The sequence below is a fragment of the Carex rostrata genome, chromosome 32, assembly GCF_964058835.1.
Source record: "Carex rostrata chromosome 32, lpCarRost1.2, whole genome shotgun sequence".
NCBI lineage: Eukaryota > Viridiplantae > Streptophyta > Magnoliopsida > Poales > Cyperaceae > Carex > Carex rostrata.
The window spans coordinates 2,918,595-2,990,423 of record NC_135949.1 but is presented as its reverse complement, the minus strand read 5'-3'; the positions used below and the strand labels follow the sequence as shown (position 1 = coordinate 2,990,423).

The following is a 71,829-nucleotide window of genomic DNA, read 5'->3' as shown; positions in this document are numbered from 1 at the left end:
TCAAGAATCTCTTCCACTTCCTGGTAAATATTCCATAAAAATTTACACGTAAGCCTACTGAAATGGTGTGCAATACTATGGGTTATGGTTTTACTTAAATATACTTAGAAACTGGTAGCACAAATTTGCTCTAGTGAGGCAATTATGTTGAATTTTACAAAGAATCACCCTTATTGTTGAAAACCATAAGGTATTAGTAGCCAGTACAGTACCATACAAACTACATAAAAACCAAACAAAAATGACCAAAAAAAAATTCAAGGAGAAAGGAGAAAACCTCAGTGAGTTTGCCTTCTTCCAATACATCAAAGACACTAGAGAGCATAGTGACATAGAGTTTAATGTTGAGGTGATATCCATCAGCCCAGTGGCAGACCTCTCCTGGCAAATCGCCACGTGCCGGCCTCTCTGAAAGAGTAGTTGCCACCTCTCTTAAAGATCTCAGGCACTCAGTTCGCTGAATCTCTGCTTGTCCTGGTGGCAGAGTCTTTCAATGGGAAAAAGAACGGCAGTTAGACAACGTCCAGGATTACAGTGAGGATCATCATCAGAATAAAAGATTACTTCTGATTTTTTCTTTTCAGGATTCATAACATTTGGTACCAATTCAAATACCATTTTTGGTCTGCTTATTGTTTATCAACCTTCTTTGTAAATAAGCTACCATCTAAAGTTCTTATAATTGATAAAAGCCAGTTTCTCGTTGCTGGAAGTCCATAAGTCAAAACAATAAAAAATAAGTAATTGTGCACAAAAAAAAAATAGCAAACAGTAACCTCGGACTCTTCAATCTTTCTAAGGAGATTTCTCAATTCATTGATTTTACGCCCCAGCTCACCAAACCCAACAACAGTGTGGTTTATTAGTCCTTCTTCCAGAATGTTCAACTAAACAAGCAAAACAAAAAATGTGTAAGTCAGTTATCAAAAATAACATTAGTACATGAAGGTATCACTTGATTGGAATGTTTCACAGGAATGAGGCGCTGGCTATATAATATTATACCCTCTAGAAATATATGAGAATTTAGTAATAATTATTTGTCCAATTCCTAGTTGAAACTCTCACTAGAGTTGCTAATCCTATATTAAAGAGATAAGGAATGGGGCTATTCTGCTAATAAATTGGAGCCACATTTCATAAACTATTTCCCAACCAAACAATGACCAAAGGTAATTATCCATTTCCAGCAAATGAAGGACAAATTATGTTAAGTATAAACATATACCAGACCTGCCTCTTCTGCCACTTGATGTATGCTTTCTTGTCAGAGAACTCAGTTCTTGAAACACAACACAGGAGCTCCAATGGAATTAATAGGTTATCCATTCGTTTCCCCACTTTGCCCACAAGAGAGTTAAGTAAACCTTGTCTTGTCCTTATATCCATAGCTTCAGTAATCTGGAATAGAAAATTTAAAGTAATATGCTAAATTAACAAAAATTTGTGTGTGTTAATGCTATACAGATAAATTGTCTTGTTCTCGTACCTAATCTGTCTCAAATTTGAGAGGCACTAATGCTAATGCTTGGGTCTGGTATTTGCTGAGGATATAATAGTTTGCAATAGTTGTTCTTTTGGATAACAATTTGATTTAGTTTCAATAATTGTTCTTTTATCCCAATTCATCTTCTGGTTTTGTCGTTTAGTTGTTTGCAACTGTTGGGCTTGTTATTTTCTCAAACTCATGTATTTTGGATAATTAGATTTCATGCAGGTTGTTATATGAGGTTGGTACCAAGCTCAAACAATTTGGTTTCAATGTGAAATTAGGGGTGTTCATCGGTTTGGTTTGGTTCAAACCAAACCGAACTAGGCAAACCAAAGTTGTAATTCGGTTTCAAAAATAGAACCGAACCGAACCGATTTAGCATCGCAACCAAACCTAACCGAACCAAAGTTGTATTTCGGTTTGTTCAGTTCAAACCGAAATATATTAATTTTTTATTTAAAACAATTGATTTATAATAAACCGAAGTATATTAAGAAATAAACCGATTTAAAGCAATTGATTAAGAAATAAACCGGGACGGTCCGGACCAAATTTATAATATATAAAAGTTCGGTCGGTTCGGTTATTTCGGTTTTGAAAATTTTCAAACCGAAACGAAGTTATAATTTGGTTTTAAAAAGCAAACTGAACCAAACCATTAAACCGAAAAAACCGAACCATTTGGTCCAAACTAATTCAGTTCGGTTCAAAACCGATTAAACCAGACCTAATGAACACCCCTATGTGAAACCGGTGGGCTTCCAACCACTTTCATCAAAAAATAAGTCTGACTGATTTAAACATCATGAGCAAGATACCAGCCAATTTCAGTTTCCGTTAGTTTTTCATTCTTTTCTTGCAAGCATTGACCAGTACTTCCTAAAAAAAGATCCGGCTTTACTATGTGGCCCCTAAATTTATCAAACGAAAAGGACAAACATACAACACTGAGCAATATTAACAAAACCTTCAACCTTGCTTGCACTACTTAAAAAAACTAAAGATTGCATCAATGATTTGCTACCTTGTGACTATCAGCGACCAAGTTAAATGAGAAAATATGAAGGAATATGATTGCTTGCCTCAAGCTGGGCCCGCATAATTTCAAGCAAGCCGACCAATCCTGGAGCTCGTTGTGCCTGGGACGTGATGCTCTCACTCTTGCTTCGACCTAGTTTTCGCATTATTTTAGACCTCTTTTCTTTTTTCTTTTCTTTTGCAGGCACTATCAAGCCCCTACAGAATAAATTCATTAATGATTCTTGGTTCTTTATTTGTAACGAACATTTAAGGCTTGGAATATTTACTTTAGTACTAATAGCCCGATCCATCACTGAGTTTTGGCCATCTTTTTGGTCAGAGCCTCTGTGAATCAGTAGGCGAATTTTAAATTTAACTAACCAAAACAAGAAGCCATTTGATACTGATCACCAATACAGTTATTTTTGGAGAAATACAAAAAAATATCAAATCATACCCTGCAGCACCGGCAGCCGCAACAAGGATCTCATATGCCGTTTCTCTTAGATCATCATCAGATATACCTAAATATATTTAAAAACATATTAAAAATGCTACAACATGAAAATAAAAATTAATACAAAAGAAAATGTAGACAAGGAATGACCTGTTGGGAATGGTGGGAGTAATAAAGAGAGGTCGGTAGCATCATTCTGCTGTCGTCTAGAAGTAGCCCTAGCACTGCTGACCTCTTCCTCGTCATCTTCAAAATCTTCAATATCATCTATTGTTAAGTCCCTCTCTTCTACAGTTTGAGAGTGGAATGACTGTGACTTTGACATGTCAGGAAGTATAGGTGCTGACGGAACTGGAGATGATATTGGGAGTTCGGTCACAGCAGGGGCTGGAGGGGGTGCACGTGCTGGTGGTGATCCAGATTCTTCTGGCCTTGTCACTAGAAAGAACTCATCTGTTCCACCAGTTTCACTCTGAATAAAATATAAAAAAAAATAAACAGACATATGCCAAGAGCAAGTTTCTGATTGCATAATAGAATAACTGATGTACAAATGCAACCAATATGTGCAAGTAGATGAGCTGAGTCAAATAAATAGTAGAGTGAAGTCAGACAAGCAATTTACCAGGGATGGATAGTCAAGGCTGTCATGGTAAAGTCGAATTGCTTCTGATAGGTCAAGTGTTTCACCTGTGTGAGAAGAATAATCAACATGATTCAAGCAAAATTTACCAAGCGAGAGAGCTTCTCACATCATCACCCAGCCAAATGTTGGTTCCAATGAATAGCTCATTAACAAGTACATTAAAGTAAACGGTTATTATAGGAAGCTAGTTGGAACCTTCTGATGTGATAAAAATATTAAAATGGGAAAGGTGTTGGTGCAAAACCAGCTTTTGTGATGTTGTATATGGAAAAATCCTTTAGAAACATTCAGTTAACCTACCTTTCTTAGCACAGTTGAGAACATAATCGACACTGAGTTGATCTATATCTACATCGTCTAGTGAAACTGCGCCAGGTGGCATGACCACTTTCTTTATCAAGTTGCCAGATAAAAGGAAGTTAAGTAGTATATGACGGTCACGCCTATAATGCTGCAATAACTGCATGGGATTTTCTCTGGCGATCACAGAAAATGAAATTCAAATATAGAAATTAGTGGGATGGCAAAAAGCAACAATAACAGTTTAGTAATGATAGTCATATTAAGAAAAGGAAGGATAGTAAGCTTAATAATTTTGTGCATACTCTTCCATAGCTCTAGATCAATTAAGCTATTCCTATTTGATATGTTCTGCAAAAGAAAAGGAACAAAAATGAGGTTAATAATGACAACTATTGCATGATAAGATAGCAACATTTAATTAAATAATTACTGCAGAAGTGAGGTGATACAGAACTTGTGATAATGATGCCACACATACTGTACTACTAAGATTAGGGAGCTAGTAAAAGCCTTAAATTGCTAAAATGTTCTTCCATTTGCTTCAGATTCAGGCCTTCCTATTGTAAGGCGGGTCAGATTCAGTAAATTTTCCCATTCTTTTCCATGTAATTCAATAATCTGGGCCAAAGTGTTCCTTCCCAATCACTATACCTGATTTGAGAATCGTATAGGTAATCCCTCTTGGAATTTAAGATGTTCGAGCTCTCATATTCCGAAATACACCTCCATACCGTGCATTTAAGCAATGCCGTTATCAGTGAAATATTATAGTTCTACTGATCTGTACAGTTTTTCAAGAAACTAAGAAAGCAGCAGAAATTGCAAATCGAGATGGAAGTAAGTACCTGAATTAGTCTCAATTAGATCTCTCTCTTCACTAGTGACCTCTAAAAAGGCAGCATTAGAAACCCGACGTGATCCTCCGTAGTGAAGTTCACTGTTAAATCTTTCTGATCGCGATCGGGCGAGAACGCTTAGGAGATGGAAGAAGGCAACAACAACGGTCGGAGACGGATCTGAGGTCGATGATCACGACGGTGGGGACAGATTCGAGCCTAATGGTGGATCCTCAGAGTGGAGAGAAATTGATGAATGCCATCGACAGAGAGAGAGAGAGAAGGAGAGAAAGGAAGTGCGAGGCGGGGAAGTGAGAAGTCGGAGCAGAGGGAGTGGGAAGCTCCGCGAATAGAAACTAAAAAGGGGGTAAATAGGAAAGCTGTTTGCCAGACATAAGATATGTTGAATTGGTAAAGGGTAGAAAGCGAATTCATATGATCACATTACCCTAAGGTAACATAATATTTCTGTTTAGATCTATACCGTCCCATCATATCCAGCACGAATAATAAAGGTGAATTGTCACTAGGATCAGATGCCGGATTCTTATCGGACGGTCCAAATCTAAACAGAAATATTCTGTTACCTCAGTGAAAGTGGACGGCTCCTTTGTCGTAAAAAATATTTCTTCCTCTCCTATTTCTTCCGACCAGAGTAAAGCGCCTGAGATTAAAAATTAGCTGATCCTTGACAGCGCTGCAAAGTTACCAGAGTGCCTTCTACCGTTAGATTTTCCTTAAGAGGGATTAGCACGATTTTCGACGCAACAGGAGATGTCCGATCTGTACTGTAAACTTCCTAGCGCTGTTGAGGATCAAATAGAGATCCCGCTTGGTCGGTAGTTGGGACAAACAAAACTGCATTTTTTCTAAATACACCTAGATCATAAAGTACGGCCATGGTCCCGATGTGAGCTTCTTGTACTCTGGCAAGAAAGCTCCCCTTTCCATGCTGAGGTGGCTGCTCTCTGCACACGGCGCTCCGAGAGGTCGGTAAACTAAAGACTTTGATGATTTTTTTTTTTTTAAATACAATTAATTTTAATAATTTTAACAGAAAAAATGTGAAGGAATTGAATTTTATAAAAAATAGTTCCATTGATTTCTTATATTTGTAGAGGAAGAAACATGTTTGCTCCACTGAATAAACTTTTACAAATTCTCTGATTTCTTACTTCGGTGGTGGAAGAAACGTGTTTGCGGATTAACAGAGCTATTTTCTGTGAAATAGTACTATATAAACTTCACAAATTTTATGTGAAATAGCTCCACCGATTCATGGAACAAACGTATTTCTCCCTCTACCGATTCCTTGCCTCGGTGGAATTGGTTTTTAAAAAATCCAACTCCTTTATGTTTGTACTGTTAAAATTATTAAAATTAATTCTATTTAAAAAAAAAACAATCAACTTTGATAGCTGAAATTATTTTATTTACTAAAAAGTAAAAAAAAATTTAGAAAAAAATAACAAAATATACAGAAGGGGCTTAAAATTCCTTCCCTAATTTATTTTGTTTAAACACAAACAACAACGAAGACCAGAAAAAAAAAAAAGGACTTAAATGGAGGTGATTAACTTCAACTATAAAGCATTAATGAAAAAAAACAACTCAACTAAAAAAATAAAATGTTGTACTAATTCAATAAACTTTATTATAACCACACTTTAACTCAAAAATTACCTAACAATTAATATAATTCTGAACTATTTTTATTACTCACAAAATATATTTAATAATCTTTTAGACACGCTCAAAAAACATTTCAAAACACCAAAATACTAACTACTATTATTCTTTCTAGATGTATTAAACAGTTCACATCTAACTTATTAACATCATACAAGATCTAAACGAATGATGCAGGGGCGGATCCAGAATTTTCATAGGGGGGGCAAAAAAAATATCAAACCGGGTTTAAATAGCTAATCGGGTCTAAATTCATTAACTAATTATGTACTCGATAAAAAAAACATTGTTTTAACTTATACTTTCAATACTCTGACTTGTAATTTCTGATTCCCTAATTTATAATTATAATTATCAATCATAATTCAAAAAAATATTTTAATTTTAACTCTAAATTTAACTTGAATTAAAATCCAAACATTCAAAGGGGGGCAAAAAAATTTCATGGAAGCAAAGTCGATCGGAACATCCCGATCTCCACTAAAACTCAAAATTCGGAGGTGGCAGCTGCCTCCCTGGAACACTCTAGGTCTGCCCCTGGATGATGTTCTCTTGATTTATTTATTTAAACAAAAACTCAAAATGCAAAAATTGTAACACGCTTTTCAGCTTTACATAGAATTTTAAACCACCTTAATTAGATTGTGTAGGACAAAGTTATGGTTTAAACATAGACTTGAACTCAATTTAAAATCCCTTCAAATAGGATTATTTCACTTCAAATTACTTTACTCGAGCACATAATCACATCTGACTGACGGAGTTTGCGACGGAATCCAAACGGCGTCAAAACAGAACCCCAAGCCGTTCAATTCGGTCACAGTGTGGAATCCGCGGAAATAAATCTGCTGCGATTCCTTTGGAATCGCAGGCTCCCTGCAATTCCAGATCCCACCCTTAATATTTTAGAATACACCAATCTCAACAATAATTGTTTTGTCTGCACAGATCTCATAACAGATGAAGGGCTTGGATGTGGAATCGCAGGGTCCTGTGATTCCTTAGAATCGCAGCAGATTCATTTCCGGAATCCACAATAGCACAACTTGGCCAACATTGCCAGGAGGGAGCCTATCTGTTTTAAATTTCCTAGGAATCCCAACTTATCCGGATCTCAGGGGGAATTTCACATATACCCCTCAAAAGCTTCAAAAATACGTATTTCCAAATTACATATTTCTCCTTCTAAACTTCAAAAACTCACATATATACCCATTTTATTGTCTTTTCTTTTTCTTTTCTATTTTTAGAAAAAGATCCGTAGGCATGCTGAATTTGTTTTAGTTAGCACCTTAATTAATCAAAATTAAACAATCATCATTTATCAAATTTTAATTTTTACCACCCACATTTTCTCAAGACGTGCATCAATTTTTTTTGGTGCGCATCCTAAGAAAGAGTACCAAGTTGATTTTTTATTATTTTATATTTTAGAGTGCATTATTAGAAAGCGCACCAATTTTTTTTTTAGTTTTGTTCTAAATTGTTTTAAATTTTTTGACTAAATTTTTTTCTATTTTTTTTAATTTTATTCTATTTTGTTCTGTGGTATTTAGAATTATATGTACACATCAAGTTTGACGGTGAGATTGTAGAAAATAAAACACACTTATTTAACAAACAAAATTTTGAACTAAATTTGAACTAAAAATTACTACAACAAATTATACGCAAAATCTGAGCAGTGTTTTGTACTAACCAAGTTGGTGCACAAATTGCTATAAATTATATGCAAAATTCGATCAACGTTTTATACTACAAATTATATGCAGAACAAAAAAAAATTAGTCCAAAAATTTCAAACAATTCAGAACAAAATCAAAAAAATAAATATATATTTGGTGCGCTTCCTGAGGGTGGGCACCAAAAAAAAAAATCAATTTGGTGCGCACTCTGAGAAAGCGTGGGTGATAAAATATGAAATTTGAAGTTTGAAAACAAAGGTATTTAGGGGTTTCATTTAATTTTCTTTTTCAACTGGTCTCCTCTCAAATTGTATGTATTTTATCTCAAACTAATCTGTCGGTTAATTTTAGATCAGACGATTCATGTCAAATTTGACCGTTTACTATCTGTTTGATATGCCCGTAAAACATATCTCTCAAAAAAAAAAAAAAGATATGCCCGTAAAGCATTATAGTCAATTTTGTTTGATTGTTAATTTGTATGATTTTCATTTCATATAATATTTTTCATACCTCCCTCTCATGATATATTTACGTGAAATGATGCGGCTTTGTTAAAAGCAATTTAGATTCAGACAATTATTTTCTTGCAAAATTGTCAGGATCCGCTTACACCCTTTTTTAGTGACACCGGATTACATTCTACATTTTCAAAGTTCAAATAGTCGATTCGAACCGTTCAATACGATGGATATATTGAAATGTGCTTACAGATCAAATTTTATATTTTTTTGAATTTTTTTACTATTTATTAAAATGGGTACAAAAATACAATGGTTAAAAAACAAAGATTTTGTAAAATGATTAATAAATAGTAAAAATAAATAAAAATAATGTAAAATTTGATTTGCAAGCACATTTTAATATATTCATCATGTTAAATAGTTTGGGTCGACTATTTGAACTTTAAAAACTTTGAAAATATAGGGTGTAATTCAATATAACCAAAAAAGAGTGCAAGTGGATCCCTCCTCATATTGAGATTAAAATTATGTTTGGTGGAAGGATAAAAAGATAGAATAAATAAATTATTCTTATTATCACTTCTACAAAAATTAAAAGATTTATATAGATTTTTTATTTCTTTTCTTGTGTCAAATTTAGCCTAGAAATAATTTAGTTTTTGACATGTTTTGTTATTGATTGGAAACTTTCTAGGAATTTAAGATGGAAATTAGTACAACACAATTTGGCTTTACGTGAGCTTCATTGCTCCAATTCTCATTATTTTTAAATAAGATGCCATTTTGCTGAACAACCTTAGAAAAATGAATTAAAATCAAAAGCTAATACAGTGAATTTTGAAATCACTCAAAATTCATGATGTTCTACAATAAATCTATTACACACACAAAAATAAAAAATTTAGAATTAGTTTTTAGTCTAGCAGCTAAAAACAATGCAAATGATTATTTACGAATCTGTACCTCAAAGATGAAGATTCGACCCAACTTTTCTAGATTAAGAGGTAAAAAAAAAAAAACAAAAACAAGAAGAATATTGTATTTTGATAAAGTGTCGTAAATAAATAAAGGATCCGTATCCTCCCAGGTACCTAACTCAACACAATTGAAATGGACGGCCCAGATTTAATTTCAGGTGATCGATATGGCAGTAGGGGGCAGTATTGTTTTGTGAGAGGATACGAATTCAATAAATAAATACTAAAAGCCCCAAAGGAGCAGGGCACAAGTTAGGAAAAAATAAAAATATAAAGGACTAGTAAGCATATTTGCATGGCCATAGTAGTCGCTGTACTCATCTGGCCCATGAGGTTCAACATTGAAGTCACCTGTTTTCATAAAACAAGTAAAAAAAATAATATTTTGTTCATTTAAGAAGAATCGTGAAATTCTAAATGTGGCTACAGAAGAACTCAATAAGAGGAGCGATCCACTTACATTTTTTTTAGGATACCGGATTATATTCTATATTTTTAAAGTTTAAATAGTCGATTCAAATCGTTTAACATGCTGAATATATTAAAATGTATTTGCAGATCAAATTTTACATTTTTTTTTTACTATTTATTAAGATGGATACAAAAATTTAATAGTCTGAAAACAACAATTTTGTAAAATATTCAAAAAAAATGTAAAATTTGATCTGCAAGCACATTTAATTTAATATATCTTTCATGTAGAATGGTTTGAATCAATATAAAAATTGTAAAATTTGATCTACTAGCCTATAATATTTTCTTTACATATATCCGCTTATGTGTTATATAGTGTCTTATGCCTAAAAGCTGCATACATTATTTTTTTTTAAAAAAAAAAATTAAGTACCTCTCTTCATCAAAAAGAAAAAGAAAAAAATTAAGTACCTCTCTTGGAAGAGTCACTGCACCCTCTCTGGAAGGCGTACCGCACATCCGAAACCATCGCGCCGTTTTGAAATGTAAATGTATTCATTTCATCTTCTACACAGCTGAGCACAAGCTGGGTCTCTGTCAGGCAGGGCCCGTCACAGAATGTGTCGGCTGCCCGACGTGGTACATTTAAGATCCCTGCTATGCTCAACCGATACTCGTCTTCGCAACATGTATAAATCTTCACAAAATAAATACAACCATTAACATAGTTTTCAACACAATTAGAATTTTAGAAGTTAGAACCATTGACAAATATAGTTTACTGATGGCACAAGATTAGAGTAGTTGTAATTTATATTGTGCTTTGTAAAACAAGAAAAATGTCTCATACACCCCTACAAAACTCAGAAATAAGCCAATAAAAAAAGGCCCAACTTGTCAACTTGACCCTCATTAATTTGGATCTGAATCTACTACAATCCTTTACATGTGAACAGTATCCTGAAATCCCTGCTTTTTCTGAATCCAATCGTCAAATTGTTTCGAGATGCTTGCACAAAAAACCAGCTGTTTCGAGATGCGTGCACAAAAAAGTTGGACGGCTGAATTTGAAAAGGCAGGAATTTCAGGGTTCTTGTTCTCAAACTTTGGATCACAGCAGATTTATTTCCCATTAATTTAGAGGGAAACAATAAAATAGAAGGGGTCATGTGGAATTAATCCCAAGTAAGGATGCAAGAGAAAGAGAGAATATATTTCACATTTTAAGTTTTGCAAGGTTAAAATTGAAAATTGCCATTATGTTTCATCCTTACCCGGCCATCATCGAAACATTGCTCTGCTTCTCCGACGACATCAAGAGGATCTGGTATCAATGCAACATAAATTTAATAGAGAATTCTATTATCTCAGTAAGATGCATAGATTCAGTACTGATTTGAAGCACATGTCAGCATTGATTCTGGTACTCATAAGGTACCAAAATTTTGATTGGTACAAGATATACACAAAATTTTGACAAAGCAAACCTGATTTGCAAATTGAAGCTGAGATGCAAAGAAGAGCAAGGAGGCACCAATTTCTCAAGGATATAGAGAATGCCATTGTAGAAAGGTTCCAGACCTTGTAAGCTTAATAACATAAAGATATAAGAATAATAAAATCAACATTTTTTTCTTTTACCCTTGAATAAGTAAAGTGTGCAAATATCTAACCAAACTAACCTACCAAATGCATATACTTTATCATTATTTCTCTTCTAACCAATTTCTTTTCTTTTGGATATCAAACTGTCAATTCCTTCTAATGACCACAATACTCTCACCTTTTATAGTTACTCCTACACACAGAAATCTTTGTTTGCTTTCAGCATCAACATAAAAAATGTGAACAGCGAATGAAGTGCTGCCAAGTCATTTGTTTGTAAGAAATAGTAAAAAATAGGTTGTGTTTCAATGACAGCAACCAAATTAAAAGAGAAGGAATTAGATTAGAGCAGTGGGTAGGAAATGGTACCTAAGCTTGTTCTTTTTACATCTGCAAAGATTTCTTTAACAAAAAGAACTAATCTAATCAAACTAACATTAAAAATCAGGCCATTTTATAATTCTAATTTATGCTGAAGGGATTAGGGAGTTGCGGTCTTACGGAGCCAGCAACTGGAAACCGAAATTTTTTTATATACCATAATAAAAAATAAAATAAACCAGAACACCCCGTTTTGGAAGGAATTTCACCTTTACTCGGACCGCAGAGCCAATCTGCAGCTCCATTTTGGAGGGACCACAAAGTCAATCTGCGGCATCACTTAACGAGTCACAGGAGGCGTTTTGGGTTGTTGTAACATGCAAAGTGGAGCTGCAGAGCCAGTCTGTGGCCTGAGTAAATGTGGAACTGTTAAAAAACGGAGGTGTTTTAGTTTATTTTTTTTATTATGGTATTTAAAAAAAATTCGGAACTGGAAGTGAGAGGTTTGCCTAGAATGCGTATCCTCTGCATTAACTCAAAAAGAAGTCTTTGAATTAATGAATCTCAACCGTCATATTTTAAACGGAGCCAACTCGGCCCTTGCTTATAATATAGGGGGCCTTTTAATATTAGTGCGGATCTAATTTACATAAATCTTAAAATAGATTGGATAGTCAGGATTCATTAACTCAAAAATTCCCTTTTGAGTTAATGCAGAGGATACGAGTTCGTTTGCATATGGACTTTGGAAAGCAAAAAAAAAAAAAAAATGTATGTGCGAGGTGAATTTAATTAGAATTGTGCTTTATCATTTTCTCCTGGGTCTGGGCTGAAACCTTTAGATTGCAATTGAGGCTACTGGAGACGACGACGACAACAACAACAAAAAAACAAAAAAAAAAAAAGAGAGAGAGGTGTCCCATAAATTATGCAAATTACCAATTGACCCGTACTATGGATTTATATATCTATTTTCAAAGTTCAAATGATCGATTTGAACCGTTAATCATAATATCCGTATGAAAATATACCTATAGATCAAATTTTATATTTTTTTTGTTTCTTTACAATTTTATAGATTGTTAAAAAAAAATCACTACTTTTGAATAGTTCGGAATTTTTAGAACAAGTAATGTTCTACCTATCTAAAACAAATATAAAAAATATAAAATTTGATCTTTCAGTACATTTTCATGTGAAGATCATGTTTAGCGGTTCAGATCGATTGTTTGAATCTTGAAAATAGAGATGTGGATCCATAGCACAAGTCGATCTGTAATATGCATATTACCATAGCCTCACTCATATTATTTTGTACTTAGTTTTATTTCTTGGCAGTTGGCAGCTCTAATATTCTGACTAATTAAGTGCCTTTCAAATGTTTAAAATCTCTAGCTGCGTTGTGCCTTTATTAGGCTGTGATCGGAACCAATTGGTTTTCGAGTTCAATTGATTTCAATTCAATATAATTCAATAGAGTTGATTTTCAATTGAACTTTGTTGATCGGCATTAAAATGAAGAAGAATTCAATTCATCTCAAATTTTTGATTGGAAAGTCCATATAATTAGAAAGGAAATGATTTCACTAAAGTTAAAATGACACTTCTATCCTTGTTATTATTTGTCCAACAAATGCACTTATAACAAAATACTATAATAGTATAAAAACAATAGAGCATCTAACTTTATTAATTAAGAACTAAGATATTCATTTGACTTTTCTTTTTCTTTTTTGATGGATCATGGAAGTACGAAATACATAATTTAATTATTTTATTTATATCCACATTTCTTAATTTAACAATTGAATATGTATATAAAAAATTGTTAAAAAATAAAATGATAATTTTATCCTTACCGTCAAACCCTGTGTCATCCCCACCTATTATCAATTTCCGCATCACATTATACTCTCTCTTTTTTTTTTTTCTGGAACTTGGTTTGGTGACATGGGATCTATTTTCAAAGATTAATTAGATGTCATTAGAAGTTTTTGGTTAAAATTGATGTTCCCATTATCTAGATAGCAAGAGTTATAGAAGACTACCTTGAAGATGCTGGTTGTTCAGCAGATAGGTAGTAGTCATTAGTGATAAATTTGCTTTAGGGGTGATAATCTGAGTTTGTATTTAGAAAAAAAGATCACGATTAGGCATAAAGGCCCGACCTATACCCTCTTGCTCATGATTATCCAATCAAAAAGTTCATCATGAAAGCAAAGGGGAATCCCCTGAAATAATGGATTTCCTTGCAATATCCAATACGGTTCAAATCACTACCAAAGTACAAATGAAAATGGGCTGACTGTCAGACTTTCATTCAAAAAAAAAAAGTGAAAAATTAGTAGATCAATACTCACCTAGGTCTTTCGTGAAGAGAACATTGAAGTGTTGGGAATCAATGAGAATCGGTGAACCTTCTAACCCTCTTCTCCGCTTCTTTTCATGGAGACCATGAGACCACAGTAAGGGAGCGAGAGGAGCGAGGGTATCAGTGGAAATAAAATATCGTCAGTTTTTTATAAAACGAACTCTCGCCAAATCTCTTCATTTTTCACAGGAATTAGTCGGAGGAAAAGTTGATCCCCAAATCGCATCAAAAGAAGTCATTTCCTGCCGCTCACGCTGATCCGATCAGAGAATTTTAAAAAACATCAATTCCATTTCTCGTTTTGAAAGGAGAATGGTGGTTCCGATCAGAGTGTTAAGGAATGCCTTTTTAATTAAATGTTCAAAATTTTGGACTTACACCCCAAAATAAAATATAATAGAGAGATTGATTATATTACTTTTTCAATTGATTGTCTTTCTCGGTAACATGATAGATGAATTAATTAAGGGTCAATGAAGCAATTTATGTGATTAACTAAATAATATTACAAATTCTTCATGGTGTAGTTAGTGATAATGCAGTTTGAATACAATTAAGCTTATCATACAAGTAAAGATATAACAGCACAAAGACCGAAATTTTTATTAATATCCAAAAAAATAAACAAATTTCAAATTCAATCCACTTTTGCAAAGGATTTTGAAAAATGACCAAAACCAGTCAAATTCTTGCCGGTTTGTGAGCATCTTTCCAGTTATTTTCTAACCGGTTTCAAAAATAGAACCGGTGAAATTTTGACTGATTTGTAAAGGGGAGGTAGCACAATTAGCTAGGAAAAAAATCCTAAAGTTGTTGTACTCAAAGGTCGAGAGTTCGATTTTCCCTCACGACTTCTTAGCTTCTGCGAAGATTTTCAAAAAAAAAATTTTTGACTGATTCCGGATAATTGGAGCGGTGAAATTTTGACCGGTGGAGAATTCATTGTTTCCTTGATATTTTTTTAATTCATTCCGTTTATTGGATCTTTCTTATAAACTTTGATCTTTTTGATTGGATCTTTAATTGGACTGTACAAATGTCAATTGTTAAGCTTTGGTTGATTGACAGCTGTTTCGATCGGTATCTTTTTTTATCATTCATATCACTTTAATCAAACAAAAGACCATATACGTGCCAACTAACTAAAGTAACGAGACAATTAAATAAATCAAAGTAAAAATTCTAAACCGGTCAAACCGGTTCTATTTTTAAAATTAATTAAAAAAATAAGCGGAAAGATGCTCACAAATCGGTGAGAATTTGACCGATTTAGTCATTTTTCGAAATCCTATGTAAAAGTGGATATCATTTGAAATTTGTTTATTTTTTATATTAATAAAAATTTCGGGCAAAAAGTACACTAGAATTTTACTTTGATGATCATACTTATTTTAATTGTACTATATAAATTAATTAAAAGTAACACGCATAATCTTATTAAGTGAACAGTTGTGATTTGACCTTACAATTTGATATGGAATCATGATATATATCTCTAACACTATATATATTGGGAGCGTCACGATTTGACGATTATTAGAATTCAAGAACAAAAGAAATAGTGTATAGAGCACATCCATAAACACTATATTTTATAAAGAAGAAATGAACGGTTATGATTTGACCTTAATTTCAATTCAAAAATTATGTTTAGAAATTATTCTAATTAATTTTATTTTTGATCTGTACATGTGTAAGTTTTCACTTGGTATAATGTGAACTGTTACTTGACATTCAGTGATCAATTATTACTTCGTGAGATATTTTTGTACCAATAATAACTTTGTTTTAAGAACAGTTTGGAGTTCTTGTAATTTAAATTTAAATTTCTGAAAATTATCACTTGAAATTTAGTGAATTATTATTTAGTTTCAGTTTTGTATAAATTTTACCGAAATTGTATGCAAAAATGGGGCAAGATTAGACTAATTAATTATGCGAACCTGTTATAAAATGGTGCTTGCAATAATTTGATATCGATATATATACAAATCGATTAGAAAAGCTGGAGTTTGAAAAATATATAATTTTGACAATCTTTCATCTGTTCACTATTCTATGGATATTTTGTTATTAAAGAAGAGTCAAAATTCAAAAACAAATAAATGTGATATTTCCACCTTTATTCTTCATTCATTGCATGTTTTTTAGCTATATGACTATATCTAATGCGTATACACTCAGGGACAGAACTATAAAATTTTAATAGAGTGGCTAAAAATTAAAATGCACAATTATAACGAGTGAGATTTGAACTTAAGACTTCTCAACCATAAAATAGAGCTTTAACCAGTAAGCTATAACTAAATATTTCTCATTTATTGAGGGTGATTAGACTATATAGAAAGTTAAAAAAAGAAAGATAAAATCCTCGTAATTAAAATATTAAAATTATAAAAATGGCTTAATCACCTTTGACTAAATCTTAGATCCACCGTTGCACACAGTGAATAAATTAACCCGTTCATAAATCTTACAAGTATGAACAATCTGGAGGCATTAAATGAATAGAAGCAATTGTATCCTAGTTCCTAGATATTGGAAAATTGTAATAAATTTAAAGATGGATTATTAATTAATTTGTCTCTTTGGAATTCCCAGTCCTATCTGGCAAGAGCAGCTGGCTCATTTTCCCTAGTAGATGCATGCCTGAGGGGTAAATATATTGACAGAGCAGTATTTGCTTCACAGAGCGCATGCACAATAGAATCAAAACAGTGTTATATGACTCATACACTGCATGAAGCAAAATCTGATCTGTCACAGTGTCACTATCTTTACCCATGCATGAACGCCCTTCCAATTCCCTCTCTTCTCCCTTTACTATAAATACTGTTTGTATACCAAGAGACATTTCTCATCTCATCTCATCTACCAACTCTTTCAAGTTCATGTCTCTTCCCTTTAAACAGCTGCAATTTATTTGTGAACACTGCAGAGACTAGCTACCATGGCCATTTTTCCTGTAGTAGCTGCCATCGCCATTTATGTACTTACCATGGAGCTTGTTTCTAGAAGCTTCCACCCTCCTCATTTATTTGAGCCCAAAGACGATGACGGTGACTATGACTACGAAGACGACAATGACTATGGCTATGACTATAACTATGATTACGACGATGATGATGAATGTGACTATTCCTTCGACTATGACCGTGACTATTCCTTCGACTATGACCGTGACAGTGACAGTGACGATGACAGTACTGTTTATGACTACGATGACGACTATGAATTATTTTGACGATATTCCTGATGATGCTTGGTTACCATGACTACGTATGCTAATAATGTAGTAGTCGCCATGGTTATTTACTGATGCTGTATGCATTTTGGTTTCTAAACCAGTTTTTGTTAGAGATCAGGTTATCTTTACATGATATTATGTTGTTCTGTGTGTTTTATTACTAGTTCATTCACTTAATTTGGTGCTATTTTAATTAAGTTGTTCATTAAATATTTCATTCAAATATTTCTTCGTCAATTTCATTTATTCATTTTATTGGGATTTTATTTGGGGCAAGTAATTTGTTTATTACTAATTAGAAGAATCTCCTCATTAATTCATATAACTCAAAAGTAGGACGAGTTAAAATAGAGTATGGCTAATATAACATCGGTGTTATTGAAGTCTATATAACACTAACTCCAAAACCTATCAAATCGAGTTCAAATGGCGAATCCAAACCGTTCAAACTAATTTACTTTATGAGTGATACGTTTACATGCAAACTTTTTATATTTTTGAGTTATTTTAGTATCAAATCAAGCGGCAAAAAAATTGAAAAATGAATGTATTAAATTAATTTAAAAACTCACACATTTGACTTCTTAACTTGATACCAAATAAACTCAAAAACTTATAAATTTTACATGTAAATGCACAACTAATGAAGTATATCGGTTTGAACGGTTTGGATTCACCATTTGAACTCGATTTGATAGGTTTTAGAATTGGTGTTATATAGACTGAAATGTCACTGATGTTATATTAGCCATACTCGTTAAAATAGTAAAGAAATATAGTTGCTCAGTACAATAATGAATCGACAAAAATTTGAGATATTGTGGGCGGTAGCATCAAGTTTGTGAATATTTCGTTTATTCTGTATTTATGTTTAAATTTAGGCATGATAGGGACAAGGAATGAATGTAGGAGAAACTAATGGACATGTCCATTTGAAGCAAGGACAATCTTACCAGAGACTGCGGAGATTTTCAAAGAAAAATATTAGTTTTCAAATTTTGTTAATTTAAACTCAAAACCTATCAACTTCTTAAATTAAGATATAGCCAAACATCAAATTTTGCAAAAAAAAATCCCAACAATTGAAGATAGATCTTCTTGATCTGTATGCATCTGCAAGTCATAATGCAATATCCATCTAATTAGCAATTAAAAATCTCATCATATTCCTCATCAATTGGAACTTGAGGAAATTTGATTAGCAGCAAATCAGATAATAAATCCATATTGCCAAATCCATTTTTATTGGTCATCGCTGATGAAAAACAGTAAATATATCAGAAGTAATGATAAATAAAATATACCAAATCAATTGGCAAGTAATTTTGGGTTTGACTAACTTCTAATTTTAATTGAAAAGAAAGGAATTGCTTTTATGCCAGTGTGCCTGTTGCAATTTTGTTTATCTCTTTTTTTTTTTTTTAAAATGCCCGTTTCATTGACTGAAACATTATTTACTTACAAGTTACACAGATTATAAAGATAAAAAAAAATGCTCTTTGTCATCCAACTCCTATGCTAATATTTCTCAGGTAATATAATCCATTATATATAATCATAGCCTCACTCATTTTATAATCACATGCCCGTGTTATGCATATCATCATAGCCTCACTCATTTTATATTTATTAAATAAAAAATGGGTGAAAAGATGTATTTTATTAATTAAAACGAGGGAAAAACGCCTAACGGATTCATTTCCTATTTTTCTTTAATATTAAAGAGATCTAGTACACTTTAGCTTTTTTCAATTTTATTTTTGAAGGTTCAACATATCTCTCCAAAAAGACACGTCAACATAACGTTAAATCTCACCTTTTCAAACCTCTTCTATATCTAAAAGATTATATGTTATTTTTTATTTTATTTTTATCAAATAGTTCTATTGTACATTCACTTTTTATATACATCGATTTGATATAATACTTGTTTAAACAAAAATGTAAATGTGTTCTAATTTTTAAATAGCTTTTGGTAGATTTGGAAGACGTTTATTGTTAGATTTGGAGATTCACGCATGAAAATCTTTTTTTTTTAGATTCACAAATAAAAAAATTTGAACCGTTGGAATCGGAATAACATGTTCCTGTTATTCCTTTGGAATAACATCAGATTTATTTCCATTAGGTTTTAATGGCAGTCAATTAGACTTGTGGAGTTAATTGCCGAATTAATTGCTAGTGATTGTGTTGTTTCACCATTTTAAAAAAAAAAGATGCTGAATATAATTGAACTATTATATTATCACATTAGTTCTTTTCAAAATTACACCTAATTAATTGGGTAATGCCACTTCTTAGCAGTTCTTTATTTTCTTTTTTCAACGGCACTCGGATATATAATAGATTATATTTTTATTTAGAAATTAAAGATTACTTTTTTTGCTGAAAAGACATTAAATTAGGTTGATTTTCGAAAAATAGATAATATAAATGTAACCTTGGAAATACTAATATTTCTCAGGTAAGCATATTTACACCATTTTCAAAAATAGAGTTTAATATTGTGTGGTCGGGTGAGAAAAATGTCATGCACCGAATTTTTTCCACGGAAATTAACAATTTTCAGGTGTTATCTGTCGGACTCTTTCTTCTTTCAGCAAATAATAACGTGTTCTTTCTAATAAAAAATATTATATATAGTTAAATGGGTGCAAGAAATAAGAAATATTCTATATAGTTTAATGAGTATTGATAAGTTAAGGCAATGCATATAATATATTAATTATTAAACCATTTTTGTTTTAAGCATAAATCTAATTGGAGTCATTCGGCAATAAAAGATTAAGAGCTTAAGGAGCGCTAAGAAACCGATGTTCAGTTGTCTTAATCCGTAAGTGAAAGCTAAGAAGACTAAAGGAAGGGATAGAGGTGCCTTAAGGTTCGGGCAGAGAATTAAGATTCAGACAAAATAAGGCTAAAGGACGTGTTCTTAATTCAGGAGCACCGCTGCCTTGTCAAGCTCATAGTGCTCGACAAAATGCCTAAGCTGCACCTGATTTGTTCTCCTATAGCACTTTCATGAATAGGCTGTGTAAGATGGGATAAATTGATAAGGTAGCGGTGCTCCTGAATTACTTGTCAGAGTCTGTTGATTCAAGGTCCTTTACAACATTTTTCCTCTAATTTAATTGACTTTACCATCTCAAGATAGTAAAAATGTTGAGAAGGCTCTTGTATCGACAGACTCTGAAGGTAAAATGTTGATCAATTACTGTGACCGGTACATTTCTTCTCTACTTTTAACAGTGAATTTACCTGTAAAACTCGAGCATATGACAGTAACATTTGTGTTCATTTTAAAGCTACATTCATGGAAATACACTGTAATCAGTAGGTTTCCTTTTTGTCCTTGTTAACTACTGTATTATGAAACTTGAACAATTATAAATATGAAATTAACTAGTACAACTAATAGAGATAAATTAGATAAGTTTTAGTGCTCTGCTTAGATATGAATTGGGATTTGAGTATTTTTCTTTGTCATAGTCTCATGATGGTGTTTGTGCATTGTATCACTTATCTTTGCTATTGAATTGAATTTGATGTTCATATTTCGAGCTACTGGCAGGTCATGGCATGAATATCTTCTATGCTATGGATCAAATCTTTATCTTTTAAATAATTAATTTGGTATTTTTGTCATGTAGAAACTGTACAAAAGTCATTGTTTATCTTTAACATATGGTTTGCAATTTTGATAGTATTTCAGGCAATTTATTCTACCGATTTTCAATTCATGAAGGGCAATTTGGTCTTTTATGACCTGTTGTCTTGTGAATTTTGCATAGGTCAAACCATAAATCCGAATTTAGAGTTTTAGTATCAAAATTTTCAAAAGAACAAGATCTATATCCGTGATTTATTTCAAATTTTTCTTATACTGGTAATTGTATTTGACCATAGGTCTTGTGGGAGACAGTTTTCTACATCAGCAGTCCGCAATTTTTGACGGCTTTTTATATTTTATTTTGATGAAATTCAGCAACTGATTTAAAATGGTTTAAAAGTCTCAAAAATGGATCAAATATGCATCAAATAGCAGTTTTGGTTCCATATACAATAGCAGTATGCATCAATTATATATGGATGCTTTATATTGTTTAAGCTGTAATATTAGAAGGGTTCCACACAAAAATTGATGTATATATCACTCAGTTTATTGAATCAAAACATAGATAAATTCTTTTATGACTAATTTAATAATCTTTTTTGGTTGAAATTAATCTTTCTTGTAGGAAGGTGGCTGTCTAATTAAAATAGAATGCAAGCTGCAAATAATTTTTAGGAGCAACTTGTTTTTCAATTGATTGCACTTGTTTCTTTCTATTTTGCTACTTTTGGAAGTAGAGCCAATCTGATTGAGTGGAATCTCTATGAAAAGAAAGCAATTTATACCATGTAGTTCTCAACTTTTTTGTGGATTCACAGAAGTTGATGATTTAAAAGTTAAAACACAATATAATCAATATAAAAAATCTACAAGCTGTCATTCAATTGATAAATGGATGACGTATATTAAATTTTATTAAATTAATTTGAGTATCATTTGGCAAGTATTGAAAGTGATTAATTTAAGCAACTATAAACTTCAAATTTACATTATCTGATCAGAAAAAGAATTCAAATTTTTCAATGAAATAAAACATGTATTCAATGTGCCGTTACAAAACTATGCTGTGATACTAAAAGCCCAAAATACTAATGGACCGAACCGAGTCGGACTTTACCTTTCAAAATTGAGCGAGTCGAGTCGGGCTTTTAATTAACATTGAATGAGTTAGTGTTTTATACTTACAATGTGGGCCCCACACAGTAGACACCAGATGAAAATTTTGCCGTACTTTTTATTCATACCCTCAGAAGAAAATAAAATTCCAAACCTGACTTAAATTAATTTGCTCCAATTACAAGAAATTGTAAAAGAAATAAATATTGCAAGTATATAATAATCACACAGCACCTGTGAAGCAAATTTTCTCCATGAACTCTTGGCCTCTAGCCCTAGTTTTCCCATTATTATTTGTGACCACATCAACATTATACAATATGACCATCATGCAAACATAGCACAAGAACACCAAAATGGGACCCACAATCCAGAACAAAAGTGGCATGGCAACTAAAAACAGTCTATTTCCAATAGTATTCAGACCAAATCCTTTTCCCAAAAGCCCACAAACATACTCAACCGTCACGGGGTTATTATCGTCATTTCCTCGAGGAACATTGACGAGAAAACCAAACTGTCCGAAGAATCTTATGGAGAGTGAATAGCACAAGAAAGAAAAGAGAAAGATGGTGAGAATAAACGCGTATTTTATGGCCATCATGTGCTCGTCACGTGATCCGTAAATTGTGGTGTTAAGAGCCTTCTTTATAGTGTATGTGCTACTGAGCAATGCGGCTAGGCCAGTTGAGAGAACGATTGAAGTGGAGGCCATTAGTATGGATCCCATTAGTGCATTCCTCAGTGATTGCACTGCTAACATTTCTTTCTTGTTGTTGTCCTAATGAAGTATATATACAATACAAAATATGAACAAAAAAAATATTGTCAATAACATATATAATGTATCTAATAATTAGGGACAAGAATTGGGTTAAAATAACTTATCGAGTTCAAACTCATTAGCTAATCAGGTACTAAATAAAAATAAACAATCAACATAATAAGAAACAATAAAAATAGTATAGTCTTACATAATTAAAAAAACAATAAAATAATATCATTTTACATATTTAAAAACAACAAAGTTGGTTCAGGTCTGTAAATTTCTATAAAAATAACAAAGTTTCTCATTAATAGTGTTTTTGGACAGGTATGACGAGCTTTCTAGTTACATAGAGGAGTAAAATAATTTCTAGGGAGAAGCAAAGTGGTACCAGACCCATATATTTCCACTAAATTTCAAAATTCAGAGAAAGATAGCTGCCCCCATCTGACTTTGTATGGGGATCCGCCCCTGCCTAACATATCAGTTTGTCATAATATTGAAAAAAAAAATTCAATCTATATAGGAGTTGATGCAAATTTATAAAATGAGTACCTTACCTTGACTATGGTTAAGACCCAAGATCGTTGTAAGTTAAATTGCATACCCACATATGTCTGGTGTGGTTGGGTTTTGACCTTCTGCCACAACCAGAGATGGTATGACACACACATAAGAAACCCTAATGGTACCAAAGTCATGTCAAGACAGTACCAATTCATTCTCAGTTCATCCATTGATCTCTCTCTCATTCTATATTTCTATACTCTATACTCCCTCTTCCTATATCTATATATCTCTCTGTGTATGTAGAACCAGTCTCTTGAACATGTATATATTACAAGTGCTATACATTAAATATATATATTGTGAAGATTGAAGTAGCTAGTGCTGACTTTGTTGGGTGCGGTTACGTGTCTTTAATTAATTTTTTCTTATAATTTAAAATATTGCCAGACAATTCACTGCAGGATAAGTAAAACCTAACTTAGGTGTATTTTTTTATGCGAACAAAAGAAAAGGTGCATACCAATGTTCACTCCATAAACTAACAAAAAAAATGTATCATGGTGATGGGATACAAAAGTGGATTCACATACATCCAGCAATAAATAAATCCGGACCGTTCTTTTAACATGGCACGAAATTTAAAGCGGGTCCTCTATAATTTTTATATGCATCAGATTGAGTTTGACCTGGCTGGAATTAATCCGAGTTGTCCGTTTATTATTGCACCCCTCCAATAACTGAAGGGACACACGCACTCCACAAAATTAAGTTGTGGTAGCTGGGTCATACTCTACATATATATTGAATGGGGTATTGGTCATACTCTACCAAAGAAAAGGCATATACCAAAGTTCTAAGGCCATCACAAGGACATATACATCAAGGCTGACTCATATATATTGAATGGGTCAATTTACCCTATTCATTTTTAAAATTTATGTGATATACAGATACTCCCCTGGGCAAAATTCCAACCAGTCTCGTCTTTTCCTTTTTGAATTGGGGTGATACGCACAAATTCGACTTTCCTAATCAGAGTTATGGTTATTTAAAGTTTTTTTAAAAAACAACGATGCTTCCGTGCAAAACATCGATAACGCACCAATGTTTTATGCTCGGCTTCACAATGGCAGAAGTGCATCGATGTTTCATTGTCAAAACATCAATGACGCTCCCATGCTCTCTAAACGGCCATAACTTTAAAATGCATTTACTATTTATTGTGTGTGTTTGCTTATTTTTTTAATAGATTACAGTTTCGTTTATTATTCAAATATCATTAAAATTATCTAAGATTGTTTAATATATGTATTTTAAATTTGATAATTTGTATTTTAAGTTAGATATTAATAAAAATGTCGATAAATTACTCTACATGCAAAGTAAAAAAATTCTACAATTAATAATTACACTACAAAAACCTAAATTACACTAAACAAATCTAAATCACAGTTTTTCTAACACGCGGCCACATAAAATTCGAAAACACAAGGGACCGAATTGGCTATTCAATCCAGGTTTTTCTCAAATTTTCTGTGGCCACATCCACTAAAATCTACAAAAAAAAAAAGTGGGGACCGAATTGGCTATTCGGTCTTTGTTGTTTTTGTAAAAAAAAAAAAAGTAATCATGTTGGTTTAGTAAAAAATTAATTTTCTAATTATGGTTTATAAAAAAAATTCGAGGAAAAAAAAATGAAGACATTTGAACTCTCCTCTAATAAAAAATATACAAAATATTAAAAGTGATTTGGAGTTTGCATTAGGTAGACGGTAGATTTGTTGACCGCATTAAGCGTGGTTTAGTTAGACGGTAGCCTAAATTTTGAGTTTAGATTTGAACCATCCAATCAGAATTTGAACCAATTCATTCTGAAATAAAATGTACAAGAATCTTTACTATTCATACCATACCAGAATAGATTGAACTGATTCAAACTCAAAATTTGAATTACTTAGGAGATCTGAATTCGTTAAGCGTCAAGTACGTACTGCCATGCGATTAATTATCAGATGGACAAGGTATAAGTGATTAATTAGAAATAATTGGTCAATTAATAAAAAAATTCATAACAATTTGATTACCGCCAACGTACTAATCGGCCGATTAATCGACCTAAAAAGACGTTTTTTATGACACTGCCTCAGAAAATGCAAATTCTGGGCCACGGTGCAGGCCGGAAAGCAAATTGATGGTTAGTCTAATTGCAAAATAAATTTGATTAATTTATGTAATGTCTGTTAAGTGCGCGCTGAAATCATTTTTGTCAGAATTGTTTCTAGTCATTCTTAGTTCACAGTTGTACTTAAGTTTTCTTTTCTTTTTTAAATGTTTACTTTGTGTCCTTTTGTTTTGAGGTGGTCCTAATTACCTAAAATCAACCAAATAAAAAAAAAAATCTTTTTTCTTATTCTGACATTGACCTCGCTTTTTGTAATTGATATTATGCATTATCTCATTTGTGAAGAACGACTTGTTAGAACAAAATTAAATATATATAGATAACATATGCTATTTTTCTATCTTGTTTTACAACATATTTTGTTATTTTTTCAATTATATACTGTATTTATTCTTAAACTTTTATTTTATTTATATCGTGTTAGAAAAACAAATTTTAATATTTGATACAGACTATCTAATTATAAAAAATTCTTATATTTACATCACAATCTTACACAAATAATTGATGCTATATATATATTCTCAAGCATTCTAGTACCCTTATTACATTATTTTCCATTGTGCCTGAGTTTCTACACAACCACATCCACAAACCATAATGTCATCTTCTCAATAATCTTAGATGCCAATAATATCAGTGGCTGAACCGACACTACAACAAAGTAGACACTTTTTGCGAGGAAAAAAGTGTATTTATGACGGTCGTCGATCCGTCGAAAAAATTACCGTCGCAAAAAGAAAAAACTGAACAATGAAAGTAGTCCGTAGCAAAAAGTCACTTTTTTATTCTCGCAAAAAGTGTCTCATTCTTGTTGTGCGATCCTCTGAAAACTGTCTCATGCATTTCTCTTCTTCCACACATGCTACAACACACACATGAATTATGTTGTTTATTCCTTTCTCCCATTGATCCCTTTTATTGTCACATGAGAAAAAAGAACCAATGTCTGCATAACTGAGTCCCCTCTTCTGCATAACTGAGAAGAAAGAATCCATGTCTGCATAACTTAATTTATAGTGTCAAGCAACAAATAGTATTTCTTTCGTATATTTTAATAGTGTTGGTAAAGTCAGCGGAATTAGACTATTAATTTATAAATAAAGGATAACATTTTTGTATTTTTTTTTGTGCTAGTAAAAATCGTAGCAAAGCTATGGTTCTTTTAATTTTCATTTCATTCTTATAACCAATGTCATGGAAAATCTAAAATTTAAAATAATTGTAGCATTAATGCTATGGTTTTTTTTAGAGAAATGGAAAAATAAAAATTAAGGAATGGTATAATGTTTTTTTTAACCAAATTGGCCTTAAAGGAATTGTAGCAATATTGTTTCTTTAATTTCACATTCTATATGGTATGATTAAAAAAATTGATGAAAACTAAATAAAAGTAGCATTGTCACGATTTTTTATATCATTTTCAAAGGACTCGTAACCGTGCTATAGTTTTCTAGTATATTAAAAAGTTTACAATCTTATCTCTTATTTAAAAATAAGTTTTTAGATTGCTAAAATTAGAAATACTAGTTGAGAGGTTTCTTAGGAAATAATTGGAGGGAGAGTTACAGTAAATACAACTCTCCAATTTTTTTTTTAAATATTTTTAAGATTATTATAAGATGTTGAAAATAGTGACTAATTATTATTATAACGGCTAGTTTAGGGAGTTGTGTATTGTAATAAATAAATTAGGAGATAGAAGTTAGTGGTAGTAGTTGGTAGTTGTAATTAATATGCAACGATTAGTTTTTAAATTCTTCTATAAATAGGAATACATGTAAAGCTTAAATTAAGATTGCAATAATAAAATTATTTTCTTACATCTACTCTCCCTTACAAATTTAACATGGTATCAGAACGAAAGACTTTGTAACCGAAAAATAAAAAAAACACAACAAATTTCAGCAAAAAAAAAAATGGCTCAAGAAGAAACAGTGAACTTCTCGAAGCTAACAAATACCTTGCTCAATGGCAAAAATTATGTGTCATGGGCAAGGGCAGCATCCAGGGCCCTGAGTGGTCAATAAATGTTAGAATTTATTACGGGTGAAGAGAAGAAACCAGAAATTGCAAACACAAGCAAGATAACACCCGCAGAAACAGTAGCAACAAAAAAATGGAGAACTACAAATGACAGAATTGTTACCTTACTAAAAAAAAACCTCACTTCTCTTTTTTTTTCTATCTCCCTCTTATCTCTTTCTTTTATTCTCTTTTTCTCTCTCTTCGAGGAGAGAGATAGAGAGAAAAGAAGAAGAGGAGAGTGTTTCTTTTCTTTGAGAAAAAGAACGAATTTGAATCTACATTTATGAATCTATATGTGACAAAGTCAATGGTCCTAGTCATGGGCAAGGGCAGCATCCAGGGCCCTGAGTGGTCAATAAATGTTAGAATTTATTACGGGTGAAGAGAAGAAACCAGAAATTGCAAACACAAGCAAGATAACACCCGCAGAAACAGTAGCAACAAAAAAATGGAGAACTACAAATGACAGAATTGTTACCTTACTAAAAAAAAACCTCACTTCTCTTTTTTTTTCTATCTCCCTCTTATCTCTTTCTTTTATTCTCTTTTTCTCTCTCTTCGAGGAGAGAGATAGAGAGAAAAGAAGAAGAGGAGAGTGTTTCTTTTCTTTGAGAAAAGGAACGAATTTGAATCTACATTTATGAATCTATATGTGACAAAGTCAATGGTCCTAGTTTTGGTATTGTGAAACCTATCACAAGAACAATTAAGAGAATGTATGAAATAGCTTAATTAAATTCGTAAGATTTGATGGGCTCCAAAACCATTCAATCCGCTTTAAGACCCGTGTATACAAAAATTGTAGCAACGTATTTATAGAATCCAAATCCGTTTTGTTTTCAAAAGAAAAGAAACACTCTTTTTTCTTCTTTTTTTTCTATGGCTCCCTCCTCTCATTTCTTCTATCTTCTCTCTTTCTCTCTCTAGAAGGAGAGAGATGAGAGAAGAAGAAAAAAAAAGACGAGGGTGCTCCTTTTACTTGAGAAAAAAAAATCAGATTTAAATATGCATTTATGGACCTAAATGTGATAAAATCAATGGTTCTTATTTTGACATTATGAAACCTATTGCAATCCGCTTTAAGATTCGTATAAACGAAAATTGAAGTAAACATGGATGAATATTAAAACAGAGCGTACGGGTCTTAAAATATATTAAATGGTTAAATTCATCGAACCTACTCCGCTCTATGTAAGAAAAAATAAGATTATTTCTCTGTCCAACAACTTTCTTACTTTTTTTTTCTTTTAAAAAAATAAAAAAAATAAAAATCTTGTCAGCGGCCTCCTATTTTTGAGTAGTACATATGAGCAGCTGGATGAGATATGCGAATCTGAACTCGATTAAATCAACTGAATTAAACAAATGAATAGAGTAGCCTTTGAAACCTGTCTTTGAATTTGACTAATGAATAAAATATAAATTATGAGAAGTTCGCAGTGAACCATAAATTAAATACCAAGTAAAATCAACTGAATTGATTAAACAAAATGAAATGAATACACCTCAGATATGCATGATCGAGTTGACTTACAATGTGCTAGAATCAAGCTTCTAGGTAGCGCACTATAGCGGCGCTATAACGTTTTCGGATCATAATTAAAAGCTATAACGCCGATACACTATAGTGCGTTATTCTGCGCTATTATGTGTTATAGCGGCGCTATTTGAATATAACGCTATTTTTTTAGTCATTACGCTATGATGTGATAAACGCTATTTAATAGCTTTGGCTAGAATTATTCTCTCTATGTGAATGTTTGGTTCCTTGCATCTCGGATCTTTTGTTGTTAGCACGCGTGCAGCATATCGTGTACAAATGAGTGGATTTTTAGAAGGGATATTTAAAAAATTGTGCAACATGAATTTTTAAAAGGGATATTGAAGCCTCGCTGGTTATCTAGTTAATTTTATTCATTTATAGTTGGCTTGCTTCTTATATTGTTTACTTTGAACTTGTATGCTGCTTCTTTTTTACATTATTGATACGTACTATCATTTCAGCTTGTAAGACAAGTTCCATGCTTAGTTCTTTTTTCACTCAGAGAACTATTCAAGGACTTTGGCAGGTTTAATTAAATTGTGAATTTATACAATGAATTTCTAGGATAATAGTTAATTTAAGCTATATTTATCTTTGAGATTCTCAGCTTAATTGGAGGAATTAAAAAAAGAAATCATTTTAGTTCATTCAAGTTTACCTTTAGGTCATCTCTAATTTGGGTCATTTAAGTTCGGGTCAGATCTACTTTATCAAAATGTGTAGAGTGCAACTGAACAGCTTGTGCCATTATAACAATATGTCAAGGATCAAATTGTGGACCTCATTGAATTGATGTTTGTTATGATAGCAAATAGAGAAGGGATCAAATTACAACAAGTTACAACAACCATATTTTACATTTTCAAAGTTTAAATCGTCGATCCAAACCGTTAGATGTGATCTTTAAAATAAAATGTGCTTGGAGACCAAATTTTACAAAATTCAATGGTTTGAATTTGACTAGTTTTTGTACTCATCTTAATAAATAGTAAAAAAAAATTTAAAAATGTAAAATTTGGTCTTCAAGCACATTTTATTGTAGAGATCACATCTAACGGTTTGAATCGACGATTTGGACTTTGAAAATATAGAAAATGATTGTTGTAACTTGTTGTAAGTCAAAAATTATTGTAACTTGATCCCTCCTCTAGTAAATAAGTCCTTGACATTCAAACAATTTACTATTTTGAAGGAATCGAAAACAAATAAGTTGGACCAAAGTATTTAAAAAATTAAAATGACAAATTGGAAGTTTGAACCATGAGTTGAATTTACTCCATAAAAAAATAAGGAACAAATTATTCATACAAGCATAAATGGCTTCTGATTTTCAAATTTGAGAAGCAGAATTTTGGCTTATCTCACAAAGGTGACTGCAATGGGAATCTGAGTAAATTAGACTAAGAGAACTATTGTTAGACTAACTTGAACAATAGAACTAATTAAATTAGACTAAGAGAATAATTGTCTTAACAGCTACTGTCTTAACAACAACAAAAAAAAGAACCAAAAAAAAAAAAAAAACATGATCCTATATTGTCTTAGCATACTAGAATACAACAATAGTAAAAAAAAAAAAACATGATCCTATATGTATTTCTCCCTTTATAAGTTGAACAGACTTAAAATATTAGTAACATGGGAATAGCTAGAAACATGGTATCAGTTGAACAGACTTAAAATATCAGTTGCTGCAGATAAATATTGGTAACGTGGTATCAGTAATCAGTTGAACAGACTTAAAAAAAAAAACATAAAAATAAAAAAGCTAGAAAACCAACCTGAATTATTGTGACTTGGCCGATTATGCTCACTTGTCCTTTTAAGCCTCAAGTTTCATTTAATTATGCCTCTGTTGGGATTAATTGGGAAACCAGGGCTCAGTTTGGTATAACTTGCCACAACTAGTGTTTGATTGAAAATAAAGCCTCAATTTGTTCCATTTCACCTAGTTAATCCTCAATTCGCTAATAACATGCAAATTATCCACAAACGTTATGATGCGGCCAATAGCAAGGCCCAGCATTTCCTGAGCAACAAATGCACAGTTATAGAAAGTAATGCACAAATACAAAATCAGCAGTTTATAAGGGATGGTGGGTCCAGTACTCCAGTAGAACAAATTTAGAAAAACATGCTTTGGGAGAGTTTATAAGGTGAAAGAAAACCTTAAATTCAACAAGATTATGGTTTGTGACCTCCGCAAAGCATTTCTTACTCTTCTCGGAGAAAGGCGCAGCCGCTCAAATCTCCAAGTGTAAAAGCAAAGAGGGCTCGTATTGAAGATGGCAATTTATCTCCAAGTGTTCTTCTCGGTGAAAGGCGCAGCCGCTCAGATCGGTAGTTTTTGATCGGTGGTTTACAATAATTAGTTTTGTCAGATTCTTCAATAGAAGCCTCTTATTATGCTCCTGACCAAATAAAGTAGGCAAAGTATTTTCAGCTTTAATGAAATATTTATATTGTCTAATCAGGTGAAGATAGAGGCATCTCATTCTGCTCCTTGTTGAAAGCTTAGAACAAGAATTTAGAGACGCTCCTACACAGTGTTGCGAATTGATGTTGTCGTTCCGAAAAATGTTATTAAAGAAACAAATGTAAATGGAGAGACGTCCTTACACATTGTTGTTAAACACGATCATATAGATGTTGTTCAGGAGCTTATGAAGTTGCATTCAAAAGTGGCATACAGGATCAACAAGAAAAGTTTATCTCATTATATATAGATACAGACAAATGATATACATGCATGATACATACCATGTTAGAAGTTGACTCTACTCTGACATGCACCCAACTTTTGGATAGAATATTTTTTAAGTCCCATGTATCCGCATGCATGGGCAACTTTTGTTAATACATGATCTGGAAACATTCCATCTGAAAATTGGGTGCATGACAGGATACAATCAACAACTAACATGGTTTGAACCATATATGTATATCATTTAACTATAACTATGTGTAATGGAGATAACATTTCCTTATTGACCTTGTATGCAACTTCTGGATCCAACATTATGAGCTCGCGGCCAACATCTATATAATCATGTTTTGCAGCAACGTGCAAGGTTGGTTCTCTATTTTCATTTGTTTCTTTAAGATCATCCTTCGAGACGACATGATCACTTCAAATGAGATTGTAGATGACCTCATTTTTGACTTTCGCATCACAGTGTAGGGGTGTCTCTAACTTCTTGTTTTGCGCTTTCGTTGTGCCTCTTAGTTACAAGTAAGTAAAGAATAGTGTCTCGAAAACGCGTTGCACTTTGGAGCTCGAATTGGACAGTCTAGTGTTATGTCTTGTTCGAGAGCATAATACAGACTGTCCAATTCGAGCTTCACAGCAATGCAACGCGTTTGGAGCATTATGTTTGAGAGACAAACGTGTTTCGACCATTATGTTCGAGAGCATAATATAGGCGGCTTTCATGCATGTGGCCACCTGGCCCACCTCTCAAGAACTTTGCTTCACAAACCTAGGCTGATTATTTGGGAATATAGAGCATTATGTTTTCTACTCTTATTATGATTGGTTCAAGTGTATGTGTATTGTGCTTAGTGCATATGACCATGGTGAAGATATTTATTTTTCCTTTTAGTATCACTTACATGGCTTGACTTTTATAATTTATCTTAGTTTAACTTTTTATTATATTTTGTCTTATTTCTGACCTTAGCCAAAATTTAGCATTGTCGTAAAACATATAAAATGTAAAACAGTTAAAGATCAGAGGCGATTTTGCAAATTGCACTGAAGTATCCAGATGACAACAAACATAAAAAAAAAAAAAAAAAAAGCTTGAGAACTTGCATTGCATTGTATAAGAAAGACAACTAAGGAATTTCTCGTGATATGCAGCTCAAGATGATCAATTCGCATACTCATCTTAAGCTGTGACGAACCTTCAATTAGTCTATTCTAACCAACCTTTAAAAATATAACAACATGCGTCTGAATGAAATTGTCTTTCCCCCATGTTTATGTTCAAAACTTGAGCTAGCTATTGATCCACTGTGGACGTTATACTTAACAGCTTAAGTATCATGCTGGGAACGAATAACTTGAACTTAGATTAAGATTTAGGGTTTACAAATGATATTGAATAACTCCAAAATAACGCCAACTTTAAATTTAGTTTTATGCACCAAATGTAATAACTAAAACTGATGGTGCTCATCCTTTTAACCCACAACCATGAAGAGAGAGAGAGAGAGAGAGAGAGAGACTAAACGGATAAATCATCTGTTTCTCTTTGGGATAATTAGAAAATAAAAACCTCACATTATTTAACACATGTAACACTTGTACTCTCAAAATTACACAAAGAACCTTGCTCCGTTTTTCCTTAGACCATTTAAGCATCTTTTTAGCAAATGTTGGAGATCAAATCACCTAATTATTTAATATCCAGAAAAAATTTCATTCAGATTTTAAACCTGAACCTCAACCAAATGACATTGCCTTTACCACTAGATCAAATATTAATTCTCACTTTTTAACCATTCAGTTATTCATTCTTCATTTCTCTAGAATTGTACATTGGATCCTGACCGAACTCGGGAATATGGCCAAATTATAGAAATTAATCATCCAATCCTGCATTCCAATATGGTAGAGAAAGAAGTGCATAGAAGAAACACGCTTCATACAAAGCCCAGAGAAACAGAAGCAGGCTAACTGAAAAATGCAAGCTTCCTATAATACAAGTTACATTTTCATATTTTTTTGTTGCAATTGAATTCCTTCAACAAAGCAAATCTAGGGCACACCGTAGGTCTTTTTAATGATTAATATCTAAAGATCCATTACATCGATAGATTGCAGTTTTGAAATTTATTTTAGCAAGAACAGAAAAAAAAAGTGCAATGTAAAATTGCACCTCGAACCCTGAATAGAAAATTCCTGACAACAGGATTTATCAAACCTTGAATAGCAAATTCATATACAGTTATATTACAAAAGGTGCATTGTAAAATTGGACCTCTAATCCTGACCGACCCTGGCGATAATAACAGTGGCGTATTCTGAAATTACCGGGTCAGGTGACTGCTTGAGGCTAGAGAGAGAACTCATGAAGAGGTCAGAAGAGCCAATGCAGCGCCTACAGAGGGAATGGTCACACATTTTTGGCAAAACAATGAGCACGATTTTTAGAGGCGATTCATTTATCATGTCTTTTCTGGTTGGACTCAGAGCAAGGGTTGCATAACTGTTGACTATCTTTAAGAGAGCCTGAATGAACATAACAGTTGAAGATATCAAAATGTTAAATCAGATGCAATACAGATCCTTCCTTTTCTTTTCACTTTCTTAATTGGGCATGACAGTTGACATTGTGGAGTGTTTAGCAGCACTAATTTGGAGTGGCATTTTGGATTTTATATGGCACCTGTCAGCCATTCAAAAATTATAATGGAATAATATGAAAGGCTGACAAGAACTGAAAATAAAGGGAAAGCAAAGAAAAAGAAGAATTTTTTTTTTTGCCAAACTAAAAATTAGTTTACTGAGACAAAAAAAAAATAAAAAGGAAAAAGAAAAAACGACTGCTTATCAGACCATAAAACGTATACAACATTAAAAGGTATACTAAACCAGGAACAGTCATAACTATACAAAAAACCTAAAGGAAAATTGGGTTGTTTGGTTGTTCAACAAAAGAATTCGAGCAGGGGAAAGATTGCTTACTTAGCAATTGTTATATTGCTGAAATTAAAATAAAAAATAAATCACTTGAAAAATTAAGGCTAAAAAACTCTACCTGGATGGCTCCAGAAGAGACGACGGGCTCACAAAGCCGATTTGAGTTACGCAAGAGGTTACTCCGAGCACCGGCAGCATTGGATTTTGTCTTTGACTCCTCAGATGCCAGCAGAAGCTTCGTCAGCTGAGGTATTGACCTTCGTAAAATTTCATACAGCCTATCATTGTGATATGCTGCATTTCCCACCTATAACATAGATACCACAATAGAATCGATTCAGCAGGATTTGATGGTTTTGTATATATTAAATGCCAGTATTTGTATTGGAATGCTGCCAATTAATAAATTGCCGGTGCTACATGGGATGAACATAATGCTGTTAGCATTCACAACAATCATGCTGTTACCTATGATCAACCCTTTAACATTGTCATTATGAAGAAGCATATGCCGGTAAAATTGTTATAAGAAAAATTCAATTTAGATAGCATGAGACGGGCAGAATTCTCACAGCAAAGCATGCAAACTTGAGAGTGCATTTGTCAGGATCAGCACATCTATCTATCATGAGATCAACAATTCCATTCTTTGCCTGGAACAAGAAATAAGTATCATCTCTAGAAGACTAATTAATTAATCTTGTAATAAGGGCTGTATGTGATAAAAGATGTAGAATTTAAAAAAATATGCCCTTTTTGTCATTTACTATGTAACTAAAAGTAAAAATAAAAATAGAAAGAAAGCTTAAATTTGTAGAAAAATACAGCAGAAAACCCAAGTAGTATTACATCAGGTACAATGATAAGAACATAGTTATGCACAACAACTGAAGGATCAAAACTTGCACTTATAAATAGCCATAGCAGAGATATCAGGGGAAAAGTTGTCTTACTAGAGGTTCGTAAAAAAGGAAGTTATGCCGGCACATATATGCAATGGCACTACATGATTTTGCTCTAACTTCCTGGTCTTCACTGCTTAAGAACTCCTTGAGATAGTCTAATAACCCAGCATTTTCAATAAACTCATAAAAATCCTACAATAAAGACCAAGTTGTAGGAACCCAATTCTCAGTATAAGGTTGACACTATAAAACCTGAACTAATTGAAAGGAGAATATCTCAGTAATAATAAGTTTTAGATATTGATAGTTTTGACATTGGTTATCATGATAGTCAAAGTAAGATTTTTGTCAATGCATCATGTACCTACAATAGAGACCAAGTTGTAGTAACCCAATTCTCAGTAGAAGGTTGACACTATATAACCGTAACTAATTGAAATGAGAATATATCAGTAATAATAAGATTTTGATTTTGATAAGTTTTGATTTTAATAAGATTTTGATAAGTTTCTATATTTTTGCAAATATCTACTAACACTCTCTTCTCTAATTAAAGTTTAAATCGAATGTTTTTAATTAATATTAGTTGGTTGAGAATCAGATTCCTACAATTTAATCTGCACAAGCGAAATTGCTAAAGGAAGCTCATATACACATTATGTATCTGTAATACTTTTTTTATCTATCTACACTATGAGTTGTAATTTATAAGAAAAATTACTTCAGGAGTCATTGGAGGGAACAGAGTGAGTGCTGCTTCACAAATGGAAGATTCTGTATTCAACTCATTTTCAAGTGATAAAATGGATGAAAGTGCCATCATGGCAGCCGCACAGTGGGGCTGGAGGGATCCAGTTACAGTGTCATCACTAGAAGAAAGGTGTACAAGCACAGAAAGCCGTGACCTTTGCTTCTCTTGGGAACTGGTGAGTATCACAGCAGCTGAATGTTTCTTTTCAGAGGTTGAATGCAGACAGCTTGAGATTGTGGCAAGTGCAATGCAACAGTGTACAGCAAGTGAGCGGGGATTGGAGAGCTTGCTCTGGGGTCTGGTGGGGCCACCATCCTTTGATTCCTTCTTTATGTAGGAGTCACAAGAGGCGAGAACTGAGAACAAGCCAGAGATAATTGTGCCATCTCCACCGAGCTCGAGTTCATCAGAGTTCAAAGGGAGGTAAGGTTGGAGAAAAATAAGAGCACATTCAGGTGTATCGGATAAGCAGATTCTCGACACAAGCTGAAAGATGAAAATACTATCACACAATTTTAGATTTAAAAGTAAGGTGGTCTGGGTGTAGCATTAGAAAAGGCTGTCACTTTAGCTGACCAGAACAGCTTCAGGTCACCAGGTGACCCCTTAATTAGTACCATCTTTACTTGACATTGGTTAAAGTAAAAAACCCAAATGACACTATAAGCCCTATTCTTTACAAATGCAAAACCCACTTTCATGTGCCAATTTTTTTATAATTGCCTTGACAGGCTACAAACCTAACTTGACCAATCTTTAAAAAGAAAAATCTCTAGAGCCAATTAGACTTTTCAACAAACTGCAGATCCAACCCGAATTATTAGCCTTAAATTAATGCCATCCAACCAAATCCAAAACTCTACACAGGAAAGGACTAACCTGGAGAATGGCATTGACACAGGACTCCAGGAGAGCTCTTGAAACAACATCCACCAGCTTAGCAGATCTCAAATCCGTTAATGGGTCCTGATCAGGTCTCCTCCAGCATGCCAATGGAAACAAAATCTGGCCATCATTGAAGGACATGAGCTCCATTGCATATACCAAGTACCAGATCACCTTGCATGATTCACATGCAGCTGGAATCAAGTTGGATGGTTCAGTTTGGGTAGCAGATCCGCAACCCAATAAGCACTGGAATAACAGCTCAAGGAATTCAGAGCTATTACAAGCATGGTCAAGTATTTGGAGGAGGGCATTGTCAACTGGTTTCTGTCCCTTGGTCGATATGTTTGTTTTCAGACCTAGAGTTACTCGATACAACATAACCGCTAAACATGCTGTTGCTTCATATTCAAGTCTTCCAGATTTGTCGTGTGATGAGGTAATAATCTGCATTTTCAAAATATAACTTGAATTAAATGTTTCACCCTTGAAAAAAGATTGATGACCAATTCAAAAGGTTAATAAAAAGGAATACCATCCAGCAAAGTTTGTAACTAGTAATAGCATTTTCTTTACAAATAAAGCTTTTTGCTACCTCTGAATAGAGCCCATTAAGAGCTTTCCAGTGCTTGTAGTACAAAAAAAAGTATTGTCAATAACATATATAATATACCTAATAATCAGGAGCGAATGCAGGATTTTTGTCAAGGAGAGTCAAGAATCGGATTAAAATAGCTTATTGGATTCAAACTCCTAACTAATTAGGTACTAGATAAAAAAAAAAAACAATCAACATAATAAGAAACAATAAAAATAGTATAGTCTTACATAATAAAAAAAACAACAAAATAATATCATTTTACAAATTTAAAAACAACAAAATTGGTTTGGATCTGTAAATTTCTATAAAATTTCTATAAGAATAACAAAGTTTCTCATTAATAGTGCTTTTGGACTGGTCTGGCGAGTTTTCTAGTTCCGTAGAGAGGGAAAATAATTTATAGGGAGAGGCAAAGTGGTACCGGACCCGTATATTTCCACTGAATTTCAAAATTCAGAGAGAGGTAGCTGCCCCATCTGACTGTGTGTGGGGATCCGACCCTGCCTAACATATCAGTTGTCATAATATTGAAAAAAAAAAAATCAATCTATATAGGAGTTGATGCAAATTTATAAGATGAGTACCTTACCTTGACTATGGTTAAGACCCAAGATCGTTGTAAGTTAAATTGCAAACCCACATATGTCTGGTGTGGTTGGGTTTTGACCTTCTGCCACAACCAGAGATGGTATGACACACACATAAGAAACCCTAATGGTACCAAAGTCATGTCAAGGCAGTACCAATTCATTCCCAGTTCATCCATTGATCTCTCTCTCATTCTGTATTTCTATACTTCTGTGCATGTAGAACCAGTCTCTTGAACATGTATATATTACAAGTGCTATACATTAAATACATAGAAGGAAATATCAGTATAGGGATCGGGATCGGTTCCGGCCGATACCGATTTGGGATTGGTGTATCGGCCGGTATCGGTTGATTCGGACTTTTTGGCCCGAAGCTTGTTTTATACTAAAAAATAGGAAAAAATTGATAAAAAAAAATAATTTATCAATAATTTATGTTTAGATAAATGATTACAATCAAATAATCCACTAATACAATATAATACAAGCATTAAAACTATAAACATACTCTTTCACTGCCAGAAACTATGTCGTGCTGGTTGGATCACTTCATCATCATCTGTATTATTATAAAAATGGGGATATTGTTGTCCGGAATTAAAAAAAGAAGACATTGTAGACTCAAATGAAGGATTGTTAACATCTTCATATCCATATGCATATGGTGGCTGATTATACCCCCCACTAAACCCTGATATACTCGGCATCTCATCACAAGAACTAACATTCTGACGTCTTGTTAGTTCATTAATAATTTTAAATTGCATTTCCCTTAGTTCAATTCCTGAGGTAGAGCCCCGTGGTTGTTCTCTGTGTTGATTATCAGGTTCATAATCTTCATTTTAATCAATGAATGTAATGAGTTTTCAGCATGTGCATAGTTTATAGTCTATTTAATCAATCACGGGTTCATGTTTTCAGACGAATAATGACCAGAATTAGACCAAAATGACAGAAATTGGACGAAAAACACAAAATCCGCGAGTATCGGACCAGTATCGGATCAGTCCCGACCGATACTGATACGTATCGGCCGATCCGGATTGGTATTGGCCGATATTTCCTTCTATATATATATATATTGTGAAGATTGAAGTAGCTAGTGCTGACTTTGTTGGGTGCGGTTGCGTGCCTTTAATTAATTTGTTCTTATAATTTAAAATATTGCCAGACAATTCACTGCAGGATAAGTAAAACCTAACTTAGATGTATTTTTTTTATGCGAACAAAAGAAAAGGCACATACCAATGTTCACTCCATAAACTAACAAAAAAATGTATCATGGTGATGGGATACAAAAGTGAATTCACATCCAGCAATAAATAAATCCTGACCGTTCTTTTACCTGGCACGAAATTTAAAACGGGTCCTCTATAATTTTTATATGCATCGGATTGAATTTGACCCGGCTGGAATTAATCCGAGGGGACCACGCACTCCACAAAATTAAGTTGTCGTACCAAAGAAAAGGCATATACCAAAGTTCTAAGGCCATGACAAGGACATATACATCAAGGCTGATTCATTTATATTGAATGGGGTCAATTTACCCTATTCGTTTTTAAAATTTATGTGATATACTACTTTTTTTTAAGAAGAAATGTGAAGATCTAGCCTTCAAATTCTATTAAAAATGACACAAGTCGTGTCATATGTGATATACTACATAGTTTACAATAAAATATTATGGACAACTCTCATATATAACATAACATGAAATTTTTACATAATTTTGTTTACAATAAAAATAATGTAAATTTTGTTTTAAGAGAAAAAAATTGACCAAACCATCAGCTCTTAAATGGTATAAATTTCATTGTAGTCCTTGGAATATATAGTGGTTTCACCAAATCCACATCCAAATAAGATAATTACAATTGTTATATATATATATATATATATATATATATATATATAGAGATAGGCTAATATGCATTCGAATGTATATGGTCCGAAGTGCTTACGGTCCAAATTTGATTTTTCAAAATCCAAACGGTCGATCTGAACCGTTCATCTTGTTCTCCATATTAATATGTGCTTGGAGACCAAATTTTACATTTTTCTGAATTTTTTTACTATTTATTAAGCCACTTTGAAAATCACTAATCCAACGGTTTTACTGTTTTGTGCAGCCACCGTTGGATCAACAATTTTGTAAAATACTTAATAAATAGTAAAAAAATTCAGAAAAATGTAAAATTTTGTCTCCAAGCACATATTAATATGGAGAACAAGATGAACGGTTCAGATCGACCGTTTGGATTTTGAAAAATCAAATTTGGGCCGTAAGCACTTCGGACCATATACATTCGAATGCACATTAGCCTATCTATATATATATATATATATATATATATATATATATATATATATATATATATTGTATGATTAAATTAGATTTTCAATTAAATTAACCATTCCTTAACATGCAATTATCACAATTTCAAATTTGTTTTATTGGAAGTTCTCATTCATAGTTTTACATGAACCATCGATCAAATTATCATACACATCTTTGCAACAATAACAACTAATATAATAATTATAACAATAATAATAACAATACTGTAATATATAAACAAGCAAGCAAAAGCAAAAAACAACAAAACAATAATAATATAGATAGATGCATAAATAATTATATAATAATTAACTAGTTTAGTGATTCAATGGTCTGATTTGCCATTTGCCAAAATTTATAAATATATATTAAAGTTAATAAAGTAATATAGACGATAGTGACGCGCGTACATGGGCATATAGAATATGACATAATTAAAATAGAAGTTGAAAAATAGGTAAAAGAAGTTGGCCGGGCATGCATGGCATTGCGAAACAAAAAGGTGTAACAAGATTAGTTAAGATAATGAGGAAAATGGATCAATTAAGTTATCAGTGCTATCCAGACAAAGATAGCAAAAGATCATCATGTGACCGAACAAGACCAAAAACTTTGTTTGTAATTAATATATATATATGTTACGCACAATATGCTTCTTGCTCGCGCTCATGCATTTTTATATATATAGCGTGCACAGATTTAATGCCAGTCAATGTCAAACTAAAACACCTCAAGGTGGAATCGCCAAATTACTTCAGAATTTACTAATTTTATATATATAGAGAGAGACATTTGAAATTTGTTAAGGTCATAATAGATGACCAAAGCCTTTACACTACCATTCTACTAATTTGTTTTGCTGGTTGTTAGCATTTAAAATTGATTTCAAATGACATATTTGAACCGTTGAAATCCGCCTACCTTACGTGTGATGCATCTACATATGAAATTTTTAAACATTCAAATTAATTTAGTATAAAGTCAAGCGGTCAAAATTAGAAGATTAATAAATTAATTTTAGTGCATTCATTTTTGAATGTTTTTTGACCGCTTGACTTTATACTAAATTAATTCGAATGTTTAAAAATTTCACATGTAGATGCATCACACGTAAGATATGTGGGTTTCAACAGTTCGGATTCGTCATTTGAAATCGATTTAATAAGTTTTAGAGTTAAGCTCACCAAAACTTTGGTGAGCTTAAGAGCACCCTAGTTCTACTCGACCAGCCTTTACACTACCATTCTACTAATTTATTTTTGCGATTTTAAAATTTAAATAGTAAAGAATGTTACAAAATATAAAATTTGAAAAATAATGATTTTTAAAAATCAAATTTTAATATGGAGAACATGTTGAGCACTTCAAATTAACTATTTAAATTTTGAAAATTGCAAAAACAAAGTACCAAGGCCTTGTTTTGTATAAGAAATTGGCGAACATCAAAGTGGTATGAATAGAATTATAATAAAATGTGCTTTGTTTTGTATATTAAATAGAGTAGGTAAGATAAAATAAAGCCATTCCTCTTTAGAAAGGGGAAAGATATCATAATTCATATCCAATCGTCCAAGTAATATTTATCCGCTCTAATAACTGAGGTCATGTTTGGTTATGGAGTAAATTTAATGAAAATTAAACTGCTTACTTCATCTTACTCATATTTTACATCTTATTTGGTATTTCAAATCATTGATTAAATTAATTCATATGAAGAAGTAAAATGTTGGAAAATGAACTCATATCTATGATAGTGGACCCTACAGATAAAGTGTAGAATAAGTTAATCCACCTAAAGAGGTGAACTCATATTTTACATCTTGTTTGGTGATTTAAGTCATTGATTGAATTAATCCATATAAAGAAGTAAGATATTAAGAAATAAAGTCATATCTATGATAGTGGACTCTACAGAGATGGAATAAGTGTAGAATAAGTTAATCCACCTAAAGATGTAGAGTAACTTACTTCGGATTAACTCATCTCTTACTCAAACCTAATCCTTTTATGTTATTCCTTGTTTGGTTCCTTAAGTGTAGAGCAAGAGGTTTACTCCACCTCTTACTCCACAACCAAACATGACCTAAATGCATAGCCGGTGTTGTTAATTAGAAAATGTTGTAACATAAACCCCAGAATGTTTATTATTAAACTTCTTTCCAACTTATTGTCGTATGTAAAGCCGAAAATATATGCTCACAAAAGTTCATTTATTAATTTGTATAGAATTGTTTAGTAAAAGATTAGAATTTCGATTGTTAATCTTGCCTACTTTCCATTTCCTCTTTCTCCCTGGCATGGATCAGTAATTTCTTCATATTGTTACCCAATAATTGGAAGCACAAAAAGAAGAAACTTTTAAAGTTTTCATTCAACAAGTATCACTCTAATAAGTTACTTCTTTCAAGTTTCAACTTCCTAACTTCACAATTTTTACTACCTCTTTTACTTCTTCTAATGACAGCACAACAATAGGTGTAAGCTTCATCCAGAGGGAAGCAGCTCATTTCACCCATTTTGACGAGTGTTCTGATGTTACAACTTTCAAAATGATCATGTGGATAATGTGTTTTGGCTTGGATTTACTCTTAAGGTACATTTAAGTATTCATTGTGTTACTTCAATTGTTTTAATCAATTAATTTAGCAATATATACAAAATGTAAGTCCAATAAATTTTCCCTCAGTATAGGCTATTTGCTCTATATATTCAACAACAAAGCAAGATGCACTTTCCATGAAATAACTATCTTTCAACTAATATAAATAATAAGTGAATTGTACTTTTAAAAAATTATATCTATATATATATATTTCAGGTTAAAAAATGAAATAGGATTCCAAGTTAGTGTAAAGGTTGTTCTGGTCATTCCTGTAAGATGCATACCTCAAAAAATCTGAAAACATATATCTACCCAGTAAATCAAGACATGCATGTATCAAATAGACCACATCAAAGGCATGCACCAACAACTTATGTAACAAAAAAACAAAAAATCATACACGGAATGACGGAACAGATGATAGTTTGGTCACCTCATGAAGGCAATGGGACTACAATTTAATTTAATTCTTTATTTGGGTCTACATAAATTTTTTTCCTCAACATAATCCACCGTTCTTCATCTCTGAAAGTAAATATACATATGGCGTGTGTATGTATGCAAGAAGCAATTACAACGATAAATTGAAACCCCTGCCTAGGAAATTTTACCAAAGGTGTAATATTTATTCTCTTTACTCTTTCACTTTTAGTTCTGTAGTGAAGTCTTCACTGTAATTTTTTTTCCTATTTAATATTTTAATCCAACAAACTTTACTTTTATACGATAGATATTACATATATTGTGCACACGCACTATTCTTCCAAGAATAAGTCTTATTCCAGTAGTTCCCATTTATTGCCTCTGCAGTTTATTTCCTTCCTTCGGATTAATTGTGTTAAATATTGTCCTAAAAAATGAACACTTGGTTTGCGCAATAATTACACAAGTCAAGCTTGCTGAAGAGGTAAATAAAAGGTTTTACAATTTAATAACTTATCATTTCAATTTAATACACATGTGTAATGGTTCCTCAATTCAACATCTCTTCCTTTTCTAATTTGAATTTATGCATTACAGGGGAAAAAGCCAGAAGTAAAAGGTGCAGCTCAAGCCATGCAGCTGCTCTTACAAAATTAATTTCATTCTGTATTTACATATTTACAACTATTCATATTATTTCCATTATTTACAATTGGAAAAAAATTATTCGAGTAAATCAGAGAATCCAAAAAAGTTATTTATGGTAGAATATTTTCACCAGAAATCAATGCTAATGACGCTCATGTTGAGATCAAACATGAAAATTCCTTTCACGAGAAACTTCCATTTGGCAAGTGTTGGATGCAAGTTCTTCTGTTACTTCTAATCTACATATCTATGCTCCTACATTAAAAACAACAACAGCATAACTAAAGCTTCTCGAATAAAATAACACCAGCAACAACAAAATGACATCCACCCACACCAGTAGCATAACATTGCGGCGTAGCCGCAACTCAAAGCACCTAGTTATAACAATATGTCAAGGATCAAATTGTGGACCTCATTGAATTGATGTTTGTTACTCCATAAAAAAAAAAAAAAATAAGGTACAAATTATTCATACAAGCATAAAATGGCTTCTGATATTCAAATTTGAGAAGCAGAATTTTGGCTTCTCTTACAAAGGTGACTGCAATGGGAATCTGAGTTCATCAGCTTTGAATTCAATATTTTCAGAAAAGCCCCCCATAATTTCATATTTGTAGGAACTTTTTGTTTTTGGTAAATAAATTAACTCAGAAGTACACTTTTAAGTTCTGCCCATCACAAATTCAAAAGCAGGCACTGGTTTTTTTTTTTCTTAGTTTGTTTCCATTGCGGCATTTGTGGAGCACCGAAAACAATTTACTACTTTCAAGGATCGAAAACTTAACTTACAAATGTAAAAAGAAATTGTGGCATGTTTGGCCCCAAAATTCTCCTTTTTTCAAAAAATAGGTCTCCAGTCGACATAATTATTGATGCAGAAAAAAAATTATGGTCATATAAATCATTGCCAATAATTTTGTCTCCCACACTCAAAACTTATTACAATTTTTTTGAAGCAGTAAAATCTGAAGAAGTTATCAATTCCCAAAGTACATACACATTGCGTCAAGTTATATACCTACAAAAGACTAGGAATAAGACACGGCGACACGTATATTACAGAAAGGATAGTACGTATCAATTAAAAATACATAAAGGAAATTTTAAATCTTATGCTTCAATTGTAGAGAACCTCATTAGGTATTAATTGATTGCATGGGATGTGCAATCAATTATGGTAAGCATAAATGGAAAACATTGACTCCCTCACTCATTTACATCTCACATCATGAAAAAATGAACCTGTGTTACAAGTTATTGACAGCAAAAGGATAAATAGGAGATACCAGAAAGGTTTTCACAGGTTGGAGTGCTTGCTGAGACAAAGAAAGGAACGCCAAAATTGCACCAAATCGGCAAATTAGTCATCATAGGAAGCATGTGGGGAAGATGTGCAGCCAGGATGAAACGGGTCCTCTGACCCGCAACAGTGCCAGTACTGGACCACTTTCCCTGAATCGGGTGTGTTCATTGTACCCCCTGTGTAAACACTTTCAAATTTCCTCCTCGTTTCCCCTGAAACCAACACACATTAGAAATTGTAAGTTGTGTTTGTGCATAAGGACTCCAACCAAATTGTAATTTACCTATTTAATTTAGCACGGGTCAATTGGTCATGCCACTTTTATCTGATCTGCATTAACAATTTGACATTACACGAGTAAAAAAACATATATTTGACTATGTACCTGACCTGTCGATAGCAAATGGAACATATATGTGATTTGTAACACAATTACAAACTAATACTGTTTACTTTTAATGAAGTTATCTGTTCTATCCCACCATTTTTTTTTTCCTAATTAACACTTTAATCCCCTTAAGATTAATTAATATGATAGTATGATACAAAACTCCATCACATTAAAATTAACTCAAAAACTCACACATTTGACCGCTTGACTTGATACTAAATAAATTCGAAAAATTATAAATTTTACATGTAAACGCACAACTAATGAAATAGATGGGTTTAAACGGTTTGGATTCACCGTTTGAAATCGATTCGATAAGTTTTGAAGTTGGTGTTATATAGGCTGAAATGACACTGATGTCATACTAGCCAAACTCCTAATAAACTGTTTACTTTAAAATTTTAATGAAGTTATATGTTCTATTCCACCATTTTTTCCCTAATTAACACTTCAATCCCCTTAAGATTAATAAATATGATAATATGATACAAAACTCCAGCTCCAATAAACTGTATACTTTTATGGGCCTCATTGAATTGATGTTAATATGCTATTTTGAAGGAATCCAAACCAATATAAGCTACAACCAATAGCAATAACAAATTAAAATTGTAAATAATTTACCATAAAATTCAACTGAAAAGGTAAATTTATCAAATGATCTTCAGTAAAAAGTTAAAAAAAAAAAAAATAGCATAAACTTTTACTGACCGCCAAAATGGGCAGTGTGAAATCTACACGCAGAAGGATGGTTTAGAGCTGGATCAAACTGCCCCTTACAATTCTTGCACGTGCGGAGCGCGTGCTGTCCACCGTTGCATCGGACGCTGACAGCTGATCGGCGGCGGTGAGTGCACCGGTGAGGTAACGACACAGCAACAACGGCCGAACCGGGCATAATCGGACCGGACAGTGCCACAAACCGGACCGGCCACCGGTTTTGCGGTAGACACTCAATTCCCAGCCTCATCATCACTGTCTCAGTTCCTCTCTTTCTCTCGATATGATTTGATTGATCGGGGATAGCGCGGGGGCAGTGTTATTGTGTTATTTAAGCTTTGAGATTCGTGCATAACGTCTTTGAACGATTGTGATTTTCCAAAATGTGACACAGAATATGAGATATCTCAGAGGATGTGAATTCCTTTGGGAGTTCGGATCTCCTAAAGTAATTCAATTCTTAAGTTTAGATATGAACCGTCGGATTCGAATCGGGCCGTCAGATTATCCGGGCCCCTTGCGCTACAGATCGGCCGGATTGGCTTGGATTCGAATCGGACGGTTCTAATATAAAATCAAAAATTAGGTTACTTTAGGGGATCCGGACCCTTCGTTTCGAAGAGGGGCAATAATTTGGAAAAGCTATAATGGGTTTATACTGGGCCTCTCTTGCAGTAGTTAGTTTTAAATGAACTGAGAAAAAAATTGGGCTTGTTTAATTTGGGCTTTTTATACTGGACCTAATTCGATTCAAGGCTGGACCCAATCAACGTTATAAAAATGCGAGCTTGGCATATATATATATGTTGGCCATCATGTGACACGTGGATAAAAATCAGACGGTGGAGGTTGCACTGCTCGTGGCGGTGGGACAATGACAGAGGATCAATATCAATCCAGACACGTCATAGATGAAGAAAAGATTGGAATTTTTCTATCGTATATTAAAGTGAAGATAAGTAAGCGACATTTCCATCGGACATCATTCATGGCAGAGCATCATTCATGGCAGGGCAGCACATGCAGGAAGCGTATCCTCTGCGGAGCTTTAATCTAGTCTGTTCGTTTTGGATCGGACGGACCTGATTAAAAGCTCTACAAATTTTGAAAAAAAAAAATTTCAATTCGGACAAGATCTGATATGTTCCGTCCGATCCGAAATAAACGGATCAGATTATAAGCTCCTCACGGAAAAAATCCGCACTGCAGAGGATACTATTCCAGCACATGCACGCATTAATTTTTGGGATCGAGATTGATGAAAGTCCAGCTATTTTTGCTTTCACACTGATTTTTTTTTTCTTTTTTTTTAATACAAGCTCATAGGTATTTCACACTGAAAATTAATAAGAAGAAAGAGGACTTATGATATAAGATATAGCTTAATTTAGTACAAGGGGAGAAATTATATTCCCATTCAAACTCTTATATTACATGTGATTTATCTACTTTGTGGTTTTCGGGTCTATGACTTCCTACATGAAAGCAGTAGTGGAGCCAATTTATTTTAGGGATGGGCAATTCCCGACTTCTAGAAATTGAATTTTTTTTTTTTTTACCGACTATAATAATTCGACCTTCTGCCTACCTCTGATTTACTTTCTGCCTCTCTCTCTGTTTTACTAAGTAGCCCATTACAAAAAACAGTCCAATTCTTATTATTTTCCTATAGGAGCAGTAGCAGCGTATATGGAAAAAATCGCAGCGATTATGCTTGCTCACTAATTTGCCTCTGTTGAATTGTTCTGCCCACCCCTGAATCATATCCTGGCTCCGCCACTGCATGGAAGCCATGTATCTTTACCACAAGACCAAAAGCTGATTCTCCCATCCACCAACTTTGTTAATTAGGACGAGTTATAAAATATCTGAAAACTGAAAGTATCAATACATCAATGTAGTATTGATGTTAAGAAAGTTCATTTATAATGTATTTCAAATAATGATTCAAATTTGCTCATTTTTTAAAAATAAAATGAAGACCATCTTTCTCTCTCTTTCCCTTATAACGTATTTCTCTCTTGCAAGAGAGTGAGAAAAGAAGAAAATATTAACAAAAAATGGAGGCATAAAAAGTAAAGATATTTAAATCCTCTTCTATATAAAAACATGCATAGATAACTACATGATAAAATAATTAATTTTGTAAATTAAAGTAGATATAACCCCCCCCCCCCCCCCCCCCCCCCCCGCCCACACACACACACACATCAATTAGAACTTGTCATAAGTTTATTAGATTAATTGGTGTTAGTGTTTTGTATTTTGCTATGGTGTTCTTTTTTTTTTTGACAAATATAGGAAATATTTTGCATTGAATTCGGAATAATAATTCTCTTGAACTTTGTAAAATTGATAAGAAACTATGAACATTAAAATATTTAATCATAGTAAGAAATTAGTTCATGTACATATTTTCAACGTTTCTCTGTTTATATATTTTGCATATCAGTAAAATATTTGAGTAACATATAAGTTAGACCTGTTTTTTGAACTTCGATCCCCAAAAAAAAAATGTTGAAGGAAATATTAATTCTTAACATAAATATTTTATAAGAGTTATATTTCATATTTGACACTTCATCTTAGACATAAATAAAATTTTATCAAATAATTAACGACATATATAATGATAAACAACACGATTTAATCATACAATAACTCAACAAAGGAACAGAAAAAGAAATTATGTTATTTTTAAACACATCAAACACATATATCATTGAAATATATATATATATAAAAAAAGATGACTCAAAAGTCATTTGATTAAACTATAAAGAAAAGAAAAATCAAATCGTTGAAAATAAATAATGTGACATGTTACAAAAAAAAATTGCATGCTTAGACTTTATCAATTATGTACAGTACAGTAAAGTTAACTTATGGAAATAAATATGCTGTTACTCAGAGGAATAACAGGTTTCCGTTATTCCGATCTCATTCCTGTTATCCTTTGGAATACTAATATGATATTTTAACAACTTTGGTCAGACAAAAAATCTCTCTCCATCACTGTAAAAAGATTCCCTTCCACTTTACGTTTTGAGATTAACTCCCAGATGCTTTGGGATTCGGACTAGCCTGGCGTGCAATATATAGGCTTTGAGATTCGTGCGAAGGTCAAAAGAACGGTCCAGATTCACTATTACGGTACCGGGGAGGATATGAATTCCGATCAAACCTCTCGTTGAGATCCAGATTCAAGGCTTGGTAAGCCCTAATCCCGCCGCTCACTCTGAGATCTCAAACCCTAGGCGTTAAATAAACCCCCGATCTACTCCCAGCAAAACCAGATCTCGCTTGCTGCCACTCTCTATTGCACCACACCTCTCCTCCCTCTTTCATCTCCAACTCCGTAGTGAAGTTGGAGATGAATGACAGCAGCTCTGATGATGAGGACGCGAATCTTGAGGTGATGCACCATACGATTTGCCATACGAAGAAGAAGGTGAGTGATTTCGCGTCAACTTTACTGATCTGTTCTTTAATTGAGAACTAATTAGAGTTTAGGAGCTTAGATTGTGTCAATTCTTCCAATACCGTACCGTACTGCTTTCAAGCCATTTTGTCACATATTTTCTATTTTGTCCAGTTTGCTCAGTGTTTTGAAATGATAGAAGTATACATATGCAGTAATTTTGATAGTCAGGATTTAAGTTCAAAGTATTTTTGAAGAGAGTCAAAGTTTTGAGGGATTAAGCATTTAAAGAGTAATTCAGGCAGCATTTACAATAATTAGTTTTGTCAGATTCTTCAATAGAAGACTCTTATTATGCTCCTGACCAAATAAAGTAGGCAATGTTTATTCAGTTTTAATGAAATATTTATATTGTCTAATCAGGTGAAGATAGAGGCATTTCATTCTGTTCCTTGTTGAAAGCGCAGAACAAGAATTTAGAGACGCTCCTACACAGTGTTGCAAATTGATGTTGTCTTCCTGAAATATGTAATTAAAGAAACAAATGTAAATGGAGAGACGTCCTTGCATGTTGATGTTAAACACGACCATATAAATGTTGTTCAAGAGCTTATGATGTTGGATTCAAAAGTGGCATACATGATCAACAAGGAAATGCTATCTCATTATACATACATACAGACAAATGATATACATGCATGATACATACCATGTTAGAAGCTGACTCTACTCTGACATGCACCCAACTTTTTGATAGAATATTTTTAAGTCCCATGTATCAGAATGCATGGGCAACTTTTGTTGATACATGATCTGTAAACAATCCATCTGAAAATTGGGTGCATGCCAGGATACAGTCAACAACTAATATGGTTTGAACCATATATGTATATCATTTAACTATAACTATGTGTAATGGAGATAACATTTCCTTATTGACCTTGTATGCAACTTCTGGATCCAAAGTCATGAGCTCGCGGTCAACATCTATATGATCGTGTTTTGCTGCAACATGCAAGGCTGTGTCTCCATTTTCATTTGTTTGTTTAAGAGAATTCTTCGAGATGACATGATCGCTTCAAATGAGATTGTAGATGACCTCATTTTTGACCTTCGCATCACAGTGTAGGGGTGTCTCTAACTTCTTGTTTTGCGCTTTCGTTGTGCCTCTTAGTTACAAGTAAGTGAAGAATAGTGTCTCAAAAACGCGTTGCACTTTGGAGCTCAGATTGGATAGTCTAGTGTTATGTCCTATTCGAGAGCAATAATATAGACTGTCCAATTCGAGTTCCAAATTGCAACGCGTTTGGAGCATTATGTCCGAGAGTATAATATAGGTGCTTTCATGTGGCCACCTCTCAAGAACTTTGCCTCACAAACCTAGGTTGATTATTAGGTAATATAGAGCATTATGTTTTTCTACTCTTATTATGATTGGTGTTCTCAAGTGTATTTGTATTGTGCTTAATGCATATGACCGTGGTGTAGATATTTATTTTTCCTTTTAGCATCACTTCATGGCTTGACTTCTATACTTTATCTTAGTTTAACTTTTTATTATATCATGTCTTATTTGGTATCCAAGTCAATGGTCATTCCTGTGTGTTCTAAGCAGTTCCATGTTGATGTTGCTGTTACTTTCCTTTGTCATCTGTAGTAATTTTTAGGGTCTTTTATGTTATACGTAAATTTGTGAATTATTGAAGTGCCATTTCTTACCTTCGGCAAAATTTAGCATCGTCGTGCAACATATAAAATAGAAAAAAAAAACTTGAAAAAAACATTAAAAAAAACTGTGAGATCGTACATTGCATTGTATAAGAAAGACAAGGAATTTCTCGTGATATGCAGCTCAAGATGATCAATTCACATACTAATCTTAAGGTTACTGTGACGAACCTTCAATTAGTCTATTCTAACAACACACAGTCTAATCAATTCGAAGCCTCGTACTCATACCGTCATACGCATACCAATATCTAAACTAACTCGAAATTTGATGCAGTATATTATAATAAAACCCAACCTTTAAAAATATAACAACATGCCTCTACATGAAATTATCTTTCCCCGGTGTTCATGTCCAAGCTATTGATGCACTGTGGACGAATAACTTAAGGGGTAACTTAGATTAAGATTTAGGGTTGACAAACGATTTTGAATAACTCCAAAATAATACCCAACTTTAAATTTAGTTTTATGCACCAAATGTTATAACAAAAACTGATGCTGCTCATTCTTTTAACCCACAACCACTGAAGAGAGAGAGAGAGAGAGAGACTAAACAGCTTGACAACCCTTGTCAAGTTTTCAAAAAAGAAAGAAAAAAATACTAACCAGATAAATCAACTGTTTCTCTTTGGGAGTATTAGAAAATAAAAACCTCAAAATATTCAACACATGTAACACTTGTACTCTCAAAATTACACAAAGAACCCTTGCTCCATTTTTGCTTAGACCATCTAAGCATTTACTTTTTAGCAAAGGTTGAAAGTCTAATTATTTAATATCTACACAAAATCTCATTTAGATTTTTCTTCCAATCAAAAAAAAAAATGCTGATTCTCACCTTTTAACCATCTTCAGCTATTCATTCTTCATTTCTCTACAATAGTACATTGGATCCTGACCGAACTGGGGAATAAGGCCATATTATCGAAAGTAATCATTCAACATTTTCATTTTTTTTTGTTGCAATTGCATTCCTTCGACAAAGCAAATCTAGGGCACACCGTAGCTCTTTTTAATGATTAAAACCAAAAGATCCTTTACAATGATAGATTGCAGATTTGAAATTTCTTTTACCAATAACAGAAAAAAAAAATGCAATGTATAATTGCATCTTGAACCTTGAATAGAAAATTCATATACAGTTAACATTACAAAAGGTGCATTGTAAAATTGGACCTTCAATCCTGACTGGCCCTGGAGATAATAACAGTGGCATATTCCGAAATTACCGGGTCAGGTGACTGCCTGAGGCTAGAGAGAGAACTGAAGAGGTTGGAAGAGCGAATGCAGCGCCTACAGACGGAATGGTCACACATTTTTCGCAAAACAATGAGCACGATTTTTAGAGGCGATTCGTTTATCATGTCTTTTCTGGTTGGACTCAGAGCAAGGGTTGCATAACTGTTGACTATCTTTAAGAGAGCCTGAAAGAACATAACAGTTTAAGATATCAAAATGTTAAATCAGATGCAATACAGCTCCTTCCTTTTCTTTTCACTTTCTTGAACTAGAATGCCTTTTGTCATTCAATGTGTCATTTCTCAATTGGGCACAACAGTTGACATTGTGGAGTGTTTAGCAGCACTAATTTGGAGTGGTATTTTAGATTTTATATGGCATCTGTCAGCCATTCAAAAAGTATAATGGAATAATAATATGAAAGGCTGACAAGAACTGAAAATAAAGGGAAAGCAAAGAAAAAGAAATTGCTTATCAGACCATAAAAAGTATACAACATTAAAAGGTATACTAAAACAGAAGAGTCATAATTATACAAAAAACCTAAAAGGTAAATTGGGTTGTTTGGTTGTTCGACAAAAGCATTCGAGCAGGGGAAAGATTGCTTACTTAGCAATTGTTATATTGCTGAAATTATAATAAAAAATAAATCACTTGAAAAATTAAGGCTAAAAAACACTACCTGGATGGCTCCAGAAGAGACGATGGGCTCACAAAGCCGGTTTGAGTTACGCAGGAGGTTACTCAGAGCACCGGCAGCATTGGCTTTTGTCTTTGACTCCTCAGAAGCCAGCAGAAGCTTCGTCAGCTGAGGTATTGACCTTCGTAAAATTTCATACAGCCTATCATTGTGGTATGCTGCATTTCCCACCTATAATATAGAGCCACAATAGAATCGATTCAGCAGGATTTGATGGTTCTGTATATATTAAATGCCAGTATTTGTATTAGAATGCTGCCAATTAAGAAATTGCCGCTGCTACATGGGATGAACACAATACTGTTAGCATTCACAACAATCATGTTGTTACCTATGATCAACCCTTTCACATTGTCATCATGAAGAAACATATGCCGGTAAAATTGTTATAAGAAAAATTCAATTTAGATAGCATGAGAGGGGCAGAATTCTCACAGCAAAGCATGCAAACTTGCGAGTGCGTTTGTCAGGATCAGCACATCTATCTATCATGAGATCAACAATTCCATTCTTTGCCTGGAACAAGAAATAAGTATCATCTCTAGAAGACTAATTAATTAATCTTGTAATAAGGGCTGTATGTGATAAAAGATGTAGAATTTGAAAAAATATGCCCTTTTTGTCATTTACTATGTAACTAAAAGTAAAAATAAAAATAGACGTTGAGCTTAAATTTGTAGAAAAATACAGCAGAAAACCCTAGTATTACATCAGGTACAATGATAAGAACATTGTTATGCACAACTGAAGGATCAAAACTTGCACTTATAACTAGCCATAGCAGAGATATCAGGGGAAAAGTTGTCTTACTAGAGGTTCGTAAAAAAAGGAGTTATGCCGGCACATATTCCCAATGGCACTACATGATTTTGCTCTAACTTCCTGGTCTTCACTGCTTAAGAACTCCTTGAGATACTCTAATAACCCAGCATTTTCAATGAACTCATAAAAATCCTACAATAAAGACCAGGTTGTAGTAACCCAATTCTCAGTATAAGGTCGGCACTATAAAACCTGAACTAATTGAATGGAGAATATGTCAGTAATAATAAGTTTTAGATTTTGATAGTTTTGACATTGGTTATCATGATAGTCAATGTAAGATTGTTGTCAATGCATCATGTCCCTACAATAAAGACCAAGTTGTAATCACAAGATTATGATTATCAACCTTTACCCAATTCTCAGTAGAAGGTCGACACTATATAACCGTAACTAATTGAAATGAGAATATATCAGTAATAATAAGATTATGATTTTGATAAGTTTTGACATTGGTTATCATGATAGTCAAAGTAAGATTTTTTTTCAATGCAATCCTGTCCCTTCTAAACAAACTGGGAGGGGTAAGGTGATATAACGTTGTAATCACAAGGATTCAAATGGATGCGTTCCCGTTATATTAAGTACCTTAGACATTCTGGCAAGATCAGAAATTATCATGAGAAAATCAAGCAAGGAATCCCTGGGGAGAGAGCTGTCGAGCAAACCTCTAACCCGATTAGGGTTCAAAAGGCCTTCTTGGATAAGTTTTAACGCCAAAGGATGGTAACCGACCATTTTTGCCACGAAAGCAATAGGCTTCGACTTATTTACTGGACTCATGTAGTCGATACACCTCAAAATTAAACCTGGAGCATCAACCTGTGGTATAAAGAGCACAGCTATCCTATATTATGGAGATGTAATTCAAAGTAATCATATTTATCTATTTTGTTAAAATATTCTTAAATTTTACTTTTCCATTGAAAATGTATTTACTATTGCCTTCCAACGAAGCTAAAGCATATTTATTGGCTCCAGCTCTGAATTTTTTATGTGGACATCCAATCCAAATTGTCCAATTTGGTCTAAACGTCAAAATATAATTAAAGGCCAAGTGTTACGAGTTTTGAAACTTTTTACTATTTTTTCTTTGGATTGTGACCATCCAAGCAATGGTTTTCCACCTATCCAAAAGAAATAGTAAAAATATTAAAACTTCACTTTTAAGAATGTTTTGATGTTTAGATAACATTGGGTCCAGATTGCCCGTTCAACTCTTGAGAATTGAGATTTGGAGCTGAACAACAAAAGAATAGGTGCATTGCAAATCATTGGAGCTCATCTTGTGTTTTAGTGCCCTCATAATTGATTTATGCAGGACACTACCATTCTATATTTTTGCAAATATCTATTAAAGTTTAAATTGGATGTTTTTAATTAATATTAGTTGCTTAAGAATCAGATTCCTACAATTTAATCAGCACAAGCTAAATTGCTAAAGGAAGCTCATATACACATTATGTATCTGTAATACTTTTTTATCTAGCTACACTATGAGTTGTAATTTATAAGAAAAATTACCTTCAAGAGATGCTGAATATAATCAGGCAAGCCAGCATTAATAGTCTTCAACATCTGCCGATTCTCATCCCCAATTCTTCCCCCAGGTGATTGTGCATTCAACAAGGACCCACTGTTTATTGAAGCAGACGCAAGGGGTACGCTAGGAGAGCTCTGTACTGCCACAAAAGGGAAAGCCAACAAATCCACCACTGAATTTATCAAATCTCTAACCCCACTTTTTCCACCACCAAGACCAACCCATGCATTTAATGCATTCAAGTGCTCTTCACATATCAACTCCACAATCATTTTCAAATTCTCCCTCTTGAACAAAACTTCACGAAATACGCCACCTGATAGGCACTGACACAGAGAGGCGAGTGTATCTACGACACCAACTGGAGACAATCCACTCCTATTTTCTTTCATCACATCACCCAACAAACTCAGTAGAAGTTTATATATTCCATTAGAACATGCTTGTTCAATAGCTAATGGCCCACCCCATTTCAGTCGTGTTTCAACTAATCCTATACACCCATCTCTTAAACAAAACCAGTTCAACAGACCACCATTGTAGGTACCTAAAGATTCACTCTCATCGGACAGCCATAGATTCAGCAATGTGCGCAATGTCCCCATTGGCGGGAACAGAGCGAGTGCTGCTTCACAAATGGAAGATTTTGTATTCAACTCATTTTCTAGTGATAAAATAGATGAAAGTGCCAGCATGGCAGCCGCACAGTGGGGCTGGAGGGATCCAGTTACAGTGTCATCACTAGAAGAAAGGTGTACAAGCACAGAAAGCCGTGACCTTTGCTTCTTTTGGGAACTGGTGAGTATCACAGCAGCTGAATGTTTCTTTTCAGAGGTTGAGTGCAGACAGCTTGAGATTGTGGCAAGTGCAGTGCAACAGTGTACAGCAAGTGAGCGGGGATTGGAGAGCTTGCTCTGGGGGCTGGTGGGGCCACCATCCTTTGTTTCCTTCTTTATGTAGGAGGCACAAGAGGCAAGAACTGAGAACAAGCCAGAGATAATAGTGCCATCTCCACCGAGCTCAAGTTCATCAGAGTTCAAAGGGAGGTATGGTTGGAGAAAAATAAGAGCGCATTCAGGTGTATCGGATAAGCAGATTCTCGACACAAGCTGAAAGATGAAAATACTATCACACAATTTTAGATTTAAAAGTAAGGTGGTCTGGGTGGACCATTAGAAAAGGCTGTCACTTTAGCTGACCAGAACAGCTTCAGGTCAGCAGGTGACCCATTTGGTCATTCCCCTTAGTACCATCTTTACTTGACATTGGTTAAAGTAAAAACCCAAATGGCACTATAAGCCCTATTCTTTACAAATGCAAAACCCACTTTCATGTGCCAATTTTTTTATAATTGCCTTGACAGGCTACAGACCTAACTTGACCAATCTTTAAAAAGAAAAATCTCTAGGGCCAATTAGACTTTTTAACATCCAACCTGAGTTAATCTGTCCGTGCCACTTATTAACCTTAAATGCCATCCAACCAAATCCCAAACACTACACAGGAAAGGACTAACCTGGAGAATGGCATTGACACAGGACTCCAGACCATTATGCAAACAATAATAAAGTGCAATCTGCATCTGCCTAGAGTCCAGGAGAGCTCTTGAAACAACATCCACAAGCTTAGTAGATCTCAAATCCGTTAATGGGTCCTGACCAGGTCTCCTCCAGCATGCCAGTGGAAACAAAATCTGGCCATCATTCAAGGACATGAGCTCCATTGCATATACCAAGTACCAGATCACCTTGCATGATTCACATGCAGCTGGAATCAAGTTGGATGGTTCAGTTTGGGTAGCAGATCCGCAACCCAATAAGCACTGGAATAACAGCTCAAGGAATTCAGAGCTATTACAAGCATGGTCAAGTATTTGGAGGAGGGCATTGTCCACTGGTTTCTGTCGCTTGGTTGATATGTTTGATTTCAGACCTAGAGTTACTCGAGACAACATAACAGCTAAACATGCTGTTGCTTCATATGCAAGTCTTCCAGATTTGTCGTGTGATGAGGTAATAATCTGCATTTTCAAAATATAACTTGAATTAAATGTTTCACCCTTGAAAAAAGATTGATAACCATTCAAAAGGTTAATAAAAAGGAATGCCATCAAGCAAAGTTTGTAACTAGTAATAGCATTTTCTTTACAAATAAAGCTTTTTGCTACCTCTGAATAGAGCCCATTAAGAGCTTTCCAGTGCTTGTAGTATGAATCTTCCGGTGCACCCCCACTAGCATCAAGTAACTTCTTCAGAATTGAAAAAGGCTGAAGTAATTTGAATTTACATTGTCAGAGTAACAATAGTAACAATAATTTGAATTTACATTGTCAGAGTAACAATAGTAACAATAATTTGAATTTACATTGTCAGGGTAACAATAATAACAATAATATTAAATAATAATACACTATTTTGATCGATCTACCCAAAGTTGCTTCAATCAAATTAAAATTTAACAACAAACCAAACAAGAACAAATGCATCGTGGTGATCCTTGATTTAAAGTGGTATTATTATAATTATTAATTTACCTTAGTCTCCAAGCCGCAAGGATCTGGAAGCCTCAGTTTGAGAATTGCATTAGCGAACTCAAGGAGCAGAACTATCACATCATTAACCCAAGTACAAGAATAATGTGAACCCGCAGCAATCAGATTCATTAAAACTCGAAATGACTGGTTCACGGAATCAACACTCAATTCCCTGGTCAGACATGTATCCACACAACTTTATAAAACTATAAAATGCACTATAAGAAGTTTTTTCAAATACTAAACCCAAACCTTGTATGAGATTCCACTTACCTAATAGAACAAGGGGATGTACTCAACCAACTCTTGATAGGATATAAGACAGTTGACAATGCTTCCTCATCTTGAGATAAAAAACTAGCACCTTTAACTGTTCGTGAAGCCTTTTCTAGCTTATCCAAAACTGTAGCATCTGAAAGCAAACAAACATGAAAAAACAGGTTATCTACCATTGGCAAGCAGCTTCTAATAAGAACAGTAGTAAATACATGGAAAAGTACCTGAAGGGACAGTACTGTCTGAAACAGGGTTTGTGGAAATCACTTCAGCTCCGCCAGTATTAGAAACTGCATTGCTATCATTCTCTTTGTTACATGTAGAGGCTGTGGCTGTAAGTTAATGCAAGCAAACATACACTTGTTACACTTGAGTTTTGCAAAAGAAAAAGGGTTTTGTTTTAAGTATAAGAAGTTAGATCAACCTTCAGGGGTTGCAATGTTAGAGGATTGAATTGTCGATTCAATATTTGTCAGGTTTCCTTGTTGAACCGTTCCATTTCCTCTTATTTGCTCAGATATCGTTTGTGCACCCTACATATTTTAATATATATTTTCTGTCAGTACAAACTGTGGTAGGTAGGGTGCTGATTACTGACTTCTGCTACTGCTAACAATTCTCTCAGCACCACTGTATTGAACATGCTCAAAGAAACCTGTACTTCAATTCTCTACGTGAAGTATAAGAGCATCCCATTTTAATGGAATAATTACAACTAAAAGAAGGGAATCATGCAGAAAATACTAACCACGTAATCAGGAACCACTGAGTCATCCTTAACAAATGGGTGCTCCAAAAGTTTCGGCCATGACAGTCTATGTTGTGGATTCTGTTTCAATATTATCATTAAGACCAAAATGAAGGAACTGAAACGGTAGAAATTTCAACAATTAACTATAAATAGAATTGCAAGAAATGATATTATAACCTTGTTAAGCAAGCCCTTTAGGAAGTTCTTAAAATGAGTACTCATTGTGTCGGGATACTTTACTGGATCCTGTAGGAAATCAATAGAAGTAAAAATATTGAATAGATCGCTTTAATGTCTAATATATTGTTATTTAAAATGTAATTAAAGATACCTTTACTATGTGCCGTATAAGTGCATAGACTGAATTTGTATAAAATGGAGGTTGTCCAACATACAATTCGTACCTATTAATGTTTAATAAAAAAAGATCTTTATACGACATATTATGCACAAAATGACAAACATAACATACATAAAACTCTACTGTTGCTTCTGCAAAAGCAAATGAACCAGAAAATAAAGAACTTACAAAATAACACCAAGGGACCACAAATCAGCCGTGTGGTTGTAAGGCTGTTCTTGTACTAATTCTGGGGCCATATACAAAGGCGTACCTGACAAGGCATCAATGTGTTTACAAGATGAAAGACTATAAGGTAAAGCTTTAACCAACATACAGAACAGCCTGTTAGTTAAGTTGTTACAGACTGTACAACTAGTTAACAGGCGCATTCTGGTATGATACATTAGTATTGTAAAAAGAGATATCCTCTTTTACCTTTTATAGAACGCAAGACAACAGTGTTAACTGACATTGCACGTGCAAATCCAAAGTCACACAACTGTTAAAACAAACGGGAAAATCAACTTTATATGTGTGTTTGCTGCATACATCAAAATTTTACTAAAATATAAGTACCTTGACAACAGAGCCAGAGCTGATGAGGATGTTTTGAGGCTTCATGTCCCGATGGATGATGCGATTGGAGTGCAAATAATACAACGCTTTTACCTGAAAAAAGCATGCATTTTGTGGTTAATTGAAATTTCTGGTACAGCAGGCACAATTAATAACAGCACACCCAAGCTGGTACAGTTATAATAAGAAAAAAAGGGAAAAGAAAATCACAATTAGTGCAGAACTCACTATGCTAGTGCACAGAGTAAAGAAAGAAAGAAAGAAAGAAAGAAAAAAACAATACCAATTGCTTAGCAATGGCCTGAACTTGCTCTTCAGGGAGGCATTTATCATCTTCTAGTACCTCAAATAGTTCTCCCTACATGCAAAATTTGTACAACAGCAACAGTTGCATTACAGTTGCATTACAGTCAAATAAGTTAATAAAAATGGGTCTTCTCAGCAAATTTGAGACATGGCAACGCTGATTAATGATACTGAGCTGGAAATTTAACTGTGGGGTGACCACCTCTAAAAGACCTCCAAGAAGAATGAGTATAGAGCTGGGAGGGGATTTTGCCTCTCTCTATAGTTCTTTAAATTCTGTGTTTTTCAGAAATTAATGAGATTGTACTGATAGAGAGTGACTAACTAGCTGTAGGAAGTGCCTTGTAAATACTTTTTTTTATTTATACAATTGTTGGTGGACAAAACACCCACTAACCTTAAAAAAAATGGGTCAGGTGAATAGATCAAATACCTGAGCAAATTCTGTGACAACACAGAATTCTTGCGGAGTCTCAAAAGCATCGAGCATTTCAATGATGTTCTCATGCTTGAGCTTTCTTAGAATCTGCAAAAGGTACTCAGATCATTGTTTTCAAAGTACAAAGGAAAACTAAAAGCAATAACTGGGATAATTAAGTGTTGTGGCTTCAAGTGTACCCCAGAAAATTAGAAAGATTAGTGAATGCCCCAAGTACCATCCTTTTCCCAACGGATAATATCCATGCAAATGAGGAATAAAAGAGGATGTCTTTTGTTAAAATTTCAAGAATAATAAAATTCTAAGGATTCTGATCACTTCTACAGGCCTTAACAAGAGAAATATGATAATTTAGTTTAACATGTTAACAAGTCATACGTGCACATTTGACAGGTAGGCCAATAATAAAAAAATCCTACATAGAAACAACTTACCTCGATTTCCTGCCTCAAGTTGTGCAGGTCCTTCTCAGTTTTTCCATGCTTGAGAATGAATTTCATTGCAACAGTCTAAAATCGTAGGGCAGAGAAGGAAACAAATCAAAATCCAGCCTTTCATCCCAACAAATTGTAAATCCATAACAGAAGAAAAAACACATAAAGTTAGATTGAGCTTATTGTGATAGGAACCTGGAAAGAGGTCTTTTTTCTCCCTTTATAGACTTTCCCGAATGAACCTTCACCGACCAAGCCTAAAACATGGTAATCTTCTATGCCCATTCTCGATTTGATAGAATCTCACGTTATGAAGAATCCCTAAAACCAGCAAATGTGTCAAAACTTATTGACAAATACTTCAGTGTACTTATCTGACTGTAAATCCATTTAAGCACAAATTGTGATACATTAGATAAAAAATGGCACAAAAACCAAAGTAGGATGGCACTAGGAATAGATCGATCAAAACAGGTATGGGTGCATCTTTGGCCAATATGTTTCAGTAACCTCACCTGCATGTATGGTGTGCCCATTTTCAGTAAAACATACTAGCACATTATTCTTTACTGAATTGAACTAAGTGAATAAATAAAACAATAAAATCATACATAATTCTCAATAATCCCATGAAATGCAAATAAGAAGTTTATTAAACACTAATTTAGCCACAAAACCAGACTACTCAATAGTAACCAGATCTCATAGTATTCTATGAACCACGTTCTAGATCATACACACCAGATTTCCACTCATCAGGATGCCAATCATTCACCATAAACAGCTTAAAGTGAGGAAAATATCATGTGTTTGCAAGGAAAAATAATGGCCAAAAGGGGAAGGGAGGGAGTTGCCACCTCACCTCACAAAGCTGACCAAGCAATGATATTTGGAGTTGACTGAGAGAAGAGGTCCAGAGTCGAGAGTGAGATTTGACAGATTTGAAAGGGCTATTTTCCCAATAATCAGCTTGGAAATGCACACGGTAGTGGATGATAGCCACAAAATAGTGTGATTACTTGATGCACAAGCACGAATGAGAGTATCATTGAGTCTCTTGCACTGATTGAAATAGAACAACTCAAAAGGGGTGGCAGCGATGCACTAATTTGGTGAAGAGAACTACGATTCTACCCAAATAGATAATGTCTCAGTCTCTACTTCCGCCAATTTTGAACTTTTCTTCTTCTTTACATACGTTCTTCTAACACTTATTTTACTAAAACTAAGAAAGTGTCTGAATTCGTAGATTGAGATGGAATAAGTACCTGAATTAGTGCCAATTAGATTGATCCCCCTTGATTAGCGACTTCTAGAAGAAGCATGAGCAACACGCGTTGTAAATCTTCGTAGTGAAGTTTACTGTGTAAAATATTTTTGAACTGGATTAGGCGAGAGAGCTTGAGATATGGAAGAAGGAAACAATGGTCGGAGACAGATCTGAGGTCGATAGTGACAGCGGCGAGACCGATTGAAGCCAAATTGCAAGAGGCGTGAGAGGCGAAGAGAAATGGAAACGAGGGTGTGCGCCTGGAAAGGGATTGGAGAGAAGGGTGGTGGAGTGAGAAGTCGGAGGAGAGGGAAAAAGATTTTTTGGGGATGAAGGTTTATGGATTCAAAAAAGTAAGAGCGGTATTTTTGAAAGAACGATTTTTTTCTTCTAAATCTTTCCGTTACGAATCGAGTCCGCATTCTCTGAAGTAACTTAAATTTTGGTTTTAGATCCAGACCGTCAGATCAGAATCCGGTTCTGAATGGAATGATGGAGCCCCTTTAATACTCGTGCAGAACAAATCGGACAGTCCAGATCTAAACTCACAATTTAAGTTACTTTAGGTGATATGAATTCATTAGAGAGCGACTGAGGCTAAGTGTGAGCTGATTCTCTACAGCGCAGAAAATTTCGTAATGAGCCAGTGTCCGTTGGATTCTCCGTAGAGAGATTTTGATGTGACTGAATGAGAGATAGCACGATTATCGAGGTTACATCATCCGTCCGATCTAAGGTGCAAACTTTTAGCACAGTGAGAAATATGATCCCGATCCGACAATTCAACAGCAAATTTGCTAAATGCACTTGGATCTTGACCCATGTGTAGTCTATTGTCTATATCAGTAGTTCAGTACCAGTAACCGAGTTCACAAAGAGATCTAATCTGTGCGGATGAACCAGGTGTATCCTATCCAAATTAATTTGGGTAACGGATATGTTGACAAAATAGTACGGCAACCAATTTAAGTCTCGTACTGTATCTAGAATTCAGATCCTCCCCAGTACTAATTCGTATCCTCTGAGATATCTCAAACTTTGCGCGACTTTATGGAAAATCCCAACCGTTTAAATACGTTCTGCACGAATCTCACAGCACACATAATATTGACCCCCTACATCACCTCCGAATAGGCACCAGACACGTCGGTCACGCAAAAGTTGAGATATCTCAAAGGATACGCACTCCCCCAATACCGTAATAGGGAATCTTTTACCTTGTTCAGCACGCAATTGTTTTTTGGCAAAAAAAAATTCACCCAGGGCCTGTTTGGCGTCTCTGTTGGAAATAGGAATAGGAATTGAAAATTACTGTTTACGTGGGAAAAAAAATTCAGTCTGAGTGAATTTTTTTTTCCCACATGAACAGTACACATGCCGAACAAGGCCTCAAAGTGATTTTTTTTCCCACGCGCACTTTCAGTCATTTAAATTGAATCTGAACTCAAATCTATTATTATTCTCTCTTGACAGCCAAACAGGCCCTTGCTGGATCTGGATTGTTCTCTTTAACTTGACACGAATCACAAAAACCAATAATATTGCCCCTACGCTAGCCCAAATCCCAAAGCAGCTGAAAGTTAATCTCAAACCGTCAAGTTTAAAATTTGAAATTTGACCACTTGACTTTATACTAAATTAATTCAAAATTTTAAAATTTTCACATGTAAACACATCACTCATAAGTTAAAATGATTTCAACGGTTTGAATTTTTCATTTGAAGCCAATCTGATAAATATTATAATTGAGTTCAGAAAGAGACTCGGTGAACTTAGGAACACCCTAGTTCTACTCTTGAATATATGGCCCAAGATATGTTAATGAGAAATATTAATGCGTTATTAGGAGATGGAAGAACAACATTTGCAAAAGCAATGAATATAAAATGAAAATAGATGTATAGTTGGGAAAGAATTAGCAGCAAACTGCTGAAAAGAACTTTATATTTATAAAAATTATAATTACATTATTCTTATTACACGGAACTAAAATTTTTTTTACATAACTAGTGAGTAAAATTTTGAAATATGTGTCCAATTATAAAACATAATAGATAAATATTAAAGAAACCATAAATCTAAAAATGTTATAATGACATTGTACTTGTTAAATTGGACAAAAGGAAAAATTTACAAAAAAAGATTAATATATATCAAAATAATTGGGGATGCAAACATTAATTTCGGTTATTTTTATATCCGACCAGTAATCTATAAGGTAAAGTATATTCTCTGCAACCAAAATAAAGATATACTTTTCTGATTTTAGCACATAAAATTTTACACTGGATATTTTATTTCTAAATCAGTTGTAAAAGATAAAAAAATGATTTAAATTGTGAATGAGATCACATTTGTATTTTTTATTTAAACAAAGAACATAGTGGTAAATAAGGAGGACTGGAAGGGAGGTGAAAAGAAGGAAAACATAGGACCACAAAAGAGCAATTTTTTTAAAATTTTGAGAAGAGGATATTTTATTCTATGTTTTAAAAAAGAAGAGTATTGTGTAAAATTTTCCGAACAAAATCCGTTTGAAATATGTGTCATTAATAATAAGAAGAAGAATATTAGTTAGCGTTTCCGGTGTTTCAAGGTGTTTTTAAAATATCTTGGAAGGTTATTAAATGTATTTTGTAAAAGTCGTTGTTATGAATTTTATAGCAATTGAATACTATTAAAAATTAAAAATTATCTCTTTGAATTAATTTTTTCTCTTTTTTTATCAACCCTTTTGATGAATTTTTTACCCCTTCATGCTAAATTCTTAAATTTAAAATTTATTGCCATACACCATGCCCCGAATTTTTTATTAATATCCAAATTTAATTTTAAATTTCAAAAACTAACCGTATCAGCATTAAATCTCGAAATATACCCTTTTCGTAAAAAATTTTTTCGGAAACAGGCCCCATTTCCGGAAATTTTTTTTACGGAAACCGCCTCTGTTTCCGGAAAATTTTTTTACGGAAACAAGCTATTTCCGGAAAATTTTTTTACGGAAACAGAGTTAACTACAAATGCCGCTGGCTCCCCGTCCCCATCACACTCCATCACTTTCTCCCTTCCGATTTTCAAGGTAATTTTTTTTTTATTTAATTTATTTAATTTATTTAATTTATTTAATTTATTTAATTTATTTAATTTATTTAATTTATTTAATTTATTTAATTTATTTAATTTATTTAATTTATTTAATTTATTTAATTTATTTAATTTATTTAATTTATTTAATTTATTTAATTTATTTAATTTATTTAATTTATTTAATTTATTTAATTTATTTAATTTATTTAATTTATTTAATTTATTTAATTTATTTAATTTATTTAATTTATTTAATTTATTTAATTTATTTAATTTATTTAATTTATTTAATTTTAAATGGTTGAAAATAATGTCCAAATAATTTAGGAAATACCGAATGGTCTAGAATAATTTAGAAAATACCAAAATGGTTTAGAATAATTTAGAAAATACCGAAATAGTCTAGAATTGTTTAGAAATTACCGAAATGGTGTAGAATAATTTAAAAAATACCGAAATGGTATAGAATAATTTAGAAAAACACCGAAAAAATGTAGAATAATTTAGAAAAATACCCAAATAGTGTAGAATAATTTAGAAAATACCCAAATAGTGTAGAATAATTTAGAAAATACCGAAATAGTCTAGAATTGTTTAGAAATTACCGAAATGGTGTAAAATAATTTAAAAAATACCAACATAGTCTAGAATAATTTAGAAAATACCAAATGGTGTAGAAAATTTCCTTAGTAATATAGAAAATTGTTCGATTAATTTAAATTTTTTTTAGGAATCTCTTTTCCTTTCGGGTCCCGTTCGGAGCTCTGATTGTCTGATCGATCGGATCTGCGATTCAGGTTTTTACATTTGAATTTTTTTTATTTTAATTTAAAATGTAATTAATGAGTTCATTTTAATGGTTTAGAATATTGTCTGATTAATTTAGAAAATACCAAAATGATGTATAATAATTTAGAAAAATACCAAAATAGTGTAGAATAATTTAAAAAATTCCTAAATGGTGTAGAATAATTTAGAAAATACCAAATGGTGTAGAATAATTTAGCAAATATCGAAATAGTCTAGAATTGTTTAGAATTACTGAAATGGTGTAGAATAATTTTAAAAATATCAAAATGTTGGGAGAAATTTAAAAAATACCAAATGGTGTAGAAAATTATCTTAGTAATGTAGAAAATTGTTTGATTAATTTAAATTTTTTTTAGGAATCTCTTTTCCTTTCGGGTCCCTTTCGGAGCTCTGATTGTTTGATCGATCGGATCTGCGATTCAGGTTTTTATATTTGTATTTTTTTTAATTTTAATTTAAAATATAATTAATTAGTTCATTTTAATGGTTAAGAATATTGTCTGATTAATTTAGAAAATGCCAAAATGATGTACAATAATTTAGAAAAATAACAAAATGATGTAGAATAATTTGAAAAAATTTAAGGTGATTTACAATATTGTTCGAATTTTGTAGTATGGCAGACCCAGTACTTAAGCATAGATTTAGCCCCCTGTTGTGGATAGTTCACGGTAATCACAGGATATCTGAGGCGTCTAAGGAGGTAAACATTTACTTATTTTTTTTTCATAACTCTGTAAGTAATCAAATAAATATTGTAATTAATTTTTTTCTTATTGTAGAGTACAGAAATTTTATTCGTGAGACATTATCGGCACAAATGCGAGTATAATGAGAGGTACGCACCGTTTTTAATTCGAATGGGCTTATATCAGCTCGCGACATTGCCCGATATCGCCCTCGATGCGGCCCTCATTCATGGACTTGTCGAGCGGTGGCGTCCGGAGACGCACACTTTTCATCTTCCATTCGGAGAGATGACAGGTATTAACTAATTTAAATAATTTTTTTTTTATTCGTTCCTGACAAGTCAAATATATTACAGTTTCTCTGGAGGATGTGAGTTGTCTCTGGGGTTTGCCTATTACGGGGGAGCCGATAACGGGATTTACAAACTCGGCGAGTTTTCAAGGCCGACTGTATGAGTTGCTGGGGGTGAAAGATGATGAAGTGAAGGGGTTCATGAAGAAGAGGGGGAATGATACGTACGACATGCTTATCGCCAAAAAAGCTGTCCGTGAGCGCTTCAAAACATTACCAACAGATGCGAACGAAGAACAATTGAAATGGTTAGTATTTTTTTATTTACAATCTTATTCGTATTTGATATTTTTTAATAATGTACTCACATTTTAAAATTGACGGTTAGGTATGTCCGTGGATTTCTCCTCGACATGCTAGGGAATACCATGTTTGCTGACAGTAGCGGGGACGGAATACCGCTGTGGTATCTCAGCATGATTGAAAACTTGGACGAGCCGAGAAAGTACAACTGGGGCGGAGCTGTTCTCGCTTATTTATATAGAAATCTATGCCTCGCATCCAGTCCTTCATGCAAAAGCATGCATGGTCCCACCATGCTTCTGCAACACTGGTCGTGGACCCGATTTCAAATTCACCGGCCGTTACCGAGATCTCAACCGAATTGGGGCGCAGAAACAGAAGATACATGTCCATCATTTGCTGACATGTGGAAAGGCCCACACAATTGGGAAAACTCGTCCCATGGTGCAACCTCCGGTCCAGGTATCCCTCGCGACCAGATTCAGAAACTGACGGATAACATGGTCAATTGGCAGCCATATGCATCTGTTTACCACAACCTTTCGAGAACAACCCGGGCGGACCAGGTACATTGTAATAAAGTCATATTCTTTCTTTCATTTATGTCATCACATTTATAATTTGTACCTAACATTACAACTCTAAATTTGTCAGCCGTTCTACTTGTACCGCGGTCCTCTTATTTTTTATTGGATTGTTGAGCATCACAATCCTGATCGCTGCATGCGACAGTTCGGAAGATGGCAACAGATAGAGCCACCGCTTCCCCAGGATCCAGTCGAGCACCAAAAGCTGCACAAGTAATATTCGCAAATCATATGTGGCTTACTTATTTTAAAGTACTTATTTACTTATTTATTCTACTAACCTTGTAAACAGGTTGAAATCGGGCTCAAAGAAAAATGCCAACTGGGCGCAAGTGCACCGTCGGCATGTAAACGATGCAACACATTATGCACATCATGTGTACGAAGTAGGTCGTCCGTGGGATATAAATGACCTCCTAAGATATCGTAAATGGTACCAGGAGACCTGCATGGCATCCGTTTACCTGTTTGGCCAGCACGTGGTGGGGATGGATAGTAATGTTCCAGTTCCAAGAGACGAGCACTCCAAGTCTGGATACATTCCCAGCGGATCGACATTTGTTCGAAATGTAAACATTTCTAACTCTGAATTTTATGATTGGTTTATTATATATGATCTATTATACTCTGAATATACGTGCAGGCTTTGCGTGGGATAGGAGAGTTAGCACATGGCACACGGGCATTTTTCACGAAGGGTCTCCGTGCAATTGGCAAGGGCAAAATGAGACTAGGTTGGTGCCTCTGCAGAGATAATGGTTATGGAGACCGTGCTATTGCCATGCTGGAGGATGCGGGGGTTCCACGTAATTGGGAGGAAATTCCATCCGACGATTCTTATCCCTTGGGAACGGACCCGATGCCACCAGGCCCTGTATTTGAAGGCCCAGATCCAGTGACGGGCTGGTTATATGATGGCTCACAATGGAGGGATTACATCCGTCCGGGAGAGTTCGCAGGGCATACTCTATCATCACGTGCCAATGCGCGCCAGGTATGAATTCAACTTACAAGCTGATTTCAAATTTAATTTGTAGCTAAGAAAAACTATGTATGAATTGCAGGAGCAGACTCATGAGCAGACTCAGGAGCAGACTCATGAGCAGAGGCAGGACCAGGATATGAGTTATGCTCAATGGATGAATGTACTATTCGGCGATGAAGGCGGCCCGGTATGTAATACTTTAATTGAGGTAATTTTGTTTTTTAATTTACAATCAACAAGTAATAAAAATTTTCTTATGAAACGCAGATGTCTCAGGATCAAGCGGATTATCATTACTATCAAGGACTGTCTCAGGAGCAGGCGAACGAGATGGAGCAAATACAATTTGACCAGGCAAGGCACGAATCAATGATGGCTCATATGGAGGCGCCTCCGACTCCATTTTTCGACCACGCATTCGGTGATCCTGGGGTGTCGTATTCTTATGATGCAGGTGATACTGGGGCGTCGTCTTCTTATCTACCTCCTGCAGAGGATCCGTCTCAGACACCACATGCAGTGGATCCCACTGACGCACCGCGACGTTCACAGCGTGCTAGGGTTGACGCTTCTCGCTTCTCACATTCGCATTATCCGGACCACCATGTACATGCACAGCGTCGCCAGTAGGATTTATGGATTTTATCTTGTTATTTGCGTTATATGTTGTTATTTTTCGTATCTTGTAGGACTCCTCGTATATTTTTTATTTTTACATTTGTGTTATATTTTGTTATTTTTGATTTATCTTGTCTTGTGTGTTGCATCGAAACCATATCATATAACCTAACAAAATAAAATATTTCTCAACACATACAAATAAAATAATTGTCGACACGTACTTAATTAAATAGTTCTCACCACATACATAATAAAATAGTTCTCAACACATACAAATAAAATAAGTCTCAACACATACAAATAAAATAAGTCTCAACACATACAAATGCTAGCCAGACTTTTTTATCTCCCCCAGACGACGTGCTAGCCAGGCTTTTTTATCTACAAAATCATCATCAGATATTTCAACTCGTAAATATTCCTTTATCTGCACACATCTCGGACAGTCTTTTTCATCTCTTCCACAGAATTGACAAATTTTTTTATTTTCCCCGGTCTTTTCTCGATTGTTACTGTCCATCTTGGTGGTCTACAATTTCATAATCAGCAACATTATTACATAATAAAATAGTTCTCACCACATACAGATAAGAAAAACACATGTTAATTTCTACGACGCAGACTGAAATGTTGTCCGAGGGTGCGCCAAACGGTTGTACTTGTTCTTGCTGGTTGCTCTGCCGCTGCTTGCGCCTGTCTTGCTGCCTCCTCTACATGTAGTGTAGAGCATGCATTAGATTGTGAATTTAGTTAAAAAAATTAAAAACAGTTGGTTTCTCAGTTATACCTGCAGCATTTCGATCAATTGTCTCACGATGAGCCTGGTGTCCGAGTCTCCGACCACGCATTCTGTCCATCTCCATCGGTATGCGGTCGTGCCGTCTCCTTCATTTTTTTATCAGTCTCGACTCAGGTTTAATTTTCGGGCCCTCATACGCTGGCCATTCACATTGGTTGCCTTTCGGTTCCCAATGTC

The 71,829-nt window shown here is 33.7% G+C and overlaps 5 protein-coding genes and 1 long non-coding RNA gene across 15 annotated transcripts in view; 1 reads left to right on the top strand and 5 right to left on the bottom strand.

The window, feature by feature from the left end:
- The window catches only part of LOC144548160 (plant/protein (DUF810)), a 9,204-nt gene extending 4,046 nt beyond the window's left edge, over positions 1–5,158 (bottom strand). For all 3 annotated transcript variants that reach the window (XM_078296868.1, XM_078296869.1, XM_078296870.1), the window contains exons 1-11: positions 4,764–5,158; positions 4,221–4,266; positions 3,916–4,091; positions 3,595–3,659; positions 3,120–3,441; positions 2,970–3,036; positions 2,575–2,728; positions 1,234–1,401; positions 777–887; positions 278–487; positions 1–20 (exon numbers count right to left, since the gene is read on the bottom strand). The exon at positions 1–20 is cut by the window's left edge and continues 82 nt beyond it. In XM_078296868.1, coding sequence (XP_078152994.1) covers positions 1–20; positions 278–487; positions 777–887; positions 1,234–1,401; positions 2,575–2,728; positions 2,970–3,036; positions 3,120–3,441; positions 3,595–3,659; positions 3,916–4,091; positions 4,221–4,228 — 1,301 coding nt within the window. In that variant the 5' untranslated portion in view covers positions 4,229–4,266; positions 4,764–5,158. The remainder of the gene's footprint in view (positions 21–277; positions 488–776; positions 888–1,233; positions 1,402–2,574; positions 2,729–2,969; positions 3,037–3,119; positions 3,442–3,594; positions 3,660–3,915; positions 4,092–4,220; positions 4,267–4,763) is intronic.
- A 4,622-nt stretch (positions 5,159–9,780) lies between these two features.
- Positions 9,781–11,605, bottom strand: LOC144548145 (uncharacterized). Its single transcript, XM_078296845.1, has 4 exons — positions 11,471–11,605; positions 11,258–11,307; positions 10,455–10,680; positions 9,781–9,920 (listed from the first exon to the last, which is right to left on the bottom strand). Exons 1-4 carry the CDS (start codon positions 11,544–11,546, stop codon positions 9,793–9,795), a joined length of 480 nt encoding a protein of 159 aa, XP_078152971.1. The 5' UTR covers positions 11,547–11,605; the 3' UTR covers positions 9,781–9,792.
- A 10,810-nt stretch (positions 11,606–22,415) lies between these two features.
- On the bottom strand, positions 22,416–38,867 carry LOC144547876 (uncharacterized). 2 transcript variants are annotated; one of them, XM_078296555.1, is made up of 2 exons: positions 38,664–38,867; positions 22,416–23,037 (listed from the first exon to the last, which is right to left on the bottom strand). In XM_078296555.1, the coding sequence occupies exons 1-2, from the start codon at positions 38,853–38,855 to the stop codon at positions 22,480–22,482; spliced, it is 750 nt and encodes a 249-aa protein (XP_078152681.1). In that variant the 5' UTR covers positions 38,856–38,867; the 3' UTR covers positions 22,416–22,479. The 2 variants fall into 2 exon arrangements, with proteins under 2 accessions (XP_078152681.1, XP_078152680.1); XM_078296554.1 differs by lacking the exon at positions 38,664–38,867 and adding an exon at positions 23,583–23,843.
- On the bottom strand, positions 34,067–62,530 carry FU (kinase family with ARM repeat domain-containing protein). Of its 4 annotated transcripts, XR_013509169.1 has the most exons (23): positions 62,405–62,530; positions 62,210–62,284; positions 61,770–61,862; positions 61,314–61,388; positions 61,031–61,123; positions 60,890–60,953; positions 60,641–60,725; positions 60,443–60,515; positions 60,289–60,357; positions 60,109–60,189; positions 59,785–59,893; positions 59,585–59,692; positions 59,358–59,496; positions 59,085–59,256; positions 58,719–58,817; positions 58,068–58,571; positions 56,533–57,660; positions 55,597–55,830; positions 54,997–55,140; positions 54,622–54,702; positions 54,169–54,357; positions 53,366–53,671; positions 34,067–34,213 (listed from the first exon to the last, which is right to left on the bottom strand). XR_013509169.1 is itself a non-coding variant. In XM_078296552.1 (22 exons), the coding sequence occupies exons 1-22, from the start codon at positions 62,492–62,494 to the stop codon at positions 53,426–53,428; spliced, it is 3,951 nt and encodes a 1,316-aa protein (XP_078152678.1). In that variant the 5' UTR covers positions 62,495–62,530; the 3' UTR covers positions 53,241–53,425. The 4 variants fall into 4 exon arrangements, 2 of the variants coding, with proteins under 2 accessions (XP_078152679.1, XP_078152678.1); XM_078296552.1 differs by lacking the exon at positions 34,067–34,213 and having other exon boundaries at positions 53,241–53,671; XR_013509170.1 differs by lacking the exons at positions 34,067–34,213; positions 53,366–53,671; positions 54,169–54,357; positions 54,622–54,702; positions 54,997–55,140 and adding exons at positions 34,229–34,521; positions 35,051–35,585; positions 35,886–36,029.
- LOC144547877 (carboxypeptidase) lies at positions 44,644–47,382 on the bottom strand. 4 transcript variants are annotated; one of them, XR_013509173.1, is made up of 3 exons: positions 47,087–47,382; positions 45,968–46,196; positions 44,644–44,933 (listed from the first exon to the last, which is right to left on the bottom strand). XR_013509173.1 is itself a non-coding variant. In XM_078296556.1 (2 exons), the coding sequence occupies exons 1-2, from the start codon at positions 47,346–47,348 to the stop codon at positions 46,042–46,044; spliced, it is 417 nt and encodes a 138-aa protein (XP_078152682.1). In that variant the 5' UTR covers positions 47,349–47,382; the 3' UTR covers positions 45,711–46,041. The 4 variants fall into 4 exon arrangements, 1 of the variants encoding a protein (XP_078152682.1); XR_013509171.1 differs by lacking the exon at positions 44,644–44,933 and adding an exon at positions 45,649–45,699 and having other exon boundaries at positions 45,814–46,196; XR_013509172.1 differs by lacking the exon at positions 44,644–44,933 and adding an exon at positions 45,649–45,699.
- LOC144547878 (uncharacterized) lies at positions 50,309–52,105 on the top strand. Its single transcript, XR_013509174.1, has 2 exons — positions 50,309–50,546; positions 50,940–52,105. It is a non-coding gene; the product is annotated as an uncharacterized LOC144547878 (long non-coding RNA).
- Positions 62,531–71,829: the final 9,299 nt, after the last annotated feature.

What these genes read in the sequence shown, in the direction of transcription:
- LOC144548145 (XM_078296845.1), bottom strand. Translation starts at nt 11,546, where the DNA reads ATGGCATTCTCTATATCCTTGAGAAATTGGTGCCTCCTTGCTCTTCTT. An exon ending in AGCTTCAATTTGCAAATCAG is followed by an intron (nt 11,308 to 11,470) that starts GTTTGCTTTGTC and finishes CATTGATACCAG; the next exon opens with ATCCTCTTGATGTCGTCGGA. An exon ending in CAGTGACTCTTCCAAGAGAG is followed by an intron (nt 9,921 to 10,454) that starts GTACTTAATTTT and finishes TTATGAAAACAG; the next exon opens with GTGACTTCAATGTTGAACCT.
- LOC144547876 (XM_078296555.1), bottom strand. Translation starts at nt 38,855, where the DNA reads ATGAGAGAGAGATCAATGGATGAACTGGGAATGAATTGGTACTGCCTT. An exon ending in GGGTCTTAACCATAGTCAAG is followed by an intron (nt 23,038 to 38,663) that starts GTAAGGTACTCA and finishes ATACTTCATTAG; the next exon opens with GACAACAACAAGAAAGAAAT.
- LOC144547877 (XM_078296556.1), bottom strand. Translation starts at nt 47,348, where the DNA reads ATGATGAGGCTGGGAATTGAGTGTCTACCGCAAAACCGGTGGCCGGTC. An exon ending in TCACACTGCCCATTTTGGCG is followed by an intron (nt 46,197 to 47,086) that starts GTCAGTAAAAGT and finishes TGTTGGTTTCAG; the next exon opens with GGGAAACGAGGAGGAAATTT.
- FU (XM_078296552.1), bottom strand. Translation starts at nt 62,494, where the DNA reads ATGGGCATAGAAGATTACCATGTTTTAGGCTTGGTCGGTGAAGGTTCA. An exon ending in TTGTCACAGAATTTGCTCAG is followed by an intron (nt 61,389 to 61,769) that starts GTATTTGATCTA and finishes TTTTGCATGTAG; the next exon opens with GGAGAACTATTTGAGGTACT. An exon ending in ATATTCAGCATCTCTTGAAG is followed by an intron (nt 55,831 to 56,532) that starts GTAATTTTTCTT and finishes TTTATACCACAG; the next exon opens with GTTGATGCTCCAGGTTTAAT.